General features: G+C 37.3%; 1 protein-coding gene and 1 pseudogene across 1 annotated transcript; one reads left to right on the forward strand and one right to left on the reverse strand.

Moving 5' to 3' along the window:
- The first annotated feature begins 17,551 nt into the window (after positions 1–17,551).
- LOC122725280 lies at positions 17,552–30,253 on the forward strand (annotated as a pseudogene).
- Positions 30,254–33,021: 2,768 nt separating this feature from the next.
- LOC110627399 (calcium uniporter protein 2, mitochondrial) lies at positions 33,022–35,351 on the reverse strand. Its single transcript, XM_021773691.2, has 2 exons — positions 34,678–35,351; positions 33,022–33,693 (listed from the first exon to the last, which is right to left on the reverse strand). Exons 1-2 carry the CDS (start codon positions 35,254–35,256, stop codon positions 33,211–33,213), a joined length of 1,062 nt encoding a protein of 353 aa, XP_021629383.1. The 5' UTR covers positions 35,257–35,351; the 3' UTR covers positions 33,022–33,210.
- Positions 35,352–72,089: the final 36,738 nt, after the last annotated feature.

Below are 72,089 nucleotides of genomic sequence, written 5' to 3' on the forward strand. Positions count from 1 at the left end.
AGGCGAGGATCTACACTTACCTCTTGAAGATCGAGAGGAGATGTGATCCAAACTTGGAGATTAGGAGGATAGGTCTCCGGAGGTCTCCAAACTTCTAAAACCTTGATCTTAGCTCAAAAATCTTCAAAACAAAGTAAAAACTCATCAAAACTTGAAGGGATTGAAGGAAAACACAAAATCAACCATTGGAGGGCGAAATCTCCCCTATGCCCGAAAATAGAGAGAAAAAACTCGCACATTTTCGGACAAGGGGCCTTTTATAGGTGGCTGGCCAGACCACCTTCGGGGGCCAAAAGAGCTTTCGCAAGCTCCCCATGTTCGGCGACCGAACCTGGGTTTTTCCTCCATGGCATTTTCTTTCAAAACTCAATTTTCTTTCTTCATTAAAACTATAAAAACATGTAAAAATATTTTATAAAAACATATTTTACCCTTCTAGAGAGTTCCGACATCCAAGATTCCGCCGAAAAGTAAGAATTTCGATGCCGGAGTCTTGCCGGGGATTACACCCTCTACCTCGCCCTCTACCCTGAGATATGGCTAAAGTTGCAGGTTGAGCCACACTACCAAAAGCTATCTGTTGGGATTGTGCCATCCTAGCTATATTAGGACACTCACATGCCATATGTCCCTTCTGTCCATATCTGTAGCAAGCTATAGTCCAAAATTGATAAGGACATCTATGTGGCTTTCCACATTTGACACATCCAGAGTTGACTAAAACAAAACTTCAACCACTACCCATTCCCAGACTAGACTTCAACCTGTTCCAAAACTTGCTCTTCTTGGTCTTCATAGTGGGATTATTCCACTTTTTGTTTCTTGTGGTAGCTACACTCAGAGAACAGAGATCAAACTTTTTGGTACTCGAGGACTTGGAATCCGATGATTGTATCACGTATTGCTTCATTATTCCCTGAATGATGGCATTAGCCTCTATCTTTCTAGCTGCATCCACTGTGGTGTGAAAACTCACTCTCTGTTGCTTAGATTAGGGAGGAATACCTAGAGTGAAGTGTAATGGTATACCTCCTAGGCTTCTTCTAGTCGGTGAAATAAGCCTATCCTACATATTAGAGCAACTCCAAAAACTTGTTTGTGTATTCATCTACACTCATTTTCTCAGTTTGCCTTAACTGCTCAAACTCTATCACCTTCAACTCCTTTGAACTATCTGAAAAAGCCCATCCTATAAACTCATTTGTAAATTGTTCCTAGAATAAGCCATCTAGTTATAGTTTCACATAATTCTTGAACCACTCCTTTGCCTTTCTAGACTTCAAAGTGAACCCTGCCATGTGAATGGCTCTAGTATTGCTAGCTTCTAACTCATCAACTATCATCTTCACTGCTTTGATGTACTCAAATGGGTCATCTCCCTCTTTATACTTAGGAGCATCAACCTTTAGGTAATCCGTCATGTTTACCTTACTCTCTAATGGGTTAGGTTTACGTGGTTGGGTTTTAGGGATTGTTGGTTCTGCTGGGGGAGGATGTGGTGGTGGTGCAGAACTCCCTGGGTTAGGTTTTTTCGGATTTTGGTAATAGGGTGGATGTGAAAACATAGGGTAGGGTGGATATAGTGGGTAGTAAGGAGGTTAGGTGATGCGGAACCCCAGCCTATTAGAGACTGAAACGACACATACCCTAGTAAAAAGAACTTAGTTCAGAAAACAATTTCCCAATCTAAAGCACCCTTAATTAACATACAATTAAGAACACTTATAACTGATTGATATTGAAAGCAGCAAGAATAAGAAACATACAAGTTAGTATCAAACCTTATTCATGATGCAATGTTAAGAACCAAGATCTCTCTTCAGCTCTTAAAGAAGAATTGCGTAAAGCAATTGTATTGAATAATTGATAATCTCTGTCTACAATATGGAAAAAGAGATGCTTTATATAACCTAAATAAAGACCCATGATCTTTGCCACTTCCCACTACTATGCATGGATCCATGATTTATGCCACTTCCCACTACTATGCATGGATCCATGATTTATGCCACTATCCACTACTGAATAACTACCAACTACTGGTTAACTATCCACTACTGGATAACTACCCACTACTGGTTAACTACCCATTACTGGTTAACTATTCACTACTGGATAACTACCCACTACTGGTTAATTACCCATTACTGGTTAACTACCAACTACTAAATAACTACCCACTACTAAATAACTACCCACTATAAATACAAAATTTGAATTGTCAATAAGGACACATTCGGCCTAATTGACTTGGAATGGCCAGATTATTCTTCAACTTCAAAATGAACTTGCAAAGCTTCAACATATTCCTTCATGAATCCTTTAAGTGCTTCCTTCAACCTCTTGGATCTCAACCTCGTAATTGGTCCTTGAGGCAGGCTAGCTCATCATTTTTAGTGTTGTTGGTTGTGCTTACATCATTAGGGCATGTGTGAGGGGTAAGGATGGTAGCTAGAGTAATCCGATGAACCTCCCATCGGATACTTGGGACCCTATGGGTAAGGCTGGTACTAAGGTGGATAAGCAAATCCTGAGAATTGAGCGCCTCCTGTCCCTCCTTCAAACTCTCCCATACCCTCTCTTTCAAAGATCATACCCAAAATTCTATCTCTCCTCTGATCATCATCCATTGATTCCCTAATATCTGCAGACATCTCACCCGAATATGTTCTTATCTTATTCACATCAAATGACCTTCTAGAGTCCCTTAACGCTTCTCCCCTATTACTTATACTTGTCCATGCTCTTGATGGAGCAACAGGGGGAAGGCCATCCATACCTTCATTTTCAGGTGGGAAACTAGTCAATCGTGCAGATCGACATGAGCTACACATCCTGTCTTCTAGAAAATAATATTACACATATAAACATTAGCATCATTTGTTTCATGTGGATACACATAAACCCATAACATACATATCATATCATTAATGCACATGCATATAGTCATGGAATTACACATAAGCAAACATACATCAAGGCAGGACTCTACATTCTATCTCTAATGGACATGTATTTTCCTAATCGTACTTTACCTCTAAAGTCTATGAGCCCAACACTCTAGGTCTGACCATATAAACCTAGGCCTTTGATACCACTCTATAATGACCGAAAATCGGACTGCTACTAGCGCTAGAGTTCAAATTGACTTAAGATCATTGGAGCTCATAGCAAGCCTACTATACATCATGTTACATCTGATATAATCCCAAACATGATCTTTAAAATATAAATGAACATTACATCTCGTGAATCAAAACTCAGCATGTGCATACATACATAATTAAAAACATAAACCCATACTAGAGTCCTCATCAAATGCTCCAGTATGGTCATCATTACATGTCTTTATTAGGTTCAAACATAACTTAAACTTAAAAATTTTATATAATAAGATCATTAACAAAGGGATCATAAAAGAAAAACCTACGCAAAGCACAATTCTAAGCCACACTATATTACATGTCCGTAACTATACTATTACATTAGAACTATACCATAGAACATGCTGACCTCCCGAGCTAATTCTAGTCCTGCAAACCTAGGGTTAGGGGAAAACAATAAGCTACTAAAATCTAGTGAGCAAAAACATAGCATAAAACAGTTTAATAAAGCATATGATCCTATGAACGCATCACGACACAAACAATTTACATCAAGATAGACTTATCACTAGTAACCTTTCATAGTTCCAATAGTTCTCGGCTCATAATGGATGCTCCTCAGGACTTTCTCTTAAACATAGCATAACATATTCATAGTGCTCGGCTCACAAAGGATTTTCCTCAGAACTTCCTCTTAAACATAACATAACATAGTGCTAAGGGCGTAGAATGGGGACTCTGGTCTTTCATATCCATCATAACACATCATAACATACTCGAAGGCTAATAGATCATTCAACATCCATCCATAATAATAATTAATTATGCAATGCATCATATTTGTGAATTCTATGCAAAACAATCTAATCATATACACATGGCATTCATGATGCATGAGCATGATTAAAACATTTGATTTCTTTAAAATAATAGTTTAGTTTAGTTCTACTCACCTCTGGTTGATGCAAGCCTAGCTCTAAAGCAGTCATCTATTATTAGTCTCTACGGTCTCCCAAGTCTGATCCTACATAGATGGACTTAAATGAGTGACCAAACATAACTTTTACAACTCTTAAAACTATTCCAAGAAACCCCTAAAAGCATATAAAAAAGTATGTAGAAGACGGATTGAAAATGGCTGGATAGGGGACTTTTGGCGGTAGGTTTGGCAGCCTAAAGTCCTCTTACAGATCCGAAAGTCAAACTTTCGACTACCTCAAGGGCATGTTCGGCAATCGAACCTGGATTTTGGCTTCATGCCAAATTCGATTCTACTACTGCAACTAGCCCCCTAACAACACTACCAAGGTACATGCAATCGATAAAAATCATGTTATCACCTCTGAGCACAAAAGACTTCTAATCTAACCTAAACCTCAACATGCATCCATCAAAACTAGGAAATTATCTGTCTCTCATGCTTTAGCTTAATATTGAAATCATTTTAAAATAGCTTTCAAATCTCTTTATAATTTAAAACTGAATAGAAAATAAGTGTTTTAACTTACCTCTTCGAAGAAAACATAACCACAGCAAGAGAGAGCTTGGAGAGAAGGAAGAGATGAGCTCTGATTCCCAAAAACCTCAAACCCAAGCTTGATGTTCAAAACCCAAAGACCATTTGAGGAAAAGAGGGGATTGACTGAAGAAATTCGTAGAATGAAAATTTGAGAAAGGTATGATTTACCTCTGTCTGAAGGGAGAGAAATTCCTCTCACAATCAGGTTTAAAGGTCTTATATAGATGGGTCTGCCAACTTATGTTTGGTAGCCAAACCTGGGCGGTTCGGCGGTCGAACCTTGATGTTTTGAAAATATTTTTTTCTTTTTATTTTTTAACGCATTTTAAAATAATTAAAATTCATTTTGTAAACACCCATTTTACCCTTTTAAAGTTTTCGATTTTAATATTCTGGATTCTAATGGAGATTCCATCGAAAAGTGAGAATTTCAACACTGGAATTTAGTCAGATATTACATTCTGGCACCTTTATACTGCTCGAATCAACTTCCAGTCAATGTCTTTTGGGGCCTCATCTAATGATTTCTCATCCTCCAGTTTGTCCTTTCCTATGGACTGTGTGTGAATATCCTTCATTTGAGTCTTTGGGTCTCGAAGGAAGCTTCCTTCCTTATTCTAGGAGCCATGAATGAGGTCTCCTCGCGAGCTTTATATTACTTGAGAGTCGCCTGTAGCTTTTTTATGTATTGCACCATCTACTCATTAACCATGAAAGAAGTGTTTTGTCCACTGCTAGGGGTGGAGGAGACGATGGCTCCCCTGGTGGTAGCAAACTTAGCAACAACTCATGAGTTTTCAGCCATTTTAAGAGTAAAGTGATGGAAATGGAAAGTACTTTGAGTGAAAAGATAAATAGAAAGCTAGGCTGGATTTCTCTAAAATGATCAAGAAGAACTCAATGGGGATCCCGAAAATGGAACCAAATGATATGGTCGAAAAAGAGCTGAAGATGATTGGTCACTCTACAAAAGAAAGAAAGTGAGATGGTTGGCGTCTATGGGCAGCTACTCCGACATTCAAGTTAGTAAATTATCAGAGAGGGCGAGTGTAAGTAAATTGCTTGAGCTTAAGAAGAGTGTGTAAGAATGCATACATTGAACTTTGTGTATGCCTTAATTTTATATTGTTAGAAGATGGAGTTAGTAGGTGAATCTCTTGAAAATTCGCTTGGTACCTGCTAGTGGATAAGAGATTCTGCGATTATAGGCGTAATGGAGATCTGCTGGACGCTATCCTTTGACGGTAACTCATATCATGAAAGGCTCGACCAGTTCAAGAGAGAGCGAGTCTTATATCGTTCCCAGTACTGACCATTATAGTGATCGGGTCTCCTTTCTTATGGGTGAGACTCGCGTGACCGGATGTCACAGTTTATTAGAGTCTTGCTACGTGACCCCATCATATGATAACAACTCATGACATACTTTGGGCGAATATTGTGTCATATCAATTACTATATATTCATTTAACAATATCTTTTCTAATACCTTTTTCTTTTCTTTTTTTTAAGATCATGGTTCAAATTACGTATAATCAGTAAAAAAAATTAAAAAACAATGATAAATTTTACGAGTGATCAAATTATAAAAAAATAATAATAAATAAATTACTAACTATTTATTGACTATCTGAAATAGCAATCATTAAATTATCAATTGTTTATCGATAAAATTTCATAGCTATCTTTTTTTTTTCTTATTTGATTCTTTAATCTCATAAATGTATTTTTTTTTAACTATTGCAAATTATATTTCATTTTTCCTTGTACAGCTTTCTTCATACTTGTATTACGGGTAAAATTTGAACCCACTAATATTGCTTTCTTCATACTTGCACTGCTGACTGGCTCAGTTTATGATTTTGTCCAGCGCTCGGCCAAAATTGATCTGAGCGACAAAGTAATGCCTTGGCGAGTTTAGAGGCTTTCTCTTGCCCTGGCGAGCTTCCGGGCATTTTCTAGTCCTAATAAGTTTCCAGGCATTTTACAGTCCTAGTGAGCTTTTGGGCATTCTCTAGTCCTATTGTGTTTCCGAGCATTCTCTAGCCCTAATGAGTTTCTGGACATTTTCCAATCCTAGCACACTTCCGAGCATTTTCCAGCCATGATGAGCTTTTGGGCATTTTCTAGCCCCAATGAGCTTTCGAGCATTTTTCAGCCCTAGTGAGCTTCCAGTCTTTTTCCTCCTTGTGGACTTCACTTGCTTACTTAACAGCTCGTCCTACCTTCGCCAATCATCAAAAAGTCTTGCTTGCTTACAATGGGCCTCCTTCTTTCAAAAAAATTTTTGGATGGACTTGTAACGACCCGAAATCGGACTGCTACCGGCGCTAGGATCCAGATCGACTTAAGGTGGCCAAGACCCGTAGCAAGCCTAACATACAACCTGTCATACCTGATAAATCCCATACATGATCAAACAATTACATAAAAATTTTAAACTTTTTCATTCACTAGGCTTAACCTGTGCATGCATCATAATTATAACATAAACCCCACACAAGAGCCCTCATCAAATGCTCTAGTGGGGCATCGTATCATATATCAAACTTGGTTTAACATTTCTTGACATTAAAACCTTACATAAGGATCATGTATCAAAAGGGATTCTCATACATTAAGGCCAAGCACAATACTAATCCTCAATACAAATTTATACAATATCTTACAATACATTACATACATTATCTTTCATGTCCACAACTAACTATTACATTTGAAGGACTCTTACTCTTGCAGACTTCCTGGTCTATCCCGAACCTGCAAACCTGGGGGGGTCAAGGGAAAGGGGTGAGCTACTAGAGCCCAGTGAGCATAATAGTAAAACAGTTTATAAAACATATGTTTTCATGGAATGCATCACATCACAAACAAATCACATCAAGGATGGACTTGTCACCAATAGTCCTCTACACATTCCAATGGTGCCAGGGGCGTAGAATGGGCCTCACTGGTCTTTCTCTTACTCTGTGCCAGGGGCATAGAATGGGCCTCACTGGACTTCCATACCGTATCATCGTCATCATATCATACCGAGGACTAATGGGTCATCCAACATCCATCCACATCAACATCAAAGTATGCAATGCAACATATTCGTGAATTCTAATGCAAACAACCTAGTATATATCATGGCATTCGTGATGCATGAACATGCTTGAAATTTATTTGCTTTGAAACATAAAGATCCATTCTACTCACCTCAGGCTGACTCTGAGAAGACTATGAAGCAGCTACCTCACTGCTGGGGTCCTCGATTCCTCGGGTCCGAACCTACACAGGTGGACTCAAATGAGGGACCAAATATATACTAACATAACTCTAAACAACTCCCCAAAAACCCCCTAAAACATCACAAAACATTCATAGAAAACATGCAAAGGAAGGCTGAACAGGGCACTTTCGGCGGCAGGTTCGGTGGTGCCGAAAGTCCCTCCAAAGCTGAAAGCCATGCACCTTCGGCGACCGAAGGTTCCTTCCTGATCCGAAACTCATGCATGTTCGGCGGCACCTTTGGCGGCCGAAACTGTCCTCTAGAGCCGAAAGTCCAAACTTTCGGGGGCGAGCTTAGGTGGCCAAAAGTGCCACCACAGGCAGGTTCGGCGGCCGAAGTGCCTTCGACTGCCAAACCTAAGTTCTTCCAGAAATGGCAGAACTCAGCCCTTATGCACATTTAGCCTCCCAAACCTTCCAAAACATGCACAACACACCCAAAACATGCATAAACATGTTCACAAGCATATAGGGGTCTTAAACTATCCTATACCCCAACAAACATCAACATGGCAACAAACAATAACATACATTTATCCTTAAACTAATATTTTTTTTACAACTAACCTAAACATGCATTTCTACCCTATAAACCTTCATAAAACTTACTTAAAACATAGAAGAGGGTGAGGATCTACTCTTACCTCTTGAAGATCAAGAGGAAGGATGATCCAAGCTTGGAGATGTAGAGAAATCGAGCTCCGGGGTCTCCAAGCTTCAAAACTTCGTTCTTTGCTTGAAAATCTTCAAAACCAAGTTAAAAACTCATAAAAATCATGAGAGACTTGAAGGAAGGACACAAGATCGACAAGGGATGGCGGAGACTCACCTTGGCCGGAAATTGGGAGAGAAAAACTCGCCCATTTCGGACAGGGGACCCCTTTATAGGTGGCTGGCCAGACCACCTTCGAGGGCCTAACGTGTATCTGCATGCACCCCATGTTCGGCGGCCGAACCTGGGCTCTTCCTTCATTCTCTTTCTTTTCCTTTCTTTAAAACCTTAACTCAAAATTAACCATCAAAAACATGAAAAACATTTTGTAAAAATATATTTTACCCTTCTAGAGGTTTCCGACATCCGAGATTCCACCGGAAAATAGGAATTTCGATGCCGGGGTCTAGCCGGGTATTATATTCTCCCCCCTTAAGAACATTCGTCCCCGAATGTTCACCAAACAAGCATAGCAAGGCGAAACACACATAAACACATAAAAAGACACACATAAACTAACCTTAAAAGAGATGAGGGTATTGCTGGAGCATAGACTCCCGTGTCTCCCAGGTACATTCTTCTATGTTGTGGTGATTCCAAAGGACTTTCACCATCGGGATTTTCTTGTTTCTCAACTTTCTGATCTGTGTGTCTAGGATCCGCATTGGCTGCTCAATATAGGTGAGATCTCCTAGGATCTCCACATCAGGCTCACTAGGAACCTTGCCCGGATCTGACACGAACTTCCATAACATGGAAACATGGAAAACCGGATGGATTCTTTCCATTGTTGCAAGTAAGTCCAACTTGTATGATACATTCCTAATCTTTTGCAAGATTTCAAAGGGTCCGATGTACTGTGGAGCTAGCTTACCTTTCTTCCCAAAATGAATCACCCCTTTTATAGGAGACACTTTGAGCAACACCAAATCTCCCTCCTGAAATTCCACTTGCTTCCTGCGGACATCTGCATAGCTCTTTTGCCTACTCACAGCAGTCTTGATCCTTTCTCTAATGATGGGCACTACCCTGCTCATGATCTCTACTAGCTCAGGCCCTGCCAAGGCCCTTTCTCTAACTTCTTCCCAGCAAACAGGTGATCTGCACTTCCTTCCGTACAAAACTTCGTATAGGGCCATCCCTATGCTAGCATGATAGCTGTTATTGTAGGCAAACTCCACCAAAGGTAGATGCTGTCTCCAAGAACTGCCAAAATCTAGCACACACATTCTGAGCATATCTTCAATTGTCTGGATGGTCCTCTCTGACTGTCCATCAGTCTGAGGATGGAAAGCAGTGCTAAAATCCAACCTGGTACCCATAGCATTCTGCAGACTCCGCCAAAACCTGGAGGTGAACTGGGGTCCCCTATCAGACACTATTGAAACAAGAGCCCCATGCAACCTAACCACTTCATCAACAAACACCTACGCCAATTTATCCACAGAGTAGCCACTCCTAACAGGGATGAAGTGAGCAGATTTGGTCAGTCTGTCCACAATTACCCATATGGAGTCTAATCTGTTGGATGTTGCCAGTAACCCCACCATAAAATCCATAGCTATATTCTCCCATTTCCACTCTGGAATCGGCAGTGGGTTAAGCATTCCAGCCGGCTTCTGATGTTCCAGCTTCACCCTCTGACATACTTCGCAGGCGGACACGAACTGTGCCACTTCTCTCTTCATAGCTGGCCACCAATAAACTCTCTTCAGATCTTGATACATCTTGGTGGCTCCAGGGTGAACACTGTATCTAGCATTATGAGCTTCTCTCATAATGTCACCTTTTAGACTCATGTCATTTGGTACACATAATCTACTCCCATAGCGGAGGATCCCCTTGCTGTCAAATCTGAACTCTGCATTCTTGCCTGACTGAATAGTCCTGGCAATTTTCACTAACTCTGGATCCTCATGCTGTTTCTGAGCCACCTGCTCCAGAAACACAGGTGTCACTCTCATCTGGGCTATCAAAGCACCTGTACCAGACAACTCCAACTGCAACCCTTCATTGATGAGCTTGTAAAACTCTCTCACCACTGGTCTCCTCTCTGCTGAAATATGGGATAGACTGCCAAGTGATTTTCGGCTTAGGGCATCTGCCACGACATTTGCCTTACCCGTATGGTACTGAATTTTGCAATCATAGTCACTAAGCAGCTCTACCCATCTTCTCTGCCTCAGATTCAACTCTCTCTGACTCAAGATGTATTGCAAGCTTTTATGATCTGTGAAGATCTCACATTTAACCCCATAAAGGTAATGCCTCGACATCTTGAGTGCAAAGATCACAGCTGCCATCTCTAGGTCATGTGTAGGATAATTTAACTCATGCTTCTTCAGCTGCCTAGAAGCATAAGCAATTACCCTCTCATTTTGCATCAACACACAACCCAGTCCCACACGGGATGCATCACAAAACACTGTGAAGTCTTCATTACTGGTAGGCAGAGCTAACACTGGTGCTGACGTCAACCTTTTCTTCAACTCCTCAAAGCTTTCCTCGCACTGATCAGACCACACAAACTTCTAATTCTTCTTGGTTAATCTGGTCATAGGAGCGGCAATTCTAGAGAAGTCCTGCACGAACCTCCTGTAGTAACCTGCCAAACCCAAAAAGCTCTTGATCTCTGTCACTGTAATGGGTCTAGGCCAGTTAGCTACCGCTTCCACCTTCTTGGGGTCCGCTTCAATCCTCTGTTCTGACACTACATGCCCCAAGAATGAAATGCTCCTCAACCAGAATTCACATTTGGAGAACTTGGCATACAAGCCATGTTCCCTCAAGGTCTGTAAAACTGTCCTCAGATGATGGGCATGCTCCTCTGCGTTTCTGAAATATACTAAGATATCATCGATGAAGACAATAACGAAGTGATCTAGATACTGACTGAACACTCTGTTCATGAGATCCATGAATGCTGCAGGGGCATTGGTTAGCCCAAACGGCATTACTAGGAACTCATAATGCCCATATCTGGTCCTAAAAGTCATCTTCGGCACATCCTCCTCTCTGATTCTCAACTGATGGTACCCGAATCTCAGATCTATCTTGGAGAAACAACCCGCTCCTGCTAGCTAGTTGAATAGATCTCGATCTTAGGTAGAGGGTACTTGTTCTTGGTAGTGACTTTGTTCAACTGCCTGTAGTCGATACAAAGTCTGAGGGATCCATCCTTCTTTCTTACAAACAGTACTGGAGCACCCCAGGGTGAGGTACTCGGTCGGATGAAACCCTTGTCTACCAACTCTTGCAACTGTTCCTTTAGCTCCTTCAACTCTGCTGGTGCCATCCTGTAGGGAGGGATAGAGATTAGTCTGGTTCCAGGCAGCAATTCTATTTCAAACTCTATCTCCCTAGCAGGTGGTAGTCCTGGAAGCTCATCGGGGAAGACATCTGGAAACTCTCTGACCACGGGCACTGAGGCGGGCTCCCTGACCTGACTATCCAGCTCTCTCACATGAGCTAAAAACCCCTGACAACCTCTCCGGAGCAACCTACGAGCCTGTAGGGCTGATATCAGACCTCTAGGCGTACCCCTCCTGTCTCCTCTAAAGACAACCTCTGACCCATCCCGATCTCTGAACCTGACTACCTTGTCTCTGCAGTCCAAGGTAGCCCCATGAGCAGATAGCCAATCCATCCCTAGAATGACATCAAAATCCGTCAAGTCTAGAACCACCAGGTCGGCTGGAAGGCATCTACTCTCCACAAACACTGGACTATACCGGTAGACTGACTCTGCCACTGATGGATCACACTTGGGTCCACTGATCCAGAGGGGACACTCTAACCCAGAGACTATCAAACCCAACCTCTCTACGGCTCTCGGAGCAATAAAAGAATGAGATGCACCAGGGTCCATTAAAGCATACACATCTGTACAACCAATGATGAGATTACCTGACACCACGGTGTTGGATGTGTTCGCCTCCTGCTGTGTCATAGTGAAGATCCGAGCTGGAGCTGATGGACCTTCACCTCGGGAACCTACTGAAGAAGAGGCTGCCCCTCTCCCTCGGCCTCTGCCACTGCCCTGAGTCATGGCTGGAGCTGCTGGCTGAGCCACACTACCAGAAGCTGTCTGCTGGGATGGTGCCATAAAAGGTGACCTAGGACACTCCCGTTTTGAACTTGGGAGCATTCAGCTTCAAGTAGTCAATCATCTTAACTCTGCTCCCTCTAGATGAGCTAGGCTTAGGTACTTGGACTTCAGGAGCTACAGGTTCAGGGGGCGGTGGAGGAGGTGCAACATTCCCTTGATCACGGTTTGTTACGTTTGGATAGAAAGGTGAGGGTGGATACATTGGGTATTGGGGGTATGGTGGATAGAAAGGAGGGTAAGACATGAAAGAGGGATAAGGGTTAAAGCTGGGGTAATCCGATGTACCTCCCATCGAATACCTAGGGCCCTATGGAAAGGGTTGATATTGGGGTGGTTGAGCAAACCCCGAGGCCTGAGTGCCTCCTTGAGATTCTTCCATGCCCTCTTCAGACATGCTTACACCCAGACTTTCATCCCTTCTCTGGTCAACATCCATATCTTCCCCCTCTACTGACACTCCTCCCTGAACTGCTCCCCTTCTGCTTGCATCAAAAGACCTTCTAGGGTCCTTTGACACTCTCTCCCTGCTAGATCTGTAAGACATTGCCATCGGCAATGCAGGGGGACGGGCATCCATGCCTTCATTTTCTGGTGGGACTCCAGTCAATCGTGCAGATCAACGAGTGTCTCGCATTTTGCTTACTGAAAAACAGCACACATCACATAAAGCATTAGCATCATATAGTTCATGTGGAAACACATGAACCCGCATCACACATAACATATCATCAATGCACATGCATAAAATCATGGCATTTCACATCATCATTCAAGACAGGACTCCACATCCTATCCTAGTGGACATGATTTTCCTATTATGCTTGCCCTTCTAGAACATCTATGAGCCCGACACTCTCTAGGTCCGACCACATGAACCTAGGGATCTGATACCAATCTGTAACGACCCAAAATCGGACTGCTACCGGCACTAGGATCCAGATCGACTTAAGGTCGCCGAGACCCATAGCAAGCCTAACATACAACCTGTCATACCTGATAAATCCCATACATGATCAAACAATTACATAAAAATTTTAAACTTTTTCATTCACCAGGCTTAACCTGTGCATCATCATAATTATAACATAAACCCCACACAAGAGCCCTCATCAAATGCTCTAGTGGGGCATCGTATCATATATCAAACTTGGTTTAACATTTCTTGACATTAAAACCTTACATAAGGATCATGTATCAAAAGGGATTCTCATACATTAGGGCCAAGCACAATACTAATCCTCAATACAAATTTATGCAATATCTTACAATACATTACATACATTATCTTTCATGTCCACAACTAACTATTACATTCGTAGGACTCTTACTCTTACAGACTTCCTGGTCTATCCCGAACCTGCAAACCTGGGGGGATCAAGGGAAAGGGGTGAGCTACTAGAGCCCAGTGAGCAGAATAGTAAAACAGTTTATAAAACATATGCTTTCATGGAATGCATCACATCACAAACAAATCACATCAAGGATGGACTTGTCACCAATAGTCCTCTACACATTCCAATAGTGCCAGGGGCATAGAATGGGCCTCACTGGTCTTTCTCTTAACATCACATAACATAACATTCCAATGTGCCAGGGGCGTAGAATAGGCCTCACTGGTCTTTCTCTTACTCTGTGCCAGGGGCGTAGAATGGGCCTCACTGGACTTCCATATCGTATCATCGTCATCATATCATACCGAGGACTAATGGGTCATCAAACATCCATCCACATCAACATCAAAGTATGCAATGCAACATATTCGTGAATTCTAATGCAAACAACCTAGTATATATCATGGCATTCGTGATGCATGAACATGCTTGAAATTTATTTGCTTTAAAACATAAAGATCTATTCTACTCACCTCAAGCTGACTCTAAGAAGACTCTAAAGCAGTTACCTCACTGCTGGGGTCCTCGGTTCCTCGGGTCCAAACCTACACAGGTGGACTCAAATGAGGGACCAAACATACACTAACATAACTCTAAACAACTCCCCAAAAACCCCCTAAAACATCACAAAACATTCATAGAAAACATGCAAAGGAAGGCTGAACAGGGCACTTTCGGCGGCAGGTTCGGCGGCCGAAAGTCCCTCCAGAGCCGAAAGCCATGCACCTTCGGTGGCACCTTCGACGGTGGAAGGTTCCTTCCAGATTCGAAACTCATGCATGTTCAGCGGCACCTTCGGCGGCCAAAACTGCCCTCCAGAGCCGAAAGTCCAAACTTTCGGGGGCGAGCTTAGGCGGCCAAAAGTGCCACCACAGGCAGGTTCGGCGGCCGAAAGTGCCTTCGGCTGCCAAACCTGAGTTCTTCTAGAAATGGCAGAACTCAGCCCTTATGCACATTTAGCCTCCCAAACCTTCCAAAACATGCACAACACACCCAAAACATGCACAAACATGTTCACAAGCATATAGGGGTCTTAAACTATCCTATACCCCAACAAACATCAACATGGCAACAAACAATAACATACATTTATCCTTAAACTAATATTTTTTTTACAACTAACCTAAACATGCATTTCTACCCCCATAAACCTTCATAAAACTTACTTAAAACATATAAGAGGGTGAGGATCTACTCTTACCTCTTGAAGATTGAGAGGAAGGACGATCCAAGCTTGGAGATGTAGAGAAATCGAGCTCCGGGGTCTCCAAGCTTCAAAACTTCGTTCTTTGCTTGAAAATCTACAAAACCAAGTTAAAAACTCATAAAAATCATGAGAGACTTGAAGGAAGGACACAAGATCGACAAGGGATGGCGGAGACTCACCTTGGCCGGAAATGGGGAGAGAAAAACTCGCCCATTTCGGACAAGGGACCCCTTTATAGGTGGCTGGCAAGACCACCTTCGGGGGCCTAACGTGCCTCCGCATGCACCCCATGTTCGGCAGCCGAACATGAGGTTCGGCGGCCGAACCTAGGCTCTTCCTTCATTCTCTTTCTTTTCCTTTCTTTAAAATTTTAACTCAAAATTAACCATCAAAAACATGAAAAACATTTTGTAAAAACTTATTTTACCCTTCTAGAGATTTTCGACATCCGAGATTCCACCGGAAAATAGGAATTCCGATGCCGGGGTCTAGCCGGGTATTATAGGACTGATTGTAAGAGCAGTGTCAAATGCCTTTGAGACTTCTTGTGAAACGAGACTAACACCTAGTTGGTCGGCTAAAGTATACCCGCCTTGTGGCCTGACATTAAATGCCTTAGAAACTTCTTGAGAAATGAGACTAACACCCGGTTGGTCGTCCTAGCATATACATGCCTTTTGGCTTGGCATCAAATGCCTTAGAAACTTCTTGTGAAATGGGACTAATAACCGGTTGGTCGGCCTGGCGGATTCTCGCCTTGTGGCCCAGCATGAGATGCCTTGTCATGCGAGACTAACACCTAGATGGCTTGATGGATTCCTGCCTTTTGGCCTGACATCAAATGCCATTGAAACTTCTTGTGAAATGAGACTAACACCCCGTTGGTCGATCTAGTGTATACCCATCCTATAACCTCACATCAAATGCCTTAGAAACTTCTTGTGAAACAGGACTAACCCCCGGTTAGTCGGCGTGGTGGATTTTCGTCTTGTGGCCTGGCATGAAATGCCTTCTGATGTGGGACTAACACCCAGATGGCCTGGCAAAACCGGCCTTGTGGCCTGGCATAAGATGGCTTGATTAGTGGGACCGATGCTTGGACTGTGGCATGGCGAAACCCGCCTTGTCGCCTGGCATGAGATGCCTTATGATGTGGGACTGACACCCAAATGGCCTGGTGGAACTCGCCTTGTGGCTTGGCATAAGATGCCTTGATTAGTGGGACCGATGCCCGGATTGTGGCTTGGCATGAGATGCCTTATGATGATGGCCTAGCGAAACCCACCTGATGGCCTGGCATAAGATTCCTTGATTAGTGGGACTAATGCCCGGATTATGGCCTGGCATAAGACGCATTGATTAGTGGGATCGATGTCCGAATTATGATTTGGCAGAATCCGCCTTATGGACTGACATGAGATGCCTTGTGATGCTAGACTGACACTCGGATGGCCTGGTGGAACCCGCCTTGTGGTCTGGCACGAGATGCCTTGATTAGTGGGACTGATGCCCAAATTGTGGCCTAGAAAAACATGCCATATGGCCTAGCATGAGATGCCTTGATTAGTGGGACCGATGCCCAGATTATGGCCTAGTGGAACCCTCCTTGTGGTCTCGCATGAGATGCTTTGTGATGCAGGACTGACACTTGGATGGCCTAGTGGAACTCGCCTTGTAGCCTGGCATAAGATGCCTTGATTAGTGGGACCGACGCCCGGATTGCAGCCTGGTGGAACCTGCCTTGTGGCCTGGCATGAGATGCCTTGTGATGCGGGACTGACACTCGGATGGCCTGGCAAAATCTGCGTTGTGTCCTGGCACGAGATGCCTTGATTAGTGGGACCAACGCCCGGATTGTGGCCTGACGGAACGCACCTTGTGGCCTAGCATGAGATGCCTTGTGATGCGGGACTAATACCCAGATGGCCTAACGAAACTCGCCTCATGGCCTTTAATAAATGCTCTTTAATCCTTTTTGAATAAGGCAACTCCCTCGTTTCTTGTCACTAAATAACACGTGAAAAATACATCATTAACTATAATTGTTAAAATTTTCTCAGATTACAAATTTTCTAGGAGTGGGTAATGACTCGGCCATCTAGCTTGGCCAGTTTATAAGACCCTGGACAAATAACCTTCGGGACCTTAAATGGCCTTTTTCAATTTTCGCCCAACTTACCAAACTCAGCATCTATTGCATCTATTCCTTTAAGGACTAAGTACCCCATATTAAAAGCATGTGGCTTGACCTTACTGTTGAACATTCTGGACATTTTGCTTTTGTGAACTGCCATTCTAATTATAGCCTTTTTCCTTTAGGACTTCCTGAAATCTCAGGGTGCTTACATGCGCTTGACATCGATGACACCTTTGGACAAGCTCTTTTGCATCTTTCATTATCATTGGCTAGCAGTATCCTTGTCTGAATGCTTTTCGGGTGATCGTCCAAGCTCTTTCGTGGTTTCACAATTACCTTCATGAATGTTTTTGAGGATTTCTCCGCCCTCATCTTCCATTAAGCATCATAACCATGGTTGAGTTGAGGATCTCCTGTACAATCAAACATTAATTAGTACATATTTAGAGGATATTTTTATTACCTGTTTAGCCGATCATTCATTTGTTGACAGATCATCCTGTGTCAAAAAGTTGTTTATGGGTATCATCCACAATTCTCCTTCCTCTGCCGCTGCTATTTTAGCCAAAAAATCAGCCTCTTCGTTATCACCTCTAGCCACCTTGTGAAATTTGCAGTTGCCCTTATTAGTAGTAACCTTAGAAGCAGCTCATGAATCGTCAACCATTTAGAGAGAGAGAAAAGAAAGATTTCTTTTAAAGAGAAAGAGAATAAGAGACCGGTTTTAATCCAAATGAATAGAGAGAATTCAGTAGATTTCTTGACAACGAAACCAAATGATGTAATCAGAAAATAGAGTTGTACTGTGATTAGTAAATCCTACAAGAAAGGGAACATAAGGAGGTTGGTGCCTATGGCAGCCGCTCAGACGCTCAAGTTAGTAAACTGGAGAGAAGGGTGAATGTAATGTAATGCTTTGAACATAAAAGTAGTTGTGTAAGAATTGCATACTTTTATCTCTGTGATCATTAGCTTTTATATTGTAAAAAGATGGGGTTAATTATGGTATTTCCTACAAATCCAGCAATGATGTGGCTGGTTCGTTGATAAGGGATTTCGCCGGCTAATTAGTTACGGATCCTGTGATTACAAACGTAAAGGGGATGTGTTGGATTGTATATCGGTTTGAGACTACAATAGGATCTCGATTCTGGAACCCCCAGCCCTATAAGCTCTATCTACCCAAACCTTCCGCTCCTTTATGGTTGATTCTGAGGACTCTGAAGGCTCTAACGATAGAGTCATTTATGCAACAAAATCGGATAGCACCTAGGCTTTCATGGCCTTTCTTAGAACATACTCGCCTTGTCCAGTACGTCAAAGACTTTTCGGATGTCTTCTGGACGGTCTTCTAAGGATTAGCTCTTTACTACTATGTTATCCATATACACTTCGACTGTTGACCCCACCACGTCTTTAAAAATTCCTGACACTAGGCTTTGTTAAGTCGCCTCCACATTTTGTAATCCAAAAGTCATTACCTTGTAGCAGTAAACTCCTTCATCTGTTATGAACGCAGTCTTCTCTGCATCCTCGGTGTCCATTATGATTTAGTGGTAATCTAAAATTGCATCAAGGAAAGAAACCACTACATGATTTGAGGTCGAGTCTACTAACCTCTCAATAGACGACAACAGATAATGATCTTTTGGACATGCTTTATTCTGGTTAGTAAAATCCACACACATTTTCCATTTCCCATTAGTTTTATTCACCAGGACTGCATTGGCGAGCCAAGTGGGATACTGGACTTTCTTTATCAATCCTGCACCCAAAAGCTTATCAACCTCTTCCTTGACCACTTATTGCCTATCTAGTGAAAATTTTCTTTTCTTTTCTTTTCTTTTGTTGAACGAGTTTGACGGCTTTGTCAATGGATAGCTTATGAGTGATGAGAGTCGAGTCCACACCTATTGCATCTTTTAAAGACCAAGCAAAAGTGGTTACTCGGCTCTTTAACAACTCAAGTAAATGAGTCTTTGTTTTACCAATTAACACAAAATCATACCTTTTATTCCTTACCTAGCTAGACCTCCTCTATTGGGTTTGCTGGCTCTGACTTTACGTGAGATTTAAGCTTCTCCAGTAAGTCATTGGGCATTGTTGTTTTTCCGAGGTTTTTTGCTGGGTGTTTGTAACCTTCTTTAGTCAACCTCGGATTGCCTCAGACCATGGCTTTTCCCCCTATAGTTGGTAGCTTAAGGCAAATAGCACCCATATTAATAATAATATTGTGGCAGTTTATGACTGGGCAGTTGAATATCACATTGTACGCAAATGAGATATCTACCACCACAAATTCAGCATACAACTCTCGCCTGTATTTTTTGTCACCCATCACTAGGGGGAGGTTGATAGTGTCGAGCACTGCCATGGTCTTATCTCCTAATCCTACTAACGAATAGAAAACTCTGATAAGACTATTTTTATCTAAGCCTAACTTATTAAAAATATTTAAGATGAAAAGGTTAATATAACTACCTATATTCACTAATACTCGCCTTACTTTGTACCTATTCAGGAGGATCTTAAAGACCAGTGTGATACGGATCCAATAGGGCAAATTTCTAACAATGGTGTGGAGCAAACTAGGCATAAAAATATTAGTCATAAAAAGATCCTGTGGATGTGACCCATTCTCCTCTACAACTTCTAAAACAGTCTCATTCACTTCATCAATCACGTGCTCCCCATGTCCACCATCATTCACAATCTCTTCTATACGCTCATTAATGGAATTTTCAGCAACAACTACATTAACTTCATGCATTAAAACTTCCTCTTCAATTTCAATCTCTATGGAAGTTGAGATTGAAACTTTAGCATCTTCTTTCTCCTTTTCTTTCTCCATCTTCCCTCCTTGAATTAGTCTTGTCAACCTGTTGTTCAAATCCCTATAAAAGTGTGAAGGGATGAATCTCTAGCGCATCAACTCTTCATCTCGAACTCGAGGCCTATTGGAATTAAGAGTTCTTTGAGGCATTCTTGTTGTAGTGGGAGCTTGTGAGACATTCAAACTCTCCATAGTTTCAGTCAACCTCTCAAGAGTCTTACAAATCTTTGTAAACTCACCACCAACTGACTTTTTAAAGAGCTTATAATCACTAGCCATGTCCCATTCACTTTCATCATCACTATCTACCATATTTTTGTATTTACTCATCCTGTCTTAAATCAATAAAGAACAAAGAGAACTAGCAAATATTGTGTTAGAAAAGAAAGTACTAAATTGTTTGCACTCTTACCACTCTTTTGCTTATTCTTCAATTGCACTTCAGCAATTAAGGTCAACCAATCAACCACAAGGTGCATTTAATGAAACAAAGAAGAAAACCTAAAGAAAGAAGGAAACGCGTAAAACTAGAAAGAAGACACTGATAATTTGGAAAGTAACACAAGAACTAGGTTTTGTACTACTTGAAAAATATCACCTAGAGTATAGACATAAGCAAACAATACTCCAGCAATGTCAAGGAAGTAAAAGCAAGCTTAAACCAAAAAAGAAAACTTAGAATTCAAATAAAAATGAACCTGGACAAAAGTTTAAATTTAATTCACTTCAAAGTAAATTAAATATGGATCTATTTAAACATACTCAAAAAGGCAAGTATCAAGGCCCACAAATAGAAACAGAAAAAAAAATTCAATAGCCAGATTTCATTTGTCTCCTAATATGGATTCAATCCAATTCAAAATTGATTCTCATAAATTACAGCAATCAATTGAGATAGGTAAGGCAATATGGATGAAAAAGAAAGTATATCACAATTTCGGCCAAATCAAGATAAATAAGGCAAAGGCGATTTTTGATATTTGATTTTATTTTTTTTAAGGATTTCAATTTTTTTATGATTAATAATCAAGAAGATGCAACCATGGACACACAAGCTTTTACCAAAATCAATAAGGAAGAAAAAGGAAAACTCAAAAAAACCCTAGATTCTAAGATAAATCAAAATTTACCTCACTTTGGCTCTGATACCAACTGACGCGGAATCCTATGGCACAAGCCTCAAACCTACACGCACAAGTAGATATGGAATCCAAAGATTTGATAAACCTACCTCCTATGGCACCTCACACTTAGAGAATCTGAAACACCAATGATCGAAGGATTTAGATGAGAATCCGACAAACGCCACAACTAATAGTTGATAAGTTAGCTAAGATTCTTGGTGCAATTGATGAAAGCAAATTCTCACTCTCACTCAAAAAAATACACGCTAAGGCATGAAAAGAATTTTGAAAATTTAGATTCAAAGCTACCTCTTACAAGTGTTTCTTATCCTTATATAGTAAGGAGAGAAAATAAAATCCTAAGACACTCTTTTTAGGTCTGACCGAACTATACACAAGACCCAAGGCCAATCACAAACTAAAATAACACATCAAATACATAAGTATTAAAACATAAGCCCAAAACATGGCCTAACACTCTAAAACTTAAAAGATAAAATATGGCCAGAATATAAGTCCAAACAAAGCTAAAATAAAACAAGTGTTTAAATAATAAAACATAGCAAGCCCATCATAACAAAGCTGAATCTTCACAAAAACCTTTCTTGATCTTCACTTTAGGCTTCCCTTTGTGTAGTTTTAGCCCATAGGTTTGATTAGGCTCCCTAAGCCTATGATTGCAAGTGTTGCACCAAATCTGTCCCGTATGAGTTGAAGCACGCCCCAAATATATATGGATCATATGAATATGATTTTGAACTCCTTTTAGATCCATTTGAATGACATAAGTTTGCTCCATATCATTGTTAGAAATTTTTCCTATTGGATCCATATCACAGTGGGTCATTTTAAAAGAATCTAATCGCTTTGTCTGCAGGGTCGAACCTTACCTCTTACTTGACCCATAGTTCTTGTTCCACTAATAGGGCGTCTTCTGCTACATGCTTATTTTTTCCATTGCCCTTATCAGGTCATCTTGCAATGACATGTACAATTTTGGCCATTTTAAGATATAGAGAAGAGAGATTCCTTCTTCAAAAAGAAAAGGAACAAGAAATCGGTTTTAATCCAAATTAATAGAGAAAATTCAATGGGTTTCTAGCAACATAACCAAATGTTGTAGTCAAAAAATACAAGTATGTTGTGACTTGCTAGGCCTGCAAGAAAGAGAATATGAGCTGGTTGTGAGTGCCCACATCAACCATTTTGACACTCAAGTCAGTATACCGGAGAAGAGAGTGAACATAATGAATTGCTTAGAGCTTTTGTAGTGCAAGAGAATAGCGTAAAAGCCTATGTGATCTTTCTCTTTTTAAACTGTAAGAGGATGGAGATAAATCTAGTATTTTCGAATAATCCGGCAATAATGTGGAAGGTTGCTTAATAAGGGATATCGCCAACTAATAGGTTGGTGATCTCGAGATTACAAACATAACGGGATATGTTGGACTGTGCCTTATAATAGTAACTTTATACCTCAAGTCAGTATACTGGAGAAGAGAGTGAACATAATGAATTGCTTAGAGCTTTTGTAGTGTAAGAGAATAGTGTACAAGCCTCTGTGATCTTTCTCTTTTTATACTGTAAGAGGATGGAGATAAATCTAGTATTTTTGGATAATTCAGCAATAATGTGGCAGGTTGCTTAATAAGGGATATCGCCAACTAATAGGTTGGTGATCTCGAGATTACAAACATAATGGGATATGTTGGACTGTGCCTTATAACAGTAACTTTATACCTCAAGTCAGTATACTGGAGAAGAGAGTGAACATAATGAATTGCTTAGAGCTTTTGTAGTGTAAGAGAATAGCGTACAAGCCTCTGTGATCTTTCTCTTTTTATACTGTAAGAGGATGGAGATAAATCTAGTATTTTCGAATAATCCGGCAATAATGTGGCACGTTGCTTAACAAGGGATATCGTCAACTAATAGGTTGGTCATCTCGAGATTACAAACATAATGGGATATGTTGGACTGTGCCTTATAACAGTAACTTTATACCAAGACTCGTCCTATTCAAGGGTAGGCGAGTTTTAATGATAAATTGGGTGTTTAAAGTGTCTGGATCTTCTTTTTCTCGGATGAAACTGTGTTTCTCACTTATCATATTCTTTTCACGTCACTCTATCTTGTGGTGATAGCTTATAATATATTTTAAACGATTATTATGTAGTAGTATTAAAAAAAAATTAATTAATTAATTAATATTAATATTTAAAATTATAAAATTAAATTTACATTGCATTGCTTTCATCATTTCAAAATAATATTAATTTTATAGTACTAAAATTATATGTCAGTAATATTTTTTATTTAAATATTAATAATAAAATATATTAATATTTAATTATATTGCAATTAAATATATACAAAATTCAATGGTCGTTTATAATTTATTAAAAAAATAGATAAATTAATTAATTAATATAAATATTTAAAATTATAAGAATTAAATTTATATTTTACTTTGTGCAGCTGTATACGTCTAATAATAAAATAATATTAATTTTATAACATTAAAATTATATAGTATGGATAATATATTTTTTTAAATATTAATAATAAAATATAGTAATATTTAATTATACTGCAATTAAATGAATATGAGACTACTGAATTATTTATAATTTATTAAAAAAAATAAATTAATTAATATAAATTTTTAAAATTATAAAAATTAAATTTACTCAATAAAATTACTCTCGTATTATTATACACATTTAACCATAATTAATCACAATATAACATTAATTTTATAGTACTGAAATTATATAGTGAGAGTAATTTTTTTTAAAATATTAATATATTAAAATATAAAAAAATATTTATTATCATAAAAAATTATAATATAAATAATATTATTAAATTAATATAATATAAATATGTTAGTATAATATATTAATAATTAAAAAATAAAAAATATATATATTTCTTGGCCTGGCCAAGAATTATAATTAAAAAAAATTAAATGTCCTTTACCAACTGACATGTTTTTTTATTTAAAAAAAAAAATTTTCTAGCACGTTTGTAAAACATGTAAAATCTTACTATGTTTTACGAATACGCTAAGAATAAAGTCTGACCATTACGTAAACAGTTAAATCTCTTTTTGGCAAATAAATTTGTTATAAATTTAAAGGATTAAATAATTTTATATTAACTCAAAAAAATAAAAGAAAAATAAGGTTTTTTAGTACAATATTCAATAATATAATTTATTATTGTGAACTTTATTTGTTAATGTTGTAGCCACTCAAAACCATTTTATTACCAGATAGAATCCGGTCCATAACTGTTATAAAATTAGAGTTTTAATTTTAATTATTGACGGATCTAATTCATCATTAAATGTGTTTAATCCGTCACTAATTCATTTGAAATTTATCACAAATTACTAAAATCTTTTGTGTCATTATCTCGGTAATTAAATTATTTACAACCAACATAAAATTCATCTATCGGTAATTACAAGTTTTTGACAGAAATAGTATGTTTGGCTAATTCTATTACAGAAAATTCTTCTTTTACAGTGATTTTAATTATAATAAATATGTTATAAATTTATTAGGAATCATTAAAGTTTGAGTCCATTTGAAAAAATTAAAAAAGATTATAGTTATTTAAGAATTTTTCTTATAAATTTTGGAAGGGCCAATAGAAAATTTAAATAAATTATTGATAAAAAAATATAATTGGAAAAGAAATCTCACAGTTAAAGTATATGATCCAGTAAAGACCAAAACTCTATACGATCGAAAATAAGCACCAAGGTTAAGTGACCTATTCACCAGCCAGAGGCATCTTCTGCGCTTTGGGGCAAAGAAGCCAACAGCTACTGTAACGACCCGAAAATCGGACCGCTACCGGCGCTAGGATCCGGGTCGACTTAAGGCCGCCGGGACCCGTAGCAAGCCAAACATACATCCTGGAAACCTGTTTAATCCCATACATGATCAACAACATACATAAAAATTTAAAACCTTTCTTTCAAACATCCAACTCAACCTGAACATAGTCATAATCATAAACATGATCCCTCTGTGGGATCTCATCAATGCCCCAACGGGCGATACAACATGAGATGAGTTGGCTAATATCTGTATCATCAAATATCTAAGATCATGCATCAACAAGGGATTACAATACTCATAGGGTCAAGAACATCTATAACCTCAATATACCTCATTACATAACATACTGTAATCTCTTACATTTCATTATAGTACAACTGTCATGTCCACCATCTAACTATTACATACACATACTTCAAAACTCTGGCTAACCTCCTGGTCTACCCTGTACCTGCACATCTGGGGTTAGGGGAGAGGGGTGAGCTACAAAGCCCAGTGAGCAGAATAGTGAAATCATATATTAAAATTTCATGCTTTCATGAAGTGCAACACATCACAACAAATCACATCTCGGATGGTATTGTCACCAATAGTCCTCTACATAGTCCAACTGTGCCGGGACGTAGAATGGGTACAACCGGTCTTTCTCTTATCATAACATATCATAACATACCAATGTGCCAGGGACGTAGAATGGGTACAACCTGGACTTTCTCTTACATCGTGCCAGGGACGTAGAATGGGTACAACCTGGACTTCCATACCATAACATGCCATAACATCATCATATCATATGAGGACTAAAGGATCATCCAATGACCAATCCACATCAACATCATAAATGCAATGCAACATATTCGTGAATACTAATGCAACAACCTACTATATCTCATGGCATTCATGATGCATGGATCATGCTCAAAATTCATATTTTAAAACTTAAGGTTTATTCCACTCACCTCTGGCTAGCTCTGATAAACTCTGTAGCAGCTGGCTCACTGCTGGGGTCCTCGGTTCCTCGGGTCCGAACCTACACAGGTGGACTCCAATGAGGGACCAAACATATATAAACATAACTCTAATATCCTCCCCAAAAACCCCCTAAAACATCATAAAACAATTACATAAAAACATGCAAGAAATGGCTGGACAGGGCACTTTCGGCGGCACCTTCAGCGGCCGAAAGTCCCTCCAGAGCCGAAAGTCAGGCAGGTTCGGCGGCACCTTCGGCGGCCGAAAGTCCCAGACAGAGGCGAAACTCATGCATGTTCGGCGGCACCTTCGGCAGCCGAAAGTCCCAGACAGAGACGAAAGTCTCTTTTCGGGGGCAACTTCGGCAGCCGAAAGGCCTGCCTCCGAACATGCATGAGTTTCGCCTCTGTCTGGGAGTTTCGGCCGCCGAAGGTGCCGCCTAACCTGCCTGACTTTCGGCTCTGGAGGGACTTTCGGCCGCCGAAGGTGCCGCCGAAAGTGCCCTGTCCAGCCATTTCTTGCATGTTTTTATGTAATTGTTTTATGATGTTTTAGGGGGTTTTTGGGGAGTATATTAGAGTTATGTTTATGTATGTTTGGTCCCTCATTGGAGTCCACCTGTGTAGGTTCGGACCCGAGGAACCGAGGACCCCAGCAGTGAGCCAGCTGCTACAGAGTTTATCAGAGCTAGCCAGAGGTGAGTGGAATAAACCTTAAGTTTTAAAATATGAATTTTGAGCATGATCCATGCATCATGAATGCCATGAGATATAGTAGGTTGTTGCATTAGTATTCACGAATATGTTGCATTGCATTTATGATGTTGATGTGGATTGGTCATTGGATGATCCTTTAGTCCTCATATGATATGATGATGTTATGGCATGTTATGGTATGGAAGTCCAGGTTGTACCCATTCTACGTCCCTGGCACGATGTAAGAGAAAGTCCAGGTTGTACCCATTCTACGTCCCTAGCACATTGGTATGTTATGATATGTTATGATAAGAGAAAGACCGGTTGTACCCATTCTACGTCCCGGCACAGTTGGACTATGTAGAGGACTATTGGTGACAATACCATCCGAGATGTGATTTGTTGTGATGTGTTGCACTTCATGAAAGCATGAAATTTTAATCTATGATTTCACTATTCTGCTCACTGGGCTTTGTAGCTCACCCCTCTCCCCTAACCCCAGATGTGCAGGTACAGGGTAGACCAGGAGGTTAGCCAGAGTTTTGAAGTATGTGTATGTAATAGTTAGATGGTGGACATGACAGTTGTACTATAATGAAATGTAAGAGATTACAGTATGTTATGTAATGAGGTATATTGAGGTTATAGATGTGCTTGACCCTATGAGTATTGTAATCCCTTGTTGATGCATGATCTTAGATATTTGATGATACAGATATTAGCCAACTCATCTCATGTTGTATCGCCCGTTGGGGCATTGATGAGATCCCACAGAGGGATCATGTTTATGATTATGACTATGTTCAGGTTGAGTTGGATGTTTGAAAGAAAGGTTTTAAATTTTTATGTATGTTGTTGATCATGTATGGGATTAAACAGGTTTCCAGGATGTATGTTTGGCTTGCTATGGGTCCCGGCGGCCTTAAGTTGATCCGGATCCTAGCGCCGGTAGCGGTCCGATTTTCGGGTCGTTACAGCTACAATACTAAAGACTATTAGAATAAAATAAAACAACATCCTCAACCGATTAGAATCGACAACTGCACCGATCACAAAAACCGCTCTGGCTTCACTTTCTTTGTCTTACTCTGCGCTTTCATTGTCTCTCCTTTCTTAAACTCCCTCTCTCCGCCATGTCTCTATTACTATCTATATATCTTTCTCTTAAATAAATTAATACATAAAATTATAAATAATTGCACAATTAAATGATAAAATTATCAATAATTATAATATAAATACTATATAATATTTTAAATTCAAAACGGATAGAAAAACGATCGAAACAAACACTACAAAAATAAATAGACTATCAGCGATGGATATTGTTTCTGTTAAAAAAAATAAATTAGCGACAGAATCAACAACGGCTTAACCACGAATACTTTAATTACATATTTCCAACGTATTTCCGACGGATGAGCGATGGATTTTTAAAAAATTAGTAACGAAATTTATTTCGTCGCTAATCTGTCAAAAATTTTAAAAAAATAAATAAACAAAAAAGCCCTAAGACATCTCTTTCATTCTGAAAATTTCCAGCCGCACCTCACTTTCCTCTTCTCTCCTCTCCTAAGCTAAAGTCTCCATCACCGTCATCTCCCTTCCCATGCCTCTGTCGCTATCACAGTATTTGAAGTGACGAACAGCTCCCACGACGCTCCTTGAAACGCGACGCTACCACTAGACGACCGACGCTGCTCCTCCATGTATGATTGGCACTGCTGGACTCTCCCCACCACAACACGACGTTGCTATTACTGTGGCCGCCGATAGATCGATAGATCGTAGTTGTTTATATTAGTGAATTTGCATATCTTGTTTTATTTACAGCTGGTCTTGAAGGTAAATGTTATGTCTCTTTATGATCTTCACTATGATTCTTTTCTTTCTCTTTTCCTTCTATTTACTATCTTTAGTCACCTATAGGTTATGCTAGTCCACTTGCGGAGAAACGATTCAACCTATATCTTTATCGTCCTTCCATTGTTAGCACGTAATCTCTGCTCTTATATATTGTAAATATTGTTGGCTCCTTTGTTTTCAAATTATCTATTAGATTTAACTGTGTAAATTGGGATATGCAAGCTCAAGTGCTTGAGCTCTTTTTTTGAGAACTTAGCAAGTGTTCTACTCAAGAAATTTCGTAGATGTGTTTCTTAGAATTGGTTGTTTTCTTATTAGGCAATTGTGTAATACCATTAGAAGTTTGCTTCAGGTCAGCATGCTCACCTTTTTATTTTATTTGCAAAACTATTTGATCTCAACCAAGCCAAGTGGCAGAAGAAATTGCACTTAGGATAGATTTGGATTGCTAGGTTTGTTATACCTTCAAAGACTTGGTAAATGTCATCCCTAGTTTCACTTAAACAACCTTTATGAAACAGCTGCAACGACTAATCTATCCTATTAACGAGGCCAATAATTTGTTTAATAATATTAGAACCAAGCAACTGGTGAGAATATTGTTGCCATATCAGTACTATGAATGCTTGCTGAGACACGACTTTAGGGTATTCTTGTGTATCATTTCTTTTTTATCTGAACCAAACATAGTGTTAATACTTGTTTACTTTACCTACAATTTTTAAGGTTTAAGGTCTCATCACTAATTTCTTACAGATTTCAACTTTGTGTGAAAAACAAGGAATATAGAGAACATGTGAAAGATCTGTCCTATTTATCCAAAGATCTCTGTAAAATTGTAATAGTTGATAACAACCCATTCAGTTTCTTGCTGCAACCATTGAATGGTATACCATGCATTCCTTTTTCTATTGGATAGCCATATGATAATCAGGTAAAAACTGTTCTCAGTGCCAATGCATAATTTAAAATCTTTAATTGCAAATACTTTTGTTTTTCTTATTGTTGTTTGTTTCTCTTAACTAGCTTGTGTAGCTTTTGGATGTCCTTCCACTTCTCAAGCACTTGTCCCTTCAAAAGGATGTTATAACTATACTTTATGAGAGGTTCCATATGCCTAAATAGTTTCAAATGCATGGAATTCCTGCTTCTTGTTGATAGTGTAAAAATAACCATGTTCAAACAGCTATGGTTCTTGTCTGGGAGACCGAAAAAATCGTTACCTTATTTACATTTTGCCGCCAAATCCTACATTTTCTTACATAATGCCATTGTTATGAATAGGTGCAGTAAAACAGGCATATTTGCTTGAGTTACAAATTCTAAATAGTTGCGTCTTTCGTTGTAGTTGCTAATCAAGTTAATGATGATTTAAGTAGACTCCAATTCTTTAGTAATTAGGTGTACTGACACCAGTATTGATAAATTTGAAAGTTCTAGATATTTTTTTAAAAATTCTTCTTTCATCATATACCCATATCAATATAAAAGTGTTGTCAATAAGATTGATTACATCATTCAGGAAGCTACATAGATCTTCAGTATAGTGACCGGCAACAAGCTATAGATGATTAAAAATTAATATATAATTAGAGTTGAATTTATTTATATAGATGATTAGAAATTATTTATGCATCTTGTGTTATGTGATTATTTCTTTTTTGTAAGCAAATAAACTAGATAAGCAACCAACTCAACTTAAAATATTTCGTGCAACTCACATAAAAAAGATGAGTCAAGGTGTCTGCTTATTTATTATTATCACATTATTTTTCTATTTGTTATGTTAGCATTAGTTGTTTATGGTTATTATTTCTGAAAGAAATAAAAGGGGGTTTATGGTTTTGGATCTTCTGATATTGCAAAATCAGGAACTCCAACTATCTTTTTCTCATGCACATCAACTCATACTAGAGGACCTTTTTAAGCTATATTTTCTTTAGAGGAGATTGAACAAATACTAGAGCAAAACCGGATCAAAATGAAAGAAAAAATGGAGTAAATGCAAAAGTAAATACGAGTGCATATAGAAAAACAAGTAAAAGATCATATTAAATCATTGAATAACGAAAAAAATATCTTCACCACATAATACAACTGCAGATTTTACTTCTCTATCAAATGATTCAGCAAATTGATGGATTAGTTTTAAATTTTGTGGACATTGTTAAGTATTATAGATTTATTCTAAATTTTTAACTTTATAAATATTGTTAAATATTTGTGTATATGAACATGAATTATAATGATTATGAATGATATTTGATTTATATTAAATATGTTTCTTAGTTATAAATTATTTAGATTATACCAAGAATGTCTAAATAAAAATAGAAATTATTTTATTGACGATAACAAATATTATTGAAAATATAAATAATTTTGCGATTGAATTCCAATAGATTAGCGATGGATTTGAGACGAATTTGATAAAATAATCTTAATATTTTTGACGGATTTACGACAACTTTTGTTAAAGTGTTCTTAATATTTTTGATGGATTTTTCGTTGTTAATTATTTTCGACAGATTAGCGATGGATCGTTTAATGGATGACTTCAAAATTTTCAATGAATTTAGCGACGAACAAAGTTTATCTCAAACATTTTCCATAAAATTATTCGTAAAAAATCTATCACAAATTCATCGTAAATTTTTTCAACGAAGTTTAGATCCGTTAAAAATCTATCGATAATATTTTTAATAAATTATAAATTTATCAGAATAAATTAATTATATAACTTTAAGCGACGAATCTAAATCCGTCGAAAATCCATCGCTGAAAGTACCAGCAATGGCTTTCGAACTATTCCGTTATTAATAGTCTATTTTTTTAATAGTAAAAATTGAGAGATTAAATTGCTTAGTTTTTAAAGTGTAATTTATAGCCTTTGAAATGTAGTAAAACTCATAACTTATTTTCTAACTTTTTTTAATACTAAATATTTAATTTTTTAAATTATTATTTTATAATGAAATAATTTTTTAATTTTAGTTAATTATTTATTAAATAAATCAACTCAAATTAAAATGACTCGATTTTTATAAATATTAAAATTATAAATATTAAATTATTATAAATTATTAAAATTAAAAGTATTAAACCGTTATAAAAAATGAAATTTAAAAGATTAAATTATTATGATTCAATAATAAATTTTAATAGAAATATTATTTTATTAATAGAATGAAAACTTAAAACTTAATTTTTTGTTATTAAAATAATAAAGACTAATTTAAATTTGTTTTGATTTTTTAAGTTATAATAATATATAAAATTTTCATTATAAATCTATTTAATTTTATTTTATTTTTAAAATAATTTATCATTAATTATTATTTTTTAAATAATTATTTAAAATATTTCTTACTATATATTAAAATAAATAAAATAAAAATTAATAAAAAAATTATAATAAATTATAAAACAGAAAGCGTATTAATGTTAAATTCAAGAGCTAAATAGTAAACGTTTGGAAAATAAAATTATGCGGTAGGCGAAGGGAAGCTGAGCTATCGAAATTGGATGGAAATGTCGGCATGTTCAACGTGAAATTTGAGACGGAATTATTCCTTGGCAGTGAGTGATCCCATCATCTGCCTAGATCGAGACTGGGTCTGGGCCTGTCCAATAAAAACTTCCCTGCCTCCCTTTCACATTAGAAATATTTTGTCTACTTTTCTTCATAAAATTATTTTAATTGAAACTGAATATTTTAAAATTTCAAAACAATTTTTTTAAAAATAAAACAAGTTAATATTATTAATTTAATATTTATGTAAAACTAATTTATTAGATAAATTAATAAATTTAATAATAATTATACATAAATAGATATGAAATAATATTATTAATATAAATTACAAGCAACTTGCAAGATTATGTTTGGTTTAAAGATCTTATTGACTGAAAATTTCGGCCAACGGCTTACATCTGTTTAAAGTTTCTGCTTCAAAATTAAAAATTACACGGTAAACATTTCTTTTGACATCTTAACGAGGAATTGAATGTATGCTTACAACATTCAATTCAAGCGGTCTGGTCTTATTGCTGGGCTGATCGCCCCCCAATTTTGTATGACCTCCGAAGGAAAGCAATTAATGTCAGAGGACTAACAAACTGCTTGGACCCGTAACAATCCACAAATTTTCCATTTTTGATAAGGAATATCTCGGGAACTAACTTAAAGTTGTTGCTGTGGGACACTAATGCAATTCCATGTCTGAAACTTTGAATTAAATTATTTTTTATATTTCCATTTGATATAAAGAGTAATAATAAAAGGAAACTAAGGGTTACAATATACTCTCCAATTAAGGTTACAGGAAGCCGCATCTAATTTGTAAAAGTAAGTACATGACGAAAGGCTAAAATTAAACAAAATTGTATGTTTCTCTTCCAAGTTTGTCTATCTTTCAATTTGTATTAGCAAGGCTTGTCTCTTGATCAATTGAAGAAATGGCAGGCGTCTGTTCTGAATACGCGGAGCCCGTGTAAAGAATTTTTCTAAGCTCGTTGTACCTCTGCGCATTGAAATTATGGTGCTGCATGAGCTTTTTCTGCTTGGCATTAAACCTGCTTTGGTAAAATCCTTCAAAAGAAGGCTCTTTGGAAGTCCTGAGGAAAAAGGCGTATCCTGCCATGCAATACATTGATGTGACATAGAAGCAAATAGGCTCCATGACGTCCCATGAGAGTTCCCAAAAGGTTAGCCTCATGAAGGCGGCTGTTTGGACAACAAAATAACCAAGCCCACCCCAGAGTTCTCGGCGAACAAGTTTATCGGCTTTTTTGTCGATTGCAGCTTTCTGCTTCTCCAAGTGTTCTAGTTCCTTTCTTCTTGGATCGTTGGGGCCGATTGCTGGGAATGGGATTAGTCCTCCAATTGCTTTCAACACCTATAATAACAAGAAAAGGAAAATTTGTTTGGGTAAAACACAGCTCTATCACGGCGTCTATGATTTGTTAGCTAATAATTGATGATAATAGACTAGAACAAAGCTTGGAAAACCCTTAAATTCGGCATGAAGAACAATGAAATAGAATTGAGAATTTTTTTTAAAAAATAAATAGTCAAAAAATAAAAAAGAAAACAGCTGTGAATGTTAGCACATCAGTAGAAAAAAATCAACTCTTCAAAAGAGGACGGAATAAAATTCAAAAAAAGTACAAAAAAAAACCGACGACATTGAAGCTAAAAACCAAGAGCTTTAAAAAGGAAAAATACTGATCCGTTTATGTTCTCTTCTGTCAAGAATAATGAATAAGAATATCTAATTAATTATAAAGCTAATGTAGGTTTCTTTTAATCAGATTACTAGTTCCAAATGTCTAAGAGTCCAGTGGCTGGAATCTCTAGGCCCGACGATCCTAGAGGCACAAGGATTTTTCTCTCTCATCAAATACATCAGGACCCTCATTTCATTTTTTTTTTTTTTTTGCGTCAAATATTTTCCCATTCTTATTCTTCGTTTAATTTCATAAAACTATATGTTTTAATTAGATTTTGGGTTGACATGGAGTTCAGGTGGCAAGGCAAGGCTTTCTGGGTTTTATCCCATAGGCCTTGCACCACAGGTGAAACAAATCTTGTCACCGTACAAACTGATCTTGCGAAACAACAAAGTTTCATTCTCCTGTCGAAAAAACACACAAAAAAATAATCATAAAACCATATCAGTTCTCGGTAGTTCCCAAGTTTTTTTTAAAAAAAAAAAAAAAAAAAAAAGAGAATGTAATTATCTGGTTATTGGAAATCACTTTCCAAGGACCATATGTATGCAAGCTATTGCTATTGTTTATCTGTTACATAAATTAACAAGCAGAGATAATAATTCAGTTATGAATAGGAATTGGAATCAAGTAGTAAAAGATAAATTTACCTGCTCTGGTTTGAGGAACACGACATTGCCCAGTACGATTACTGTGCCGGATTCATCAAGCGTTTTCGCTATCCGGATTCCTTGTTCCAGATCCGAACAGCCTTCTCCGCAGATCCGAACGAACTCGGGGTAAAGTGTCCAGCTATTCTCCATCCCTCTTAGCCTCGATTTCACCACTTCCAATTGCGCCGCCCTCAACAACTTCCTCGCATCCTCCACTGTCAAGCCTTCCTTCTCCGGTCGTGATTCATCTGGATACTTTATTGCAGGCGGTATCAGACCGTCCAATTTGATCCTATTCTTTGCAATGTCAAAAGACCTGAGTTTATCCACCAGAGATTCCCCGATTTGCATCGACAGTAGCTCTGGCGAATTAGAGCTCGGAAGAACGGCTCCCTTGTGGAACAACCGCCGGAATATGCCGTTATCTCCAGGATCAGGAGAAATGTTGGATTTGCTCGGGTTTTGAGGGATTCTAGTCTGGACGGCCGGAGAGGAAATACGACAATTGGACAGGGACTGATTTGATATCTTGGAGATTCTGAAGAGGCGCTCAGCTAGAGTTTTCTTGAACGCCATTGATGAGCAATACAAAGCTCTCCAAGGAAAAAACAAAATAGGAGTTTTGGGTTCCCAATAATATGGAAGGCTTTTACGCTTAAATGCAAAACGCACGGTGTTTCGGGTCCTTAATATAGGTGTCCCAAGCAAGAGGGAGACGATGAGCATATGAAAATTATCGCGATATATTGAAGATAATCCTCCGCCTCATGTTTGGGCATATTCCCCTGGCGCCTTCTACTCTCGTTGAAATATTCCTTTTTCCTCATTCCAAAATATCGTACCGCTCGAGAAATTCAAAAGTAGAGGATCTATTCACGAGATGAAATATCATGGGGACGGCTTAATCACCGTACACGTGGTTGGCCAACTTTGTTAGACCAACGGCAGCACACCGTGTGATGACATGAAATTAATTGATGAATTAAGAGGGAGTTAGCTGCTGAAGCCAGAAGGTGGTGTAACCGTCTAAGGTTGAGATTAGTGATGTGGCGCGGTCACGTTTTACAGGTGGAAAGGCGTGACCCAATGGTTATCTTAAGGTTAAAATAATATAATAGGCTTGCTTACAGATAAGTATTACTGTAGAGGGAGAAAATAGGAGAATCGTGCTCTAGGCTTTGCTGGATGGCAACTGGTCTACAGCGGACGGATTTCAATTCTGATTGGGCCTTGCGTTCACGCAAACGTGTAGCCACATATGGTAAAAGCCATTGTTCATTCACGAAAATTCCTGTGGAAAAAATAGAAATTAATTTTTAGAATAAATTAGAAATTAGTTTTATTTTTAGAATGAATTTGAAATTAATTATTTGAGATAAAAGTGGATTTTTTACTAATGTGCCACGTGGTAGATTCTCATTCGGCATAGATGAGACCTCCACCTAGACAAAAATTGCTTTAATCCTGGTCAAGTTAGGTGAGTGCACAAGTGTCAGACTGCTGCTTTTATTTGAATTACAAATATTCTTTAATTTTAATTTAGAGCATAAGAGTAGAGTATTAAACCAAAAAATTTAAATGTTTGCATTAATTTAATTAAAATTTTATATAGTAAAATTAAGTCTTTTTATTCGTTTACTATGATAGATAGTAATGATTCGTGACATGGTGTATTTTATTATTAAAAATTAAAATTTTGATTATAAAATATGATTAATATAAATTTTTAGGCCTTTGATTCAATAGATTTATGATTTAATATTATTTTTTTAGTTAATTTACTAAGTTGGCTTCATTTGATGGAATTTCATGTCATAAAATTTATTATAATTATATTTAATTTCTGTGAAAGCAAAGATTATTTTATTGAGATAGGAGAATAGAACAAAATCACTTAAACAAATCAAAATGAGATGTGCATGACAGAAAGGACAAACTTCAAACCAAAAAATCTAAGCAACGTTTAAAAAAAAGAAAAAGAAAAAGAGGCAAACAAAACAAACGGGTGAACAACTATATTAAAATAAACGAGTTGATTAGCCTTTTTTTCATTTTTAAGTGTTTAAATTTTTTTTACTATTAAAATATTTATCTTCATAGTGAACAAGGAAAAGAAAAGAGATGTATAGCCCATCAATAATTTTCAATTTTTCTACATTCTTCATTAAAAAAACCTAATTTATACATTTCAATATATATTAAAAAAATATTTCAAAAAGCTATCCCAAATCATAGTTCTATTTGTTTATTATTAATATCTTAAATATTTATACAAGTCATTTTATATTTTTTCCTTAATTTTATAATATATAAGTTTATTATATACTTTATAATAACGTTATTATGTTGTCTAATTTATTTTATATTTATTAATTGTTATAAGTTATTAGGTAGAAGTTTTTGTTGTTGAGTAGAAAATTATAATTTATTCAATATTACATTTAAAAGTTGTTTAAGAAATTGAAATTTAATTGAATTTATATTTGAAGTAATATCAAAGGAGAAGCTGACTTCAAATCAATTCTATCTATTGAGTTTGTAACAAATTTTTATGAAAAGGATATGTCAGACACAATGAAAATATTTACTTATATATTAAATTCAAATATAAATATTTAATTCCATGGGTAAATCGAATGGTTATTAAGATTTTAAGTATTGTGACCAATTGCTAAATAATGTAAACACATTAGTCAGCCATTCAAACTATAATCACATATTTGAAGAGTTATGATTGTTTGGTATGCATTTCTGGATAAAAATATTCATTTATTTGAAATTAATTTAAATTTAATTAAATTCTTTTATATCAAATAAATTAAATAATAAATTTAATACATTCATCATTCTTATTATTTTTAAACTATACATAAATACTTATTCTCATAAATAATAATAATTTTTATTTTATTATTAATATTTTTATAATATTTAAAATCTAAATTTTACAATTAAGATTTTTCTTAAAATTAACAAAATAATATAATAAATTATAAATATTAAATTAAATTATTTTTAAAGATTAATTATTAATTAAAAATTAAAAAAATAAGAACAAAAGAAAAAGAAAAGAGTTTTCAAAGATTAATTAAATAATTTTGATATAAATAGTTTTAAATGAAATAATTTTTTTAAAATTCTATTAATTTTAGTAATATTTACTTTTAATTAAAAATTAATTTTCAAGAAAATTAAATTTTTACATTATTAATTTTGTTAAATATAAAAATTTAAAAAAATCATTAAGAATAAGGGCTATGAGTTTAAACTAATTTTCACGTTGATCTCTTACAAAAATAATATGGTAAAAACTAAATTTATTAGAATTTGGCGTCATATTTTAGCAGGAGATGACTAGACTAGTTGATTTTCACACGGGATAATTGGATTCGGAGTTTAAATTATACACTACTATCATGTGTAATAATGACGACAGATTCAATATTTGTGATAATCAAGGCTTTTGAACCAATTTAATAATTGTAATCTATTGAGCGGGGGACAAATTCAGTAGTTTTCTATTATTTTGCATCCGCAGTTCTGCATTTTTTTTATAAAAAAAATTATTAGCTTTTAATTCTAATCACCCATTTTTATGTATATATTCATTTTTAAAATCAAAAACATTAATTGTTATTTCTTCCATCTCTTCATTCCATCTCTTTCTCCTCACCTACTTCTATCTATTGCAACATCTCACTTCCAGTGCGCAGCAACAACAAATCCAGCGCCACAATCCCACTCTCCATCATCGCAACCCGCTCTCCATCACCTCGGCATCTAACCTCCATCTCGTAGCAATGCAGAAAATCGCTCTCCTGCATCGCTGTCACGCAGTCCTCCTATCCAATATCGCAGCCCCACTCTCTTGCATCGCAAGCCCTCACTCGAGCTCCTATAGCCCTGTCTCCTACATGCCGCGTTGCAGCTTACAAACACCATCATCGTTTTAAAATTTCAATTCCTTTGTAATATACTTTTTTTTTTCAATTGTACCTTAGCTATTATGGCTTTTTGATAGTTGAAATTATGATCGAGTTAATATTGGCTATAATTTTAATTTTGAAATTTGTTTAATGAGTGACTCCAATTTCAAAAGAAAATACGAAGATAAAAAAAAAAAAAGTATTGTAAACTCAATTTTACATTTTTTTTATTAATTTATATCATATATATATATAATTGATAATTTTACATAAAATGATGTTTTTAATATTATAATTTATATTTTAACATTTAATAATCCTATAAAATTATTTAAATTATATTTTAATTTTTAAAATTAATAAATAAAATTATATATATATATATATATAATTTATTTCCATGCATAAAATTTAAGCTCAACACAAATACTGGATATCAATTATAATAAACTTAATCCAAACATGATGATAACAATTATTTTATTTAATTATAAAATTGCAAAATAAATTTTTATATGTAAAATTATCTTACTTAAATATGTAAAATTTCCCTATGTAGACTTTTTGTGACTCGATACTCTCGACTTTTCCTCTTCCTTAAACCTAATTTTTTCTTTTCCCTTTCCTATGAAAAACGATCTACGTCAATTGACTATCGATGAAAAAGAATATGTTGTCGCCTCCCTATTAAGAACTCCAGAGATATTTCAATCATCACTTATGATTTTTGTATGGTGGGAATGTTTCTCACATACAATCCAATCAATTTTCAGAATATGCAGACCTCTTTGGCAGATTTATGGCAGCAATTCTCGGACAGTTATTGTATTGAAGGATTTGGTTCCTAGTTACAAGCTAGACATTTTATTTTTGATAGAAACAAAAGCTATTAGTTCTCGTATGGAATTTTTTCGTAGTTTTTTACATTTTGATGGTTGCTTCTCAATCAATAGACAAGGATTGGGAGGAGTCCTTTCGTTAATGTGGAAGAGTCATGGGTCTGTTTCTGTGGTTGCTTTTTCTTCAAATTTTATTGATTCGGTTGTTTCGGAAGGTAATGTTCAATGGAAGTTTACTAGTTATTAAGGGTTTTCGGAATTGCAACGACGACGTCAATCTTGGAATCTTATTCGAGCTTTATGTCGTAGAAGCTTTCTTCTGTGGCTTTGTTCGGGAGACTTTAATGATTTATGCTCGAGAGATGAGAAAGAATGAGGAGTATCTTTGCCAAATTATCTTATGTAAGGGCTTAGACAGGCACTTGAGGAGCATTTTTGCCAAATTATTTTATGTAGGGGTTTGATTTTGAATGATTGTAAATCTTTGTTAGACTCTAGAACTGATATTTCTGTTAGATGGGTTCGTCATAATGCTACTCTAGCTGCTCATACTTTGGCTAGAGAATCTATCATGCATAATCGTCTCTCTGTTTGGGATGATATCCCCCTTTATTTGATGGAATTTTATTAATACAATCAGTAGTTTTGTTTTCAAAAAAAATAAATTTTAAGCTATGCTTTATGTAAAAAAAATAAACTTAATTATTTTGATAATGCAAACTAAAAATTTGTGATAACGGTAAAAGTAACCACAAAAATAATTATACACCTAAAACTTGCTGTTTCAAAAGAATATTGTAAGCAATATAACTTAAGAAGCAAGAAGAATAAGTTAAGTAAAAACTCGTTAAAGCGAAACAGTGTGCATTGGACAAACAGAAATGAAGAACTCATGCAGAAATCATGGACATCAAGTAAAAAAGAATTAGCGGGAGAATCTATTATGAATAAATGCTTAGCTGTACAGTTAGTTAGATACTTTTCTAGATACTTCTCTCTGTGTATATAAAGACCTCACAAAAGAAGATACATATGCATATTGAATGAATTTCCTTTCATTCTTTACATACGCATATTGAATGAATTTCCTTTCATTCTTTTCTTCTTTGCAAAACGGTTATTGAGTTCATTTGCTTTGTTCATAGTATTAGAGCTAAGATCCACACCTGTAGAGTGATGTGCCGCATCACAAACCTCTACTCGCAATTAATTGTGTATCGATCCGCTTGCCATGGCCACTAGCAATAAAGGCATTAGAAGGATCCTGAAAGATTAGTTGTTATTATAGAGTTCATATTCATTGGGAATGAATTTGGTAAGCATACCTCTCTCTGGTAGTAATTACCTAACTTGGAATAGATCCATACTTATTGCTCTCAGAGCTAAAGATAAGCTCGATTTCATTAATGGAACCTGCAAGAAACCTGATAATGATTTTAAGGATCTAGAGAAATGGCTTAAAGTTGAGAGCATGGCCATTTCTTGGATTCTGAATTCGATCTCTAAAGAGATTGTTGAAGCTTTTTTATACATCACCTTAGCTAAAGAATTGTGAGAGTAATGGTCCTCTATTATACCAAATCAAGAGAGAAATTAGCAGTTTTAACCAGGAAAACATATCTATGTTGATGCATTTCACCAAAAAGAAAAAGTTGTGGGACGAACTCACATGCTTAAGATCATTTCCCATTTGTGAATACGGAGCATCAAAGGAAATAATTGAGATAAGTGAAGGTGATAGACTTGTATTGTTCCTAATGGGACTGAATAATTCTTATGTCAGTGTTAGGAACCAGATCCTTCTTAAGGAACCAGATCCTTCTTATGGATCCACTTCCATCTGTTAACAAAGTATTTTCACTCATACTCAGAGTAGAAAAACAGATAGAGGTGAGCACTAATACCTGATAGTATTGAATCATTAGTGGCAATGATGGCCAAGGTACCTAATCCTAACTTTCGGAAGGAAAACTTAGGAACTTCTGAAAAATTTTACTTCAAGAAAAAGGATAGAAGATATGATAGATTTTGTGACAACTGTAAAATGAATGGACACACCAAAAAGAATTGCTTCAAAATCATAGGCTTTATAGAATGGTACAAGACTAAGAAGGGAGCATAATCTGCAAACTTTACCACTATCCAAGATACAAATGAGATTGTTGAACCAAACAAAATAACTACATTAGGTACCAAAGATGAGTGACTTACCAACCTGACCAATCTCATACAATAAGAAGTAATGAAGACGATGAAAGGTAAAATAGTGAATGAAGCCAATTGTGTTGAATATGCTGGGTTTGAAGGTGATGTTTCTATACAAAATCACTCTATTAACACAACTTGAATTATAGATAGTGGTGCAACAATAAATATGTATTTTGATATAAATGTATTTGATAAAATACACAAACTAGTTGCACCTAACCCTGTGATTTTACCTGATGGATCACTGAAAAATATTAAACACTCTGGAAGCATATGTTTACATTCATCACTTTATACGATGTCTTATACATTTTAAATTTTAAACATAATTTACTCTCAACAAGTGCCATAGCTCAACAATCCTATATTTCTGCCATTTTTCTACCTAACAAGTGTATCTTGCAGGACCTTTGGACTCATAAGGTGGTTGCAGTTGAAAAATTGAATAAAGAAAAATTGAATCGTTTGAGTCTTCCCCTCACTCAGTACCATCACTAAATCAAAGCCCTTCAACCCTTTTTGTCAATCTATCTATTGTTTGCAGAAACTCTAGGGTTTCACAAAAACCAACTTGGTCAAATAACTTTGTTTCTACAACTATTCAATCTTATCATCCTCAAATTTCCACAACCAATATCTCTTATTATGAAGATCCTACAAATATCTTTGCTTTATTTTTTTATCAAGTTGTGTGACGGAATTTTTTATCACATGTTGATCCTGGATTCCGCATCAGTTGGTATCAAAGTACAGTGATAGATAAATTCCTATTTATCCATATTTATTTGTTTCATAAATTTCTTTTTTTTATTTTTTTAGTCTATCTTATTAATTTTTTATTTCAGTTTATATTATAGTTTCTCTTTAAAAAAAAGAAAAGGAAAAAAATAAAGAAAAAAATAAAGAAAAAAATTTTTTATTTCAGTTGTGTGAGATTTTTTTTTAAAAAAAGTGAGAGATAAAAAAAAAAGTAAAGAAAAAAATTGTTTCAATTGTTTGATTTAAAAATAAAAGAAAAAAGAGGAAAGATGTCAAAGTTTAGTGCTTCGCTTGCGAAATGTCATACTGAATTCAAAGAGGATTCCATATATATCGATTCTTTTCTTGTCATTATTTTTGAAGATTCGAAAATGAATCTTTCAAAGAAGGAGAAAATAATATGAGTAAGAAAATGACACGATACTTCAAAGATTTAAAATGAGAAACTCTAAATTATGACAAATCAAGCTACCATCGTTTAATTCAAGACTTACAAGATGATAACTATATTTGGAAAGTATGAGAGAACAAAAAAATAAGCAACAGAATCTTCAACACATGTGGACACGCAATACAATTTCAAATCGCGTAATACAATTTCAAATCGCGTAATGCATGTATGGCCAAATTACATTTAGGCTAATTTTATTATTTTATTATATTTTAGTATTTTGTGAGATTTATTTTAAATTAATTTGGCCTATATTAAAAGGAAAATTCGTGTAGCCCATTTAGGAAGGAGATTTCTCCAAGACAATTTAGGAAAATGATCTTTAATGTAATCTAGATTTGACTATTTGACTAGATATCCTTCCTATATTGTAATTATACCTTCCTATAATAGAACTAGGGTTTGGAAACTATAAAAATACCCTTAAGGTGGCAGTCACAATTAGCCAATGAATGAAGACGATTTTATGAACAATAGTTGATTTTTCTCTATTATTTAGTAACTTATCAAGGTTTAATCTTGTAGCGTTCTAATATGGATCTCCTCCACATTTATTTAACTTATTAAGAATTTCTTATGGTGTTCTCAAAGATGGAATCACTTGATTATCTATGTTTCTAATCACATTGGTTGGTTAGGGGTATAGTAAAGCAACCTTCGCTTGATTATCTATGTTTCTAATCACATTGGTTGGTTGGGCGTGCAGTAGAGCAACCTTCACCTCATTATCTATGTTTCTAATCACATTCGTTGGTTAGAAGTACAATAGAGCAACTTTTTGGAAGATATCTTTGCTTTGTTCTTTATCAAGTTGTGTGACGGAGTTTTTTTATCACAAGTTGGTCCTGTGTTCTGCATCACTCTTGCTACTGCAAAATGCTGGCCTATCCACCAACTTGACATAAATAATGCTTACGTGCACGACTTCATTGAAGAAGACCTATATATGCTCCCTCCCCCTAGTTACACGAAGGCAGCCCCTAGTTGAAGAAGACCTATATATGCTCCCTCCCCCTAGTTACACGAAGGCAGCCCCTCCAACACCTGTTCTTGGAGGATTTCACTCTCCTTTGGACTCATCTTGTAATGAGACAGATTCGGTAATTTTGATCCAGGAATGAGATCAATCTGATGTTGGATATTCCGCAGAGGAGGAAGCTTGGATGATTCCTCCACTATCTTAGGAAACTCCTTCAACAGCTCTTTGACGGGTGGTGGTAAAGATGGTGCATCCTCCATTGTACCTTTTGCTCTCACCAATAAAGCCAGCGTGCCTCCAGATTTCTCAACTACGCCTAATAGCATTTGCACTCTTGTGGAAACAGCAACAACATTCTTCCCTTCCACTTTAGAATGTTTCGCAGAACCGGAAGGCAAGATAGTAATCTTCTTTTGATTTCACATGAACATATATGAATTCTCCTTCCCCTTATGCAAAGCATCAACATCGAATTGCCAAGGGCGACCTAGCAAAATGCTACAACAATCCATATCCACAACATCACAATTAACAGGTTCAGTATAAGATTTACCGATCGAGATAGGCATGCTGCAGATTTTGTTGACCTCAATTGTTGGACCTTCCTTAATCCATCCGACTTTGCATGGCAAAGGGTGCGGCTGTGTAGGCAACTATAATTTCTCCACCAATTGCTTAGCTATCAGATTCTCACAACTGCAGCTATCTATAATTAGCCTGCAAATTGCCTCTCCTACTCGACACTTTGCCTGGAAAATCTTCCTCCTTTGTGTGTCATCCTCCTGTTTTGTTGAGAATAAGATTTTCTTCACCACATAGGTGACCTCTCCATCTTCAGAACCAGCAATGGATTTGTCATCATCATCCACTTCCTCGTCAGTTTCAGCCACCTGCTCAACTATATTAACATGTCGTCAGTCAGTATTAACTCCTCTACGTTCTGGACAATTATTTGATCGATGACCATATTGCCTGCAGTGGTAACATATGTCTCCCGTTGGCTTCTAATAAGGATTGGTTCTGCCTCCTTTGTCTGTTGTAGTGGTGACTGCCTTTCCCTTATTGTCTCTCATTTCTTCCATGGTATTCTAAGGATTGCCAGAATTTACAACCCTAGAAGGCTGCCCGCTGTAATTGCCTCTATACTACTGCGTCCCTATTGAACCAAAATTTATGTAATTGAAATTTCGGTTGTACTGCTGTCGTGGCTGCCAATCAACACGCTCTTCTGCTTTTGTTGCCATCTCAATAGCGTCTGCCAAGATGAAAATCGCATCTACTCCCATCATACAATGAATTTCGTGATTCAAGCCCCTCTTAAAATGAGCAACCTGTTGGGCTTCATTCTCACAGTTTTCACACCTCGCCTGCAACCTCAAAAACTCCTCGGTATATTCATCCACCCTTCGGTTTTCCTATACACAGTCATGATACCGGTTATACAAAACTTGAGCGTGTTCGCTAGGCAAGAACCGTTGTTCAAACATCTGCTTCATCAACACCCAGTTTCGTATGGGTTCCAGCCTCCTCCGATAGCGTTCGTTTTGAATCGAATTCCACTAGGCTGCTGCACCCCCTTTTAACTTATAGGCCACAATCGGCACCTTACGATCCTCTTCCATGTTCATAACTTCGAAAAAACGTTCAACCTCTGCCAGCCAATCAAGAACAGATTCCACATCTAGCGAATCATAAAAGTTTTGAAAGTCTATCTTGATCTTGTAACCATCCTGATAATTCTGATGGAGATTTACAGGTACAGGATTGGCGACCACAGGATTGGCGACCACAGGATTAGTGACCACAGGATTGGCAGCCACAAGATTGGCGACTGGGGGGTGTGCGACGGCACCGGGTTGGTGGAGTCCTTGCTGTAGGGTCAGCTGTCCAATCATCTCCCTTAATTCTGCCAAAGATGCCTCAATCGCAGCAAGTCGCGCCTCTTGGTTATCTGCCATGGTCGAACTTAGCTCTGATACCAATCTGATAAAGGACTATTTAGACTCTGTTAGGAGTTTTAACCAATGTCGTTTGGCTAAGATGAAATAAGAGAAAAGATAGGCTAGAAGACTAAAAGTCTTATTGAAATTCTTCAAAGATTGAAAAAGTGAGTTGAGTTTCTAATAGTCAAGGGAGGCTATTTATAATAGAAAACAAAACCTAATATGCAAAATTATGAAAATATCCAGAATATCTAAAAAAATATTTAAAATGCAAAATTGACCCCCTATTTAAAAAAATATTTAAAATGCAAAATTATGAAAAGCTCCAGTTCTTTCGTTGAGAAAATGTTAATGCTTAAATTAGTTCAATAAATAAGTATTTTTACGTCTAATATGATAATTAGAATTGAATTACTTCTCAAAATGTCAGTTAGAATTATTTTAATAATAAACCCCTGGTCCGTTCTTTGTAGTCAAATTATGGCCAATTTGTAATAGACCATGTTTTGGTTTCGCTTCAGCTTAATCATTTTTTTAATAAACATAAACACGTGTTATTAATATTAATATTGAGTGCGTCTAAATCTAGAATATTATATTGTTTTGTCTTTTGAATGAATAAACTATCTAAATGTTTCTGCTGTGATTTTATCTACAATTTTTTTAAATATTGAGAAATTTTAACTAAAATTCAATTTAGGGTAAATTACACTTTTCAACCAAAATTTTATGTAAACTTTCAATTTTAACTAATCTTTTTTTGATAATTTTTATGAAATTAAAAAATTTAGTTATAATTTTAGTCATAAATAAAAAGAGAAAAAAAATAATAATAATGTGGGTTCTACGAGTAAATTATATGTTTTAATGAAATTTTTACAGAAATTATTAATTTTAGTCCATATTTTTTTATGGAACAATTTTAGCCAAATACTCGTCTCAGAAATTAATCATGAGATAAAAATTATTTATCTAAATATAAGTAAGTGCATGTAAATCTTACAAGTAAACATAGGATAGGATAGAAGAGTATTTTATTAACATATTAAAATAACTTTAGATTAACAGCATTATAAATTATTTTAATTTTCCTACTTATACATATTATAAACAAACTTAATTCCGATTACACAAGAATCCTTTTGCTCATATTTTTATCTCTTATTAACTTACTCTTAATTTGTATATAAATGCCAATCAATTTTAATATTATAATCCACCTAAACATTTTTTTATTTTAAATTAATTAATAATAAACTTCAATTGACCTTTTCTTTATTATCCTTATTATTTTTAAATTAATTATAAATATAAATATAAATAACAATCATTTTATCATATTTAAAATATTTTTCAACATTAATAATTTTTTACCATTAAAAAACTTAAATTAAGGTGGACACTGTTTTAAAAAAATTAAAAAAATATAATAAACTTTTTAATATCGATTATAAATATATTAAACATTAATATTTAATATTTCATCGCCAAAATCTCATAAAAAAATATAAGTGATTAATCGCCAAAATTTTATAAAAGAATAAGTTCATCAAATAGAACTATTGATGCATTTCATTGCCCAAATTTTAGAAGACTACAAGTTTATTAAATGCAACCATGCAGGTGTTTAATTGTCAAAATTCTACAAGACAATAAATTTTATCCAATATTAAACTTAAAAATTCGAGAAATTATTGATATAAATCAATATTAAAATATATTAAATTTAAATTTTAATAATTAAAATCAGGTCAATTATTTAAATACCCTATAATTTATACTAAAATGATAGAATTGTAGTTACAATGGTGTATTATCCATATTAAAATATTATCTTTATTCGTTATAATTTTATGTCATATCTTAGAATTTTTTAATATACATTAGATATAATTTTTATCATCTCATGTATTTTTAATAATATATAAATTATATTCGATATACTATATAAGGAGTTTATAATTTTCGTAACCTGGTATTCTAAATTCTCTCAATAGTAAAATCAATTATTTATTCAGTACAATTTAAATATCGGAGAGGTTGTCAAACCAACCACTCAGTGTTCTCTCTTATTTAACAAGTCTATATTTAAAAAAATATAATACGGACAACACCAATCATAAAAATATAAAACTAACTATCAATAAATTAATTTTTTTTATCAAATAAAAATTAAAAAAACAAAATACTGCAACAAAACTAATGCAAGCTTAAATTTCAATATAGCGAGATGTGATGCTTCTTTTTGTATGTTTTTTTAAAAAATAGTTATAATAAGAGTAAGCATGAGTCCAATTTTAAAAATTAAGAAATTAAAATTTTTAGTTGAAAAAATAAATCAAATTAGAGTGAAAATACATCAAAATGAAATATATAAACAAAAATTTTCAGCATTGTAAATTGAGTTATTTTGGTACTATTTTTTTAATTTTAGTTATATTTCGTATTTTTACTTTAATTAAATTTCAATAACAATAATAATTAAAAATAATAAATTATTCAATTTAATTCAACTGATTTTATATTAGAAAGTTGAATGAATTAAATTAATTTCTTAAAAAAAAAAGAAAATCAATTGAACCAAAATTAATGGAAATAATCAATTTAACTAGTTTTTTTTTTTTTTAAATTAAATTCTGCAGACCTCTAATCATTAGAGTTAAAATATTTGGATAGCTACTTGTGTATTACTAGATTTATTATTATTATTATTTGATGTTTGATTTGATTTATATGAAACTAAGGCATTGAATCGCAACTGTTGCGTGAAGCGATATGGAAATAATAATAAATATAAGATTTGTAGGTATTTGGAGCGTGCAGATATCATATATGCCAGCCAAATATTAGACAAAGAAAAGACCTAACAAGTTGAAATAAGACCTTCTCCAACTCCAATTTCAACATTGACAGCTTCCACAATTCAATCATTTCAATCAAAAATTTAATTTGCTATGCTTTTGTGTTGGGGAAAATACAAAATACTAAACCATATATATATTAACTAAATAATTTATTCCATTAAAAATTAATCAAACTAATTAAATTAAAAATTAAAATTAAAATTATTTATATATATTGAATTAAATCGAATTAAAATAAATTAGTTTAATTTATTAATTTTTTTATATTATTATTATTATTTTTCTACGTTGAATTAGAAATTCAACCACTAATTTTAAACATTTGGGAGAAAATAAAAAGATTTTTCATTAATAAAAATATGAATAAAATTTCATTCAAAACCAAAGTCATTAATATCTAAATAAAATAATATATAAATTAATATCTCAAATACAAAATAATTTAAAAAGCGAATAGAAAAGGAAATGTGATGCAATCAGCGACTATGATTAGCGCCGTAATCTGCAGCTGTGACGGACGCTATGGAGGTGAAAGGCAACGGCTGTGACAGGCAGTACAGAGGAGCGATGCAGCAACTGGACAAGCAGAGTGATGCAGCGGGTAGAACTAGCGGAGTAGAGACTGTGATAGGCTGTGTGATGCAGTGGTTGGCAGTTGGCAACATATAAGAAATGAAATTAATTTTGAGGGCATTATTCAATTTGAATTACAAGCATCTTTCAATTTCAATTGGGGAGTAGTGATATTATTGGAAGAATAATAATCTGTATATATTTAGTACTAAAAATAGAAATGGGGAAGAGAGTGAGGTGATGAAACTGACCCAATTGAAAGGAATCTTATTGGACAATAATTTTGGAGTATTAGATGCCCCATAATTTGTTTTTATGTAGGCAGTAGCCACCCTTCTGAGCACGTGCTTTTGCAATTTGTTTTTCTTCTTGGTAGCATCGTGGAATCCAATTCACTGCTACTTACATCAAAAGATATATTATTCCTATTTTATTCAACAATTTTCTTTTTTTTTTTTTAATAAAATAGTTTAGTTTATAATCAAAATTTATAAGCTCAAAGTAAAATATTATGATTTTCAATTTGATTTGTGTATATAATTCCTTATTCTTATTATTTTATCTCTCTAATTATTGTTGTCAAATTATAACATTTACATTATCTTTTTTTTTTATTTTTAATTAATTGATTAAACTTAATTAAGTGGAAGTTTCAACACATACATAATAATAATTATTGTGTCCAATTGTAAGAGTTTATAATTTATAATATTAAACCAAAGATGAGAATATATTTATTATAAAGCATTCTTCTTATTACATAAGTGATAATATCATATTTCTCAAGATATATCATTGCGATTATTTTAATTAATTAGATTTTAGAATTTGATTAGATACGAAATAAAGACAAGTTTATTAAGAAATAAATATCTCATAAAAGTTATGACAACTATAAGCATCATATCCTTTACTTCTCATTATCTACTATTAATTGTACGAGAAATTTAGTTAATGCATTATAGTGAAATAAATGCCTCATGCTGTTTGGTTTAATTTATAATTAATATTTATAAATTATTTCAATTTTATAATTAAACTTTTTAAAATTTTAAGTAATAATATATTTTGTTAGATTACTCATGGATAACTACTTGATCTGTTTATTAATAAATAACTTATAAATATATTTATTATTAAAATTATTAAAGTTTTAAAATTGAATGAAGATAATATAATAATTTATTTAATTAAATTACTGTTTATAGAAAAAGGGTCATCTCAGCTTGTTTTTTTAATTTACAAGTTAAAGTCATTACCCCATAAAAATGTTATAAATAAACAAGCTAATTTATTTTTAAAATTTATAAATTAATTTGACTGATTTATAAATTAACAGAACTATCCCTTAGTAATCGCAAATGTTAATAATTTAATTTAAATCTTTAATTCTCGACACTATAGGTTAAATATTTAAATATTTTGATAATTTTATTTAAAATTAAAATTAAAATTAGAAAAATCGATATTTATATTAACATCGCATAACAAGTGTTAATTTTTATTATTTTTCATAATTTTGTATGCCATATAAAATAATTTTTTTAAATAAACTTATTAATATAAAAAAAACACTTTGTAATTTTATATAAAACTTTAATTCTTGGTATAATATACAAAAATTTCAAATATTTTGGTATTTTTTTCACATTAAAAATCTCTAAATTTCAAATTTTTTTTAATATATATTTTTTAATTTTTCTAAAAAAAAAAAGAATAATAATATATTTTTCATTGGAGATTATCAAACATTTGCATGTAAGATCATAGATATTTGGCTCTTTTGACGAAAGATTAAAAAATTTAATATGAGCCACCTATTCCACAAGTGTGCACGTCAAAGTCAAAAGTCTTGTCTATTAAGTAGAGAGTGAGTTTTTATGCTTTGATTTTAATTTGACAACACACCAACGAATTCATGTTTAAGCACAAAAAGAGATATGTGAAAACTTTATATTCCCTAAGTAAAGCTGAGCCCTATATTCCCTAAGTAAAATATAATTCAGGATTATTAATATGAGAACTTATAATAATATCATTTATTTTAAAATAAAATATACCAAAAAGTAAAGTTTTGAATTAATTACAACTGCTCACAGTTATTTAGATTTTTTAAAAATAATTATTTTATATAACATGTAGATTTTATGATAAAATAATAAAAAATAACATATATTATTTTATATCAGATTAGATATACTTTTTCGACTTTAATTTTAAATTTAAATAAAATCACAAACATTTAAAATATTAGCCTGTTTGGTAAAAAATCAAAGAGTCTTCAAAATTATATTTCAATCCTTAAAACTTTGTAGAACATATAATTTATTTCATACATTTCTAAATTAATTATAAAGTTTTGTTTTATAATAAAATATTCACTTTAGTTATAACCTAGAACTATATTCTTATAAACTCTAAATATTATTATCATTTATAAATAAGTACTTATATTTTTTATAAATTAATCTTTCATATTTATTAAAATTAATATCTTATATTTAGTAATAAATTAATAAATAAAAATCATATAAGAATCTTGCTAAATTCAAGTCAAAATTTTTTAATTTAATTAAGACAAAAAAAGTAAACGATATATTTTTTATTTAATTATTTTTATATATAAAATATTAAAATTTAATAAATAAAGAGATTAATTCATAGATATAGTAATTATAATATTTAGAGACTAACTTATCAAAATATAAGGATTAATTTTAATTAAAAATATAAAATTTAAATTAAGAGATTATTTTATTAATTAAATAAAATTTGAATGGTTAAATTTAAAATTAAATATAGAAATTAAAGTGTAACATTTTACTTAATATCAATGAGTTAACTATAATTTACTAGTAATATTTAATAGTGTTAGAGAAAAATTTTTAATTTTTTTTTCGTTATAAATTAAAGTATAGAATTCTATTTGAAAATTTATACAAATCTTTAAATTTTGAACTAATTTATTAAAATTAAAATATTTAGATAAAATTATCAAAATATATAAATATTTAACTTTTTAATAGCAATTGCGATTTTAAATTAACTTATAAATTATAAATAAAAAGAATTCCTTTAAATTTTGAAACATATAATAACCACTTAGCTTAGTCTAAGTAAATTTTTTGTAAGCGAATTTTTCCAAAACCAACTTATGTAAATAATTGCATTAAAATTCAATATCATGTAAAAGGATGGAAGGGATTATATTTGAGAACATGCATCAAGGAATTTAAACTGTATTCGCAGAGGAAGATTTGAAAGAGAGTGTGAAGAAATAAAAAGTTTTTTTTATTTTTTTTTTATTTTTTTTGGCTTTAACACGTTTTGAGAAGGAGAGAGTAAAAAAGTCGGAGGAAATTAAGGAATCTTCCCAAAATGCCCAGTTTGCTATACCATTCGTGTAATTATGAAAGGTAGAATTATTTTGATGTGAGAGGAGAAATGTGTATTTTACTTTTGTTATTATCCATATCATGCTAAGCATTATTGCAATGAAAGATTGTCTCTCCCTCCCTCAATTTCAGAGGCAAAAGGTGACTAAATTGGCTTATCTACATAAAATTTGCAGCTGCAATTCTCCAATATCACTACCACTAAATCTTGTTTGCTTCTCCAGCATATATTCTTACCACCATGCATTATTGCCTTACCCTTCCATCATATATCTTTATAATTGTGGGGTCTACACCTTCTTCCTTGTCCTCCAAAAATTCTCCTATGTTTCATTATTTATTTTAAAGTCAAACATATATAATAGAAAGTTCCAAGATTTTTTTTTAAAAAAAAAAAAATTGAAAAAATGATGTGGAGATTCTTCAGACGATATCAAACGTTTGGATTTTATTGTTACAAAAATATATATATATTCTATTGTCCAGTTGGCCTTAATTTTAAGTCAAGGAAAAAATAAAATTATTATTATTATTATTAGTAATTTAGAAAACTCTTATACTGATTTATATAAAATTAAAATGCTACTGCAATGCATCTAAGGCCTTATTTATGACCTGAAAACATTTTATAGTATCAAAAACCTTTAATTCTTTCTATAATTAAAATTATTTAAAAGTGTAATTAAATTCATTTTATAATATTTAAAAAAATTGAAATTATTAAAATTAATAATCAATAATAATAATACACCATGCATAAATTTTAAAATTATAAAAAAAATCATATTTTTTTTATTTAAAAATGTTTTAAAATTGAAATTGCGAAATAATTATAATTAATTTATTTTTAAAAAAATTTAAGTATATTATGGAACGTTTTTAAAATTTTAGGATGTTTTAAATTTTTATAAAATGTACAAAAATATGGGAACTAAGTGAAAGGGAGAATTGGTAGAATTATTTTGAGAGGCATGCTGCCACTAACAATATCTGATTTGCTATTCTCACTTTCATTTCCATGTGCTACCCCTCTGTTTAACAAAACTATCATTTTCATGATTTAATAATAAATGAATTTCGTTCATTTCTATTTAAAAGAAAAAGGAATAATATGACATTAATCTTCAAGAAGTCTAAGCTATCACAAATTTTAGAGTGGAACAAGATTGACCCAAGTGTCGTAAGCCTTGAAAAAACAAAAACCACAATTTTAGTGGTAATGAGAAGGAGGATTCAAACTAGAAAGTTTAGGTAACATCCACTGCTTGGAAAGTGGTGGAGCATTTGTCCTATAATCATAGATTAATTGAAATTGAAGCTTAAGGTAATGTTGACACAATGGCCAATGTTTATGCTAATAGCATTTTTTTCAGCTATATTAATTATTAAAAAAATTATAGACATCATTTCTTGAGGAGGATGTAATTTAAATTCCATAGCTTACTTAATTTGATTTTAACATCGAAGTGGTGACTAATTAATTAAGCTATAGTGATGTTTCTAATGAAGTTGGAACTTTTGGAATAGTATAAGATAGTTGTGGGTGGATTGTTAGAAAAGGAGAGCTTTTTTTTCCCAAAACAAATAAAATCATGCATTAAAAAGCTTAAAGTTAAAAACAAGGGTAGCAAAGCCCAGGTCTAAGGAAAAATATGATAGAAAAAGCATTATGGAAATCTGGAAGGGTTGTCTCCTTTAACATTGCTGTCAATGGCAACTAAGAGAGATGGAGCTGAATCAACTATAGATAAAATAAGAACAAAGGCATAAACCCTATACCAATCACCTCTACACCCTTAATTTTGCCTGTTTAGAAACTAGTAATAGTAGCAATCTCTAGGGTCAACACTAGTCTGTCGACGCGAGTAAGGAAGGGTCAGAAAGTTTTATGATCCCAAAGATACTAGACAAATAAAAGGAAAAACACCTCCCCATTCCAACCCCAAGGGTCCCTCCTCTTTGTAACATTAGAACGAGAACTGAACTTGCATGTAGCCATCCCAATGGCAAATGAAACAAGGACACTTAAATCAGTGCTGGAACTGAGAGACTCCACCATGGCAACTCCAAAAATGACCCTGACATAGCATGCGAAGACATTAATCATGATAGACCTACTGATGCCCTCTCTAGTAGATGCAACAAACAAAGAAAACCTTATTTATGCATAACACCTCAACTGGAAGTGAGGAAGGCATATCTACTTCTGAAATTGAGAAAAGGAGGCCTTCTCTTGCCCAATTAAGGCAAAGTCTGAACAATCAACTATGATATTAACTTTAATTTCTGATACTAATCTTTGATCACTTTTATTTATAATTTGTGTGTTGGTTGAATGATATAGGAGGACATAAGAATTTACATATTTAGGATTTTTTTAATAAAATTTTATCTAATAAAGTGGTTGTACTAGATTAAGTCAATAGATGTATATAAAGTAGGATCTCTCTACCCATTATGTTTACACACTCATAATGATTGTAAATATCAAAGATTTAAAAAAGCTTCTGTTACTAAAGGTGGTGTAAAATTAAAAAGAGTTAGAACAGAAAAATCAATTTATTCAAATTCACTTTTTCCTGTTGTATCAAAATGGTTCAAATTAATTCTACATCAAGCATACTTTTTTAGATCTATGAGATTTAATTAATTCAAGATACATTATTTGAGTATTAAAAGAAACTTATATTTATGTTAATTAAAAAAAAATTTACCTGATTTTAAATAAATTAATTTCTCTATATTTATAATCAGCATAAAGCACCAAATCAAAATCAAGGAATTGCAAGACCAACTCATACAAGTTAAAAAATCATATTAATTGATGAGATACTCACAAGCAGCCAGGAGCTGGAAAGGGAACTCAACAATAATTAATTAATGAAGAATGGCATTTGGCTCAAAAGGGAGACAATCAATATGGAAATAAACCACAACTTATTTCCAAAGTTTTAATCATATTGTTATCTCTTATGCCAAAAGTTAAGCAAGTCCTTTGCAATATGTTGTATAACATTGTCTCTAAAATTCTCACTAAGTGATTGTAACCCTTCATGAATATGCTTAATTATAAGTGAGGAGTAAGTTCCATCATTAAAGGAAGGCCTATTTTAGATAATATCGTCCTTATTCATGAAGTTATGCACAATCTTAAACTAAGGAAGACAAGTAAGAACTATGGTATCACATTGAAATTAGATACTCTTTGTTGATATCAGACTCCATCATTTTGTCTAAATTGGACTCACATTTGGAAAGTGATGTTATGAAAGATCCAGAAAAATAAGGTTTCACAATGGTTGAGTAAGTTTGCTTTTGGAAGAAGGCATGTCTCCTCCTTTATGCTCTTTCCTCCTTGTCCGCTAGTAACGTGTAACAGCCTCTCTGCTACAGGATTACCTTTCATGTTGCACTGGTCCGTTCGTACGGATACCACAGAGACCCTTTTCATATCAGGCGGCCATTTAATTCCCCTCGGTGTGCAAGTGGGCGGGGCTGCGAAGTGACTGGGCCTGCTGTCTTTCCTCTTGTCAGATCACATAGTCGAATTTCAGCTTTTCTGGTTTGGGGTTTTTGACAACCCGACTTATTGCTTGTACTGGAATTCGAGCTGAAGCAGTTGGTCAGGCCTGCCGAGGGGCGCTCCGGGCTTGAGGCTTGTTTCGAGGCCTGTTCTGTCCCTGTGGGCCTCGACCCGGCCTAGAGGGGGTGCGAAGCCTGACGGTTATCAATTGCCCCTTTACCTCCTCAACAGTTATTACATGAGTGATGAGGGGTAAATATTGAGAACCCATTATAGCTGCACGGGCCGCGGACAGTTCCTATCAAAACGTCTCTTCTTCACTTTACTGTTTCAAAATTCAAATTCTCTTAATCTTCACAGAACCTTCGCTCTCCTTCTGCCTTCTGCACGCTTCGCCCGTCTTGTCTTTCTGCTCCAGTCGTCTTCAAGGTACGCTTCTCAAACTGCTATGGATAGCCCGAAGCTCCCTGATGTCATTAATCTAGAGTTTAGTATTACTCCTTCCACCTTGAAAAATTTCTTTTCTTGTGAGTATCTGGATACCCCTCTTTTCCATATTCGGGCTCCCTATCGTAATGAGAGGATCGTTCTTCCCGATCCTCCTCCCTCTGGTCTGATCGACCCTTAGAAAGACCGCAGCTTGGTTATCTTCGTTAAGCAGTGCGAATACGGCTTAACTTTTCCTTTCTCCCCCTTCTTCATTAAGGTCTTTCGGTATTTCGGAATAACTCCCCGGATGCTTGCTCCCAATTCCATTTTGTTCATGTGTTCCTTTGAGTCCGTTAGTCTGAGCTGGGGAATCACGCCCACAACGCGTGTAATACCCGGCTAGACCCCGGTATCGGAATTCCTACGTTCCGGCGGATTTTCCGTTGGAAGTCGGGATTCGAGGATGTCGGAGCTTGCCCTAAGGGTATAAGAAAGGTTTTTAAGATGTTTTTACAATGTTTTTCTCATGTTTGCATGTTTTGAGTTAAGAAAATTGAGTTTTGAAATGAAAAGGCCAAGGGGACAAAAACCAGGTTCGGCCGCCGAAGGTGAAGTTCGGCCGCCGAAAGTTGCATGGTTTCGCATGCACGTTAGGCCGCCGAAGGAAGAGTTGGTTGGCCACTACAAAAGCCCCTTTGCCCGAGACTTGAGTGTTAAACACTCTGTTTTTGGGTCAAAGGTAGGTTCAAGCTCTCCTTGGTGTGACTTCTCATGTTTTCCTCAAATCTTGCATGTTTTAACTTGATTTGAGCTTTGTTTTAGAGATTTGAGCAAAAGGAAGCAAAGTTGAGCACTTGGAGAGTTTGATTGAGTTTTCTCCTATCTCCAAGCTTGGATCATCAATCCTCTAGTTCTTCAAGAGGTAAGCATGGATCCTCACCTCCCCTTATGTTTAAAGCAAGTTTTAGAAGTTTTTGGAGAGGTTTATGGCATGTTTTGGGGTATAAGCATGAGTTTGAGCATATGTTGCTCATATGCGTTTTGTTGTTGTTTTTGGGGCTTGAACTAGTTTTTAGGCCTCTATATGCATGAGTTATGTGATATGTTAGTTGAGAAGTGTTGGTATGCATGTTATGGGTGTTTGCTAGGAGTTTGGAGGCTGAGAGCATGAGTTGTGCTCGGATTCTGCCTTTCTGGAGAATCCAGGTTCGGCCGCCGAAGCAAGGTTCGGCCGCCGAACCCCTTGTGGAGGCAGTTTCGGCTGCCAAACCTTGCCCCCGAAAGCTAGGCTTTTGGGTGAGAAAAGGGGCTTTCGGCCGCCGAAAGAGGGAGTTCGGCCGCCGAAAGTGCATGAGTTTCGTCTCTGGACGAGACTTTCGGCCGCCGAAGGTGCCGCCGAACATGCATGAGTTTCGTCTCTGGAGGGAGGTTTCGGCCGCCGAACCAGCCGCCGAAAGTGCCCAGTCCAGCCTTCTTTTGCCCATTTTTCCATGCATGCCTATGATGTTTTAGAGGGGTTTTGGGGAGATAGTAGGAGTTATGTTTAAGTAAGTTTGGTCCTCATTTGAGTCCACCTGTGTAGGTACGGACCCGAGAGACCAAGGAGGCCCACAGAGTTAGAGTTACAGAGACTGCTCAGCAGTTGACAGAGGTGAGTGGAACAGAACTTTCTTTTAAAGTTAAGAACTGTTTTAGCATGATTCATGCATCATTAATGCCATGTTTATGTAGGATGCTTTGCATTCGTATTCACCAAGTTGATGCATTGCATTATTACTTGTATATGTGGATTGGACCGAGGCGATCTCAATAGCCCATAAGTCTGTCATTATTGTATGTCCTGTGTGAGCTCCTTTGGGGCCGGGCATTTAACTTGGATAAGTCCTGTGAGAGCCCTTATAGGGTCGGGCACCATGAGTAGTTAGTGAAAGACCTGTGTGAGCTCCTTTGGGGGCCGGGCATTGACAGAGGGAGTTTTGGGATCATGTCCAATCCGAGATGTGAAATGTTTGTGCAGTGATGCATCATATGATAGCATGTTTTAAATGTGATTTTTTATAGATTCCGCTCACTGGGCTTTAGCAGCTCATCCCTCTCCCTAACCCCATTTTTCAGGGCCTCAGAGAAGAGAAAGAGAAAGAGTGAGCAAGGGTAAAAGGCATATGTAATAGTATAGAATAGTGGATATGATAATGATGTACAGTACAGAGTTTATGTAATGTATAGAAATGATGTAATAGTAAGTTATGTACTGAGTTATAGAATTGTGCTTGGCCCTAGTGTATGTTTGTCCCTTTGCACATGATCATTTTATGTTGATGTTATATGAGATAATGTTGTGATGATGATGAGCTAAGCTTGGTGCATGGTAGTCTTTCTATCTCTGTAGTCACTGTATGGTACCATAGCAGGTATCACTCTTCGAGTGCATACAGACAGAGCATGTATAGTCCAGGCTTAGTGGAAGTTATACAGAAAGAAAAGATAGTCAAGCAAAGAAAAAAAAAAAAAAAAAAAAAACAAAGAGTAAGTAACAGTTTTAAGCTTAAGTATGATCATGTATGGGATTTATCAGGTACACAGAGTTGACAGTAGGCTTACTACGGGTCCCGGCGGCCTTAAGCCGATCTGGATCCTAGTGCCGGTGATGGTCCGGTAAGCGGGCTGTTACAGATTGGTATCAGAGCATAGGGCCTCTAGAGTACGGTGTGCTGAGCTAAGATGCTCAGGGATTCGAGATATCTCACATCGGAAAGAGGTTGTTTTAGAGGGCAAGCACAATAGGAAGATCATGTCCACTAGGATAGGATGTTGAGTCCTGTCTTGATGTGTAATGCCATGATTTTATGCATGTGCATTTAATGAGATGCTATGATATGCTATGCTATGAGTTGAGGATCCTATAATGCTAAAGTTCATGTTATGTTTTCAGAAGCTAAGATGAGAGGAACCCGTCGATCAGCTAGATTGACTGGAGCTCCGCCCGAGAATGAGGGTATGGAAGGGCGTCCCCCTGCTTTGCCAAGAGCTATGTCCCAAAGGGCAGGCAGAGAAAGATCATCAAGGGACCCTAGAAGGTCTTTTGATGAAAGCAGAAGGGAGACAGAACAGAGAAGAAGATCGAGTGATACAAGGGAAGATATGGATGTGGATCCAAGAAGGGATGGAGGGTTAGGTGTTGGCACTACGGAGGAGGATGTGGGATCATCACAGGGAGGCGATCAGGCCTCGGGGTATGGTTATCCACCCCACTATCAGCCCTACCCACAGGGCCCAGGATATTCGATGGGAGGTACATCGGATTATCCTAGTTTTCACCCATATCCCACATATATGCCTTATCCACCGTATTACCCCCCATATCCACCATATCCCATGTATCCACCCTCACCTTTTTACCCCAGTCCAGCATACTCTACACCAGAAAGTTCTGCACCTCCCCCACCACCACCAGTGGTACAACCAGAAGCCCCAGTTATCCAAACACCTCAACCTGGCCCATCTGTGAGGAGCAAGGTAAAGATGACTGATTACCTAAAGTTAGATGCTCCTAAGTATCAATCAGGAGATGATCCGTTTGAGTACATTAAAGCAGTCAAGATGATAGCAGATGAGCTAGGGGCAGATGATACCAGAGCCATTCAGATGGCAGGGTTCACGTTAAAATGTAAGAAGGCGAAGGAATGGTTTGGCGTCTATGTGGACCCTAGGTTGGATAACATGTCTTGGGAGGAGTTTGCTAATGAGTTTGCCGGATGGGCATTCCCAGATAGTTCGAAAGAGCTAAAGATGATAGAGTTTGAGCAGCTCAAGCAGACAGAGGATATGAGTATTGATGAGTTTACTGACAGGTTTCTGGAGTTGCTGCGGTATGCAGGACAGGCCTATGATACGGAACAGAAAAAGGCTAGGAGGTATGCTATGAAACTGCATTCCAGGTATTCCTCTTTGATCCATGCAGCCGAGAGGGAGAGTTTCCACACCGTGGTGGATTTAGCACGGAGGATGGAGGCTAGTGCCATTATACAGGGTACAGTGAAACAGCAGCCGGCACAGTCTTCTGGTTCTAAGACCCCAGGTAGGGGTAAGTCAGATCCCTCTTCACAGGGTGCAGCAACTTCCAGTGGTAAGAAGTGGAGTGGTTCCACGCAGAAGTCGAGGAAGAATAAGTTCTGGAATAAGATTAAAGCAGGTCTGGGATTAGGCAGTGGCACGAGTTCAGGCTCAGAGGTGCCAGTGTGTGGTAGGTGCGGTAAAGCGCACAGAGGAGTTTGTCGTTTGGGGATTACAGGATGTTACAGGTGCGGCCAGGAGGGACACATGGCTCGTGAGTGTCCTCAGGCATCTTTCACGGCACCATCCCAGCAGACAGCTCCAGCTAGTATGCCACAGCCACCAGCTTCAGTTATGACGCAGGGCAGAGGCAGAGGGAGAGGGTCAGCCTCTTCATCTGCGGGTCCCAGAGGTGGAGGTCCGTTAGCTCCGGCGCGGATTTTCACGATGACACAGCAGGAGGCAAACACTTCTAACACCGTGGTGTCAGGTAACCTTCTCATTGGGTGTTCTGAGGTGTATGCTTTGTTAGACCCTGGTGCTTCACATTCCTTTGTTGCTCCCAGAGCCATAGAGAGAGTAGGTTTGATGACGTCTGGGTTAGAGTGTCCCCTATGGGTCAGTGGCCCTAAGTGTGATCCATCGTTGGCAGAGACAGTCTGTCGACATAGTCCAGTATTTCTAGATGGTAGATGCCTTCCAGCTGACCTTGTGGTTCTAGAGTTGACAGATTTTGACGTCATTCTAGGGATGGATTGGCTATCTGCATATGGTGCTACCTTGGACTGCAGAGACAAGGTAGTTAAGTTCAGAGATGAGGATGGATCTGAGTTTGTCTTCAGAGGAGACAGGAGGGGCACGCCTAGAGGTCTGATATCAGCCCTACAGGCTCATAGGTTGCTCAGGAGGGGATGTCAGGGGTATCTAGCTCATGTGAGAGAGCTAGACAGTCAGGTTAGGGACCCCAGTTCAGTGCCCGTAGTCAGAGAGTTCCCAGATGTGTTTCCAGATGAGCTTCCAGGACTACCACCTGATAGGGAAATAGAGTTCGAGATAGAGTTAGTGCCTGGTACCAGACCGATCTCTATTCCTCCCTACAGGATGGCACCAGCAGAGCTAAAAGAGTTGAAAGAGCAGCTACAGGAGTTGGTAGATAAGGGTTTCATCCGTCCGAGTACCTCACCCTGGGGTGCTCCAGTGCTGTTTGTCAGAAAGAAGGATGGATCCCTTAGACTTTGTATCGACTACAGGCAGTTGAACAAAGTCACTACCAAGAATAAGTATCCTCTACCCAGGATCGATGATCTATTCGACCAGCTAGCAGGAGCAGGTTGTTTTTCTAAGATAGATCTGAGATCGGGCTATCATCAGCTGAGAATCAGGGAAGAGGATGTACCTAAGACAGCTTTCAGGACCAGATATGGGCATTATGAGTTCTTAGTGATGCCGTTCGGGTTGACTAATGCCCCTGCAGCATTCATGGATCTCATGAACCGAGTTTTCAGAGAGTACCTGGATCACTTTGTTATTGTCTTCATAGATGATATCTTGGTGTATTCCAGGAATGCAGAGGAGCATGCCCATCATCTGAGGATAGTCCTGCAGACCTTGAGAGAGCATGGGTTATATGCCAAGTTCTCCAAGTGTGAGTTCTGGCTAAGGAGCATTTCATTCTTAGGGCATGTAGTGTCAGATCAAGGTATAGCAGTGGACCCCAAGAAGATAGAAGCTGTAGCCAATTGGCCTAGACCCACCACAGTGACAGAGGTCAAGAGTTTCTTGGGTTTGGCAGGCTACTACAGGAGGTTCGTTCAGGACTTCTCTAAGATAGCGGCTCCTATGACCAGATTAACCAGAAAGAACCAGAGATTCACATGGTCTGACCCATGTGAAGAGAGCTTTGAAGAGTTAAAGAGAAGATTAACTTCAGCACTGGTGTTAGCTCTGCCTACGAGCGATGAAGACTTCACAGTGTTCTGTGATGCGTCCCGAGTGGGATTAGGTTGTGTGTTAATGCAGAATGACAGAGTAATAGCTTATGCTTCTAGACAGCTGAAGAAGCACGAGCTGAACTATCCAACACACGATCTTGAGATGGCAGCTGTTATCTTTGCACTCAAGATGTGGAGGCATTACCTCTATGGGGTGAAATGTGAGATCTTTACAGATCATAAGAGCCTACAGCACATCCTGAGTCAGAGGGAGTTAAATTTGAGGCAGAGACGGTGGGTGGAATTGCTTAGCGAGTATGATTGTAAGATCCAGTATCATCCGGGAAAGGCAAATGTTGTAGCCGATGCCTTGAGCCGGAAATCATTAGGCAGTTTATCCCACATTACAGCAGAAAGGAGGCCGGTGGTGAAGGACTTCTACAGGTTAGTTGAGGAAGGGCTACAGTTAGAGTTAACTGGTACAGGTGCTTTGATTGCACAGATGAAAGTTACACCCGTGTTTCTGGAGCAGGTGGCTCAGAAACAACATGAGGATCCAGAGTTGATCAAGATTGCCAGGACTGTTCAGTCAGGCAAGAGCGAAGAGTTCAGATTCGACAACCAAGGGATTCTCCGCTACGGGCATAGACTATGTGTACCAGACGACATTAGTTTGAAAGGAGACATTATGAGGGAAGCTCATAATGCGAGATATAGCATTCACCCTGGAGCCACCAAGATGTATCAAGATCTGAAAAGAGTGTATTGGTGGCCAGCAATGAAGAGAGAAGTGGCACAGTTTGTGTCAGCCTGCGAGATATGTCAAAGGGTGAAGCTAGAGCACCAGAAGCCGGCTGGAATGCTTAACCCACTGCCGATTCCAGAATGGAAATGGGAGAATATAGCCATGGATTTTGTAGTGGGGTTACCGGCGACGTCCAACAGACTAGACGCCATATGGGTGATTGTGGATAGATTGACTAAATCTGCTCACTTCATTCCTGTCAGGAGTGGCTACTCTGTGGACAAGCTAGCGCAGGTATATGTTGAGGAAGTTGTGAGGTTACATGGGGCTCCTGTTTCTATAGTGTCTGATAGAGGACCCCAGTTTACCTCCAGGTTTTGGCGAAGTCTGCAAGAGGCTATGGGCACAAGATTAGACTTTAGCACTGCTTTCCATCCACAGACTGACGGACAGTCGGAGAGGACCATCCAGACCATAGAAGATATGCTTCGAATGTGTGTGCTAGATTTTGGCGGATCTTGGAGGCAGCATCTACCCTTAGTGGAGTTTGCCTACAACAATAGTCATCATGCTAGCATAGGGATGGCCCCATATGAAGCTCTGTATGGGAGGAAGTGCAGGTCACCAGTTTGTTGGGAAGAGGTTGGAGAAAGGTCCCTAGCAGGGCCTGAGTTAGTAGAGATCACGAACAGGGTGGTGCCCATCATCAGAGAGAGGCTCAAGACTGCTGTTAGTCGGCAGAAGAGCTATGCAGACATTCGCAGAAAGCACATAGAGTTTGAGGAGGGGGATCTGGTCTTGTTGAAGGTGTCTCCAATGAAAGGGGTGGTTCGTTTTGGGAGGAAAGATAAGCTGGCTCCGCGATACATTGGACCTTTTGAGATTTTGCAGAAGGTCGGAAATGTGTCGTATAAGCTTGATTTGCCTATGTCTATGGAAAGAATCCATCCAGTCTTCCATGTTTCGATGCTAAGGAAGTTTGTGTCAGATCCGAGTAAGGTTCTCAGCGAACCAGATGTGGAGATCCTAGGTGATCTCACGTATGTAGAACAACCAGTGCGGATCATTGACACCCAGATCAGAAAGCTAAGGAACAAGGAGATCCCGATGGTGAAAGTCCTCTGGAACCACCATAACATAGAAGAGTGCACCTGGGAGACACGGGAGTCTATGCTCCAACAGTACCCCCATCTCTTTTGAGGTTAGTGTTAGCTTCTTTTGTTCTTTATGTGCTTTATGTTATGTTTTTACTCTGTTTTGAGTTAGAGCGGAACATTCGGGGACGAATGTTCTTAAGGGGGGGAGAATGTAATACCCGGCTAGACCCCGGTATCGAAATTCCTACGTTCCGGCGGATTTTCCGTTGGAAGTCGGGATTCGAGGATGTCGGAGCTTGCCCTAAGGGTATAAGAAAGGTTTTTAAGATGTTTTTACAATGTTTTTCTCATGTTTGCATGTTTTGAGTTAAGAAAATTGAGTTTTGAAATGAAAAGGCCAAGGGGACAAAAACCAGGTTCGGCCGCCGAAGGTGAAGTTCGGCCGCCGAAAGTTGCATGGTTTCGCATGCACGTTAGGCCGCCGAAGGAAGAGTTGGTTGGCCACTACAAAAGCCCCTTTGCCCGAGACTTGAGTGTTAAACACTCTGTTTTTGGGTCAAAGGTAGGTTCAAGCTCTCCTTGGTGTGACTTCTCATGTTTTCCTCAAATCTTGCATGTTTTAACTTGATTTGAGCTTTGTTTTAGAGATTTGAGCAAAAGGAAGCAAAGTTGAGCACTTGGAGAGTTTGATTGAGTTTTCTCCTATCTCCAATCTTGGATCATCAATCCTCTAGTTCTTCAAGAGGTAAGCATGGATCCTCACCTCCCCTTATGTTTAAAGCAAGTTTTAGAAGTTTTTGGAGAGGTTTATGGCATGTTTTGGGGTATAAGCATGAGTTTGAGCATATGTTGCTCATATGCGTTTTGTTGTTGTTTTTGGGGCTTGAACTAGTTTTTAGGCCTCTATATGCATGAGTTATGTGATATGTTAGTTGAGAAGTGTTGGTATGCATGTTATGGGTGTTTGCTAGGAGTTTGGAGGCTGAGAGCATGAGTTGTGCTCGGATTCTGCCTTTCTGGAGAATCCAGGTTCGGCCGCCGAAGCAAGGTTCGGCCGCCGAACCCCTTGTGGAGGCAGTTTCGGCTGCCAAACCTTGCCCCCGAAAGCTAGGCTTTTGGGTGAGAAAAGGGGCTTTCGGCCGCCGAAAGAGGGAGTTCGGCCGCCGAAAGAGGGAGTTCGGCCGCCGAAAGTGCATGAGTTTCGTCTCTGGACGAGACTTTCGGCCGCCGAAGGTGCCGCCGAACATGCATGAGTTTCGTCTCTGGAGGGAGGTTTCGGCCGCCGAACCAGCCGCCGAAAGTGCCCAGTCCAGCCTTCTTTTGCCCATTTTTCCATGCATGCCTATGATGTTTTAGAGGGGTTTTGGGGAGATAGTAGGAGTTATGTTTAAGTAAGTTTGGTCCTCATTTGAGTCCACCTGTGTAGGTACGGACCCGAGAGACCAAGGAGGCCCACAGAGTTAGAGTTACAGAGACTGCTCAGCAGTTGACAGAGGTGAGTGGAACAGAACTTTCTTTTAAAGTTAAGAACTGTTTTAGCATGATTCATGCATCATTAATGCCATGTTTATGTAGGATGCTTTGCATTCGTATTCACCAAGTTGATGCATTGCATTATTACTTGTATATGTGGATTGGACCGAGGCGATCTCAATAGCCCATAAGTCTGTCATTATTGTATGTCCTGTGTGAGCTCCTTTGGGGCCGGGCATTTAACTTGGATAAGTCCTGTGAGAGCCCTTATAGGGTCGGGCACCATGAGTAGTTAGTGAAAGACCTGTGTGAGCTCCTTTGGGGGCCGGGCATTGACAGAGGGAGTTTTGGGATCATGTCCAATCCGAGATGTGAAATGTTTGTGCAGTGATGCATCATATGATAGCATGTTTTAAATGTGATTTTTTATAGATTCCGCTCACTGGGCTTTAGCAGCTCATCCCTCTCCCTAACCCCATTTTTCAGGGCCTCAGAGAAGAGAAAGAGAAAGAGTGAGCAAGGGTAAAAGGCATATGTAATAGTATAGAATAGTGGATATGATAATGATGTACAGTACAGAGTTTATGTAATGTATAGAAATGATGTAATAGTAAGTTATGTACTGAGTTATAGAATTGTGCTTGGCCCTAGTGTATGTTTGTCCCTTTGCACATGATCATTTTATGTTGATGTTATATGAGATAATGTTGTGATGATGATGAGCTAAGCTTGGTGCATGGTAGTCTTTCTATCTCTGTAGTCACTGTATGGTACCATAGCAGGTATCACTCTTCGAGTGCATACAGACAGAGCATGCATAGTCCAGGCTTAGTGGAAGTTATACAGAAAGAAAAGATAGTCAAGCAAAGAAAAAAAAAAAAAAAAAAAAAAACAAAGAGTAAGTAACAGTTTTAAGCTTAAGTATGATCATGTATGGGATTTATCAGGTACACAGAGTTGACAGTAGGCTTACTACGGGTCCCGGCGGCCTTAAGCCGATCTGGATCCTAGTGCCGGTGATGGTCCGGTAAGCGGGCTGTTACAACGCGTTTGTTCGTTACCTTTTTTCGGCTGGTTAGAGCGAGTAAGGGCTTTTACTATTTTGCCTCCCGAGGAGGGCTATCCATCTTTTCGGGTCACAAGAACTCAATCAAAGGCTGGGTAGAGGGGTTCGCAGTGGTAGAGCTGAAAAAGGACTCCGGGTTGTCTTGGGAGGTGGATCTCCCTTGGGAGGATGTCCCCTTAGGCTGCAACGGTCTACCCCAGCTAAGCCTTTCTGAATAGGTCGGGTACCTTCGACTGACTTCTGTTGAATGAAAGTATGATGTCGAAAAATGCATGTTTGTGTTCAATCTTCAAGACTACAGGGATGCAGGTATTTTACTCCATTTAATTGCTTTGTTTTTCCCTTCTTGATTTTCCTCGAATGCCTTCCTAACTTGTTTTGGTTTCTTGTCTCTACAGCTTCCCAAGTTCCCATGGACAAGATCAAGCCTCCCAAGAATTTTACTCTATTCGGGAGAGCATGAAAGCTGCCCTGGACGCTTTCCGAGCTGGGCAGTCTGTGGCCAGTGCTACTCAGGAGGTGGCCCATGTCATCTCCTCTAGGTTGGTGGGCCGATCCATTGCCCCAATCTCGGTTCCCTCCCGAGCCTCTAAGCCGAGCTCTCGGGGTGCTAGGACCTCTAAGCTTTCTAGCCGCAGCAGGTCCAGCTCTTCTCCTCGATCTCCCCAAGCCTTCGAATCCAAACAGGGCCCCGTTGCGATCTCCCTAAAGTCTAAGGTGACTGACGAGCCGGCTGAGGACTTGGGACCTGCGAGGACTGAGGCTGCTCCATCTTCTGGAGATGCTCCAGAGGAGAGGTTCGAAGTCTTTCCAGCCGAAGGGGGGCTCCCGAGGGTGGAGAGGAGGTCGTCCTGGCTAGTGAGGGCATCCGAGAAGCTGGTCCCGAGGTTGCACCTGTTGATAAGGGCATCCCTAAGGAGGGGGGTAAGTCCGAGTCGATTGCTGCTGTCTCTCGCCGGAAGAAGACCTCGGCTGGCGATGATGTCGTTGCCAAGGAGGCCACTGGCAAGCGAGCTCTTCCCTTCGATGCTCCTGCTGCAGCTCCTACCCTCAAGAAGCCTCGAGCTTCTAAGCAGCCAACCCCAGCTCTGCCTCCCCTTGAGAAGGAGAACACTCCCGTGGTGCCCTTGCTTTCTGCCTCCGATAACGAGATTTTGAACGCGGAAGACATCACCCACCAGTCTCCGGCGGACGTTGTTGCGGAGATACTATGGGAGAGAATGTTTAGTGGGGTCACTGAGGCTTCAGACCCGCGCCTGCTTGCTCTCATTGGTCTTTTGGCCAGCTCTACTCGAGAGCAAGTAGCGTTTCATTCTCTGACTCGAGGGGAGCTCGGAGACACAATCAGGGAGATGCTCCTCATGGTGAGTTGTCCTATTTGATTTTGGGTTTTCACTTGATTCCCGCTGTCCTCTATCCTAACAGCTTTTTCCTTTCGTGCTAGGTGATGGGCCTCTTTATAGAGGTTGACGCCCATGACCAGTCTCTTCGGGACTCGGTGGACCGCTAGATTGAGGAGGCGCACCACGAGGAAAACCTTGCTGCAACCAGTGATGCCCGGGGCCATCTTGCCGCGGCCCAAGAGCATCTGAAGACTCTTCAAGAGGAGTTGGCTTGGACCCGGACACCGTGAAGAGGGCTGATGAGAGGGCAGCTGTGGCAGAGGCTCGCCGCGATGAAGTTTTGGGGCAATTGTCCTCTCTAGAGAATGCCCAGCGCGAGAGAGACGAGGCTGTGGCCTAGCGCGAGGAGGTCTGGCATCGGTATGAGGCACTGAAGGCGGATTATGATGGAGCTCAGGTCTACTATGATACCGTGATGGCTCAAAGGGATGAGGCCCTGGCTCGAATAGTCGTTCTCGAGCAGGAACTGAGCAACCGTGCTGATAATCTCAAAGAAGTTAAGGCTTTGGAAAAGAGGTGTTCAGCCCTGCTTGAAGATGCCAAGCTTGCTGAGGACAGGGTCCATTTGGCGTGTGAGGAGCGCCTGCGGGAATACAAGGGGTCTGTTGAGCTGAGAGTAGAGATCGATAAGGCCTTTCAGAGGTGTTTACAGGGATATAAGGACTCCTCGGAGCTAAAAACTGAGATCAAGCGGGCCAATGAAGATCGCCTTCAAAGGTACAAGGATTCCCTTGAGCTGAAAGCCAAGATTGAGGAGGCTTGTGAGGCACGACTTGCGGACTTCAGAGCTTCTGATGAACTAAAACACGAGATATGGAACAGGGGTTTCCACGTGTTTGCCTCCGGGTTTAATCGGGGTCTGAAAGAAGCCAGGGATGCCCCCTCCATCCCATTAGCTCAACTCCAAGCTCCTGAAGTGGACTCTGATGGGGAGGAGGTGTGCTATGGGGAGGATGACAACCCCCTGCCCAAAGGGGCTTCTTGCATTGCAACTGGACCTCTCGAAAGGGATGTTGAGCTTGAGGGAGGAGATGAGAGAGAGGGCGGTGGGCCTAAAGAGAGCAATGCCAGGCCTCAGGAAGAGGATGCCGAGTCCTAGGGAGAGGACACTGGTGTAATACCCGGCTAGACCCTGGCATCGGAATTCTTATTTTCCGATGGAATCTCGAATGTCGGAAACCTCTAGAAGGGTAAAATATGTTTTTCTAAAATATTTTAACATGTTTTTTATGGTTTTATTGAAGAAAGAAATTGAGTTTTGAAAGAAAAGAAAGTTTTGAAGGGAATTGCCAGGTTCGGCCGCCGAAAGTGGCTCCCTTTTGCTGCAGCCGAATGTCAAGTTCGGCCGCCGAACGTGGTAGAGTTTTGGAAGCACCTTTGGCCTCCGAAGGTGGTCTGACCAGCCACCTATAAAAGGCCCCATGTTCGAAAATGGGCGAGCTTTCTTCGCCATTTTTGGGCAGAGGTGACTCCATGCCCTTCCATGATTGGTTTTAATATTTTCCTTCAAATCCTCCATGTTTTGATGAGTTTTAACTTGAATTTGAAGATTTTGAGCAAAGATTGGAGTTTTGAAGCTTGGAGACCTCAAGGGTTAGTTTCTCTACATCATAAACATTAAACCCCATACTGGAGCCCTCATCAAATGCTCCAATGGGGTAACATATCATACACTAAGCTTGGTTTACATAAACATCATTAACACATTACATAGATCATGTATACGCAAAGGGATTAACCATACATGCTAGGGTCAAGCACAACTCTAATCCTCAATATACATCATTACATTACATGACTGTTCAATACTATTCATTACATCGTATTCTTTCTCATGTCAACTTACTAGCTATTACATACATAAAACTTCCTATTCTAGCTGACTTCCCGGACTGCCTCGTACCTGCAAACCTGGGGGATTAAGGGAATGGGGTGAGCTACTAGAGCCCAGTGAGCAGAATAATAAAACATTATATTTAAAGTTCATGCTTTCATGAAATGCATCACATCACAGACAAATCACTTTAAGGATGAACTTGTCACCAATAGCCCTCTACACAATCCAATCATGCCAGGGGTGTAGTGCAGGCCACACCTGGTCTTTCTCTTACACATAACATAACATACATATCCATTCGTGCCGGGGACGTAGTGCAGGCCACACCCGGACTTTCTCTTACATTGTGCCAGGGGCGTAGTGTAGGCTACACCTGGACTTCCATACCATATCATCATCATGTCATATCATAACATACGAGGGCTAATGGATCATTCAATGTTCATCCGCATCAACATCATATTATGCAATGCAACATATTCGTAAATTCTAATGCAAACAACCTAATATATCTCATGGCATTCGTGATGCATGAACATGCTCAAAACTGATTTTTTACTTGAAACATAAAGAGTTATTCTACTCACCTCAGGCTAGCTCTGAAAGACACTGAAGTAGCTAACTCACTGCTGGGGTCTTCGGTTCCTCGGGTCCGAACCTACACAGGTGGACTCAAATGAGAGACCAAACATACATGAACATGACTCTAAAATACTCCCCAAAAACACCCTAAAACACCTAAAACAATCATAGAAAACATGCAAAGGAAGGCTGAACAGGACACTTTCGGCGGCAGGTTCGACGGCCGAAAGTCCCTCAAGAGCCGAAACTCAGCCACTTTCAGCGGCACCTTCGGCGGCCGAAAGTCCCTTCCAGAGACGAAACTCATGCATGTTCGGCGGCACCTTCGGCGGCTGAATCTCCCCTCTAGAGCCGAAAGTCCTTTCGGGGGCAGGGTTCGGCAGCCAAAGGCTGGCCTCCACAGGCAGGTTCGGAGGCCGAAAGTCCTTCGGCTGCCGAACCTGAGTTCTTCCAAAGGGTAGAACTCAGCCTCCACATGCACATTTTGCCTCCCAAACCATTCAAACATGCATTTACCTATTCTACAACAAGCATACTCAAGCAAATAAGCATTTAGGGGTCTCAAACTATCCTAAACCCCAACACAAACACAAAAGGCAACTCAAATAACATACATTACTAAAAAACTCAACATTAACCCTAACATGCAATCAACTAACTTACACATGCAATTCTACCCCATAAACTTCATAAAACTTGTTTAAAACATACAAGAAAGGTAGGATCTAGGCTTAGCTCTTGAAGATCGAGAGGGAAGACGATCCTAACTTGGAGATGGGAGAAATCTAGCTCCTTGGACTTCCAAGCTCCAAAACTTGCTCTAAGCTTCAAAAATCTTCAAAACTAAGATAAAATTTGTTAAAACTCGAAAGATTTGAGGAAGAACACTAAAACCAACCATGGGAGAGCATGGACTCACCATTGGCCGAAAATAGGAGAGAAAGCTCGCCCATTTTCGGCCATGGGTCCTTTTATAGGTGGCAAGCCAGGCCACCTTCGGAAGCCGAAGGCAACTCCACAACGCATGCATGTTCAGCGGCCGAACATGAGGTTCGGCGGCAGAACATGAGCCACATTCGGAAGCCTAACGTGCCCCCCCTAAACTATCCCACGTTCGGCGGCCGAACCTGGAAATGCCTCCATGGTCTTTTTTTCATTTAAAACTCAATTTCTTTCTTTCTTAAAACCTTAAAATACATTAAAATATTTTATGAAAACATGATTTTACCCTTCTAGAGGCTTTCGACATCCGAGATTCCACAGGACGGTAGGAATTCCGATACCGAAGTCTAGCCGGGTATTACATTCTCTCCCCCTTAAGAACATTCATCCC

The sequence above is a fragment of the Manihot esculenta genome, chromosome 12 (assembly GCF_001659605.2).
Source record: "Manihot esculenta cultivar AM560-2 chromosome 12, M.esculenta_v8, whole genome shotgun sequence".
Classification (NCBI taxonomy): domain Eukaryota; kingdom Viridiplantae; phylum Streptophyta; class Magnoliopsida; order Malpighiales; family Euphorbiaceae; genus Manihot; species Manihot esculenta.

Excerpts from the sequence above, each read along its gene's own strand:
- LOC110627399 (XM_021773691.2), bottom strand. The coding sequence starts at position 35,256 with ATGGCGTTCAAGAAAACTCTAGCTGAGCGCCTCTTCAGAATCTCCAAG. Across the intron at positions 33,694-34,677 it reads TGTTCCTCAAACCAGAGCAG|GTGTTGAAAGCAATTGGAGG; the intron begins GTAAATTTATCT and ends TTGTTATTATAG.